At 45.2% G+C, this 72089-nt stretch overlaps 1 long non-coding RNA gene across 1 annotated transcript; it reads left to right on the top strand.

Annotated features, from left to right (window-relative positions):
* The first annotated feature begins 30207 nt into the window (after positions 1-30207).
* Positions 30208-33407, top strand: LOC146805535 (uncharacterized). The gene is made up of 3 exons (XR_014967470.1): positions 30208-30340; positions 30437-30576; positions 31693-33407. It is a non-coding gene; the product is annotated as an uncharacterized LOC146805535 (long non-coding RNA).
* Positions 33408-72089: the final 38682 nt, after the last annotated feature.

The following is a 72089-nucleotide window of genomic DNA, read 5'->3' as shown; positions in this document are numbered from 1 at the left end:
GACACCAGGGTTCCGATCCTGATGTTCGCTGACGACACTCTTATCTTGTCTAAGACCCCCATGGGGCTGCAACGTGCATTAAACATTTTTGATGCTTTTTGCACTGAGCATGGGCTAGAGGTAAATGTGGGAAAAACAAAACTAATGGCTTTTTCCCCCGGACGCAGGAACTACCCCAAGGTAACCTTAAACAGCAGTAGGTTAGACATTGTCAAAGAATTTACGTACCTGGGTGTACAGATCGCAGAGGGCATTGGCTGGACGCATCATGTAGATAAAGTGGTCTTAAAGCACCAGCAGCTTTCTGGTGCTTTAAGGGGGGAACACCGCAAATCCAAAACAAAACCCATAAAACCCGCATTAATAGTGTATGACGCGAAGGTTTTGGGTGCCACATTATATGGCGCGGAGCTATGGGCCTGGGATGGTTTAGCGGCTCTTCAGACTTCAGAGAACAAGTTTATGCGAGGGATTACAAGACTCCCACAGAGTACCCCCTTAACCCCACTGTTTTTGGAGTTAGGTAAACGCACCATTGTAGATAGAGCCCGATTGCGCCCAGTCCTTTACTGGAGACGTCTCTGGACGACTCCAGAAATAAGACAATATGCGGAGGGTTTTCAATGGATTATCAAGGAAGATACCTTCCATAAGATAAAATGGCTAAAACATCTGAAGTCCATGTTAGTAAACTTAGGGTTTTCAAATCTTTGGAATAACTCTGAGGGAGAGATCTTCCCTAGCAAAGAAGCCCTTAAAGAACAATACTGGGATTGGGTTGGCGGTAAGATGCTGAATGACACCAGGGCCGACTCTATGACTGGTCGCTTCCTGGAGATAAAATTTTTTCCTGCCCTGGAAAATTACTGGGACAACATCACGGTACCAATGGACAGGAAACTTGTATTTCAGCTAAGATCAGGATCTATCCCCCTCAAGAAACTGACATCTGGCTGGCACAGACCCACCAATAACTTATGTCCAGCATGCGAAAATGCAGAGGAGAGCATAGGCCATTTTCTTTTCGTATGCCACGCTTATGTGAATCCGAGGAGAAAATGGCTCTCGCCGGTATGCAAAAACTTGGGGACACGAGACAGCACGGTGGCTCTAAGAATCCTACGTACAACAACTCAGGATTCGATAGTCATAGGGGTAGCTAAATACCTGGGTTGGGCATGGGCAATTAGAAGACGGTCCCTGGGGGGAAGCAGGTAACAAGGTATTCCTCTCAACAATGATTAATGTAATACTATTTGTAAATATGGTTTTTATATGCAAATGTTGTATGAGCTGTACTCTATGTTTAATGAATTTTTAATCCGTAATAATGTATTATTGTATAACTGTGTTGATTTTATGTGCTTTTATGAGAATTGTCTCGAATAAAGCTTATACAAACAAACAAATATACTAATATTTTGAATAGATTGTCTGCTCAGGGGTTGCACTTATCTAAAGTTATTGAGGTTTCCTCATTGAGTTGAGAGTGCTTGTGGCCACTATCTTCCCCTTGGAGCACCATACCAGTTGAGATTAAGTTGGGAATACTCCAGGTTTGCGCTAGCATTTAACCTAGCCATAATAATCTAAGATTAACATTGTCGGTTTGCGGCACCTATTTCCCTGTCAACACTATAGATAGTTTATCTGTGATTTTATTATGAGCTCTAGGAAAGATATAAATAAGATAGCGGAAGAATTGTTCAAAAACCTAAATGCAGGAGTTGCAGTCAACAAAGCTTTGACCCAAGGTAATCCCAGACATCAAGAGAGTTCGAAACTGAAGTTTATTAGACTTGAAAGGTTGAAGAAATCAGAGATATCTAAGTGGTGGGATGGGGCCACTTTAAAACAGTATCAGAGGCTCAGCAGTTTTCCACGTGGGTTACGCTCACAGATCATCCTGACATACGACAATCTGGAAGAAGATCTCCTATCCCAATGGAGGTAGGAACTTACAAACAACTCTAATAATCTTATGAATATCCTAATAGAAAATGCAAATAGAAAAGTGGATCGATTAGCACAGGAAATTGATGAGCTAAAGAAGGAGATTACAGAATTGGATGTACCAGAAGCTTTACAAAATACATTTAAGAAATTGGAGGATATTCTGGGTAACCATGAGGATGAGATAAAATGGAGGACAGCTAGGAAACCCAAGAGAGATGAGATAGACTATCTTAATGGGAGATTGTTTACATTTGCAAGGAGATTTGATTATTTAATCAAGCAAGACACCAATACAGTGGATCATAGAACACCATCGGTGAGTGTCATCTAGCAACATATCTAGTTGTGGGGATGATGACCCTTGGGAGAGTGCATCTAATCTAAACCCAGGAAACACTTTTTTAAGAGAGGTTTGGAAGATCAGAGTGTGAAACAAGGATATGAGCACAAGAAAGAAAGGGAGAGACCCAGAAAAACAAGGAGAGGGTGCAGAGAGCGGGGCAATTCCCAAAGAAAGAAGAGGAATGCAAACGAGGTCATAGAACAAAAACAAGTGGATCAAGAAAATAATATGAGTGTTAGAGTGATTAATTTTTCAAAGAGACTACTGTCGGATGACATGATATCTGTCTTACCAAACAATTCATGAGTTTCTCTCCAACACAGATGTGTGACATTGTTAATATTAAGGTGGATATATACAAATATGTGAGACATTTAAATTTGAAAAAACTCTTTGCCTCTAAAAGTGAAATAAAACAAAGTAGTGAACATGAGTGTTTTTATTTTTACACATATTTTTATTGAGTTTTTAAAATCAGCACATTTACATCCGACGTTGAACATGGGAGTGTTTTTAATGAATTTTCCATACAGGATTTCAAGTATATGACAATGTTGTTGTCAATAACTGAAAATGAAGACGATCCTATTTCTATTCACAGAGTACTCAGCGATTTAGAACTTAGTTCCGATCTAATTGAGGATAGTGGCCTTAAGACTAAATCTAAATGGACACCACAATTACCAAGTGGTAACAACTTGGATTTATTTTACAAAGCGGTGATGACTGATTTGGACAAATGGGGTGCCAAATTACAAAGAAGCAAAGTTGCTTACTTTAAGCACAATCTTACATCACAAGAAAAAGAAGCACGGAGGACACTTTTTGATGATTGCGAAATAATTATTAGAGAGGCAGAAAAGGGCGGGTGTATGGTGGTTATGAACAGATTGGATTATGATAATGAGATTTAGGCACAACAAATGATATCAGATGCTATCAGAAGTTGACCTGCAATCTAAGCCCGGACACTACCAAGCAAATTAGTGGTTCTCTTAGAGAGTGGAATCATTGTGATTTGTTGAATGCTTATGCTTATGAGTACCATTATCTGACCATTGATCACATGTGGTATCCCTGTATATATACACTGCCTAAAGTACACAAAAATCTACCTTTTCACCAGGTAGGCCTATTATTTTAGGAATGGGGGGGACCTACTGAGAGACTTTCAGAATTTGTAGTTTTTTTTTAGACCTTTCGATTCAAACCTACCCTCGTAAATTAGAGACACCAAGCAGATACTCAATATGTTGAATGATGTTGAGTGGGAATCTGATATGATTTTGATTTCCTTTGACTTGGTGTCACTGTATACAAACATTTCACATTCAAATGGTCTTAGGGCATTGAGATATTATCTGGATAAAAGACCAGTGATATACATGGCACTTTCAGAGATGTTGATTAATATATCTAATTTGATTCTAAATAATAATGTCTTACTATGTACCAAAGAATCCGGGACCGCGATGGGCTCAAGACTTGCACTGTCTTTGGCAAACCGTTTCATGGGTTGGTTTGAGACAATGCGTATCTGGGGTCCATGTGGTCAGATAGGGATTAATGATATCCATTATTGGGGAAGAGATATTGATGACTGTTTGATGATATAGACAGGGAGTCAACTTTCTCTAATCAAGTTTTTTACCTTTTTAGATAACAATGTATACACGACATTTACAATGGATTCTAGTAAAGTAAAACTGATCTTCCTTGATGTTGATTCATGAAGGTAGAATACAGAGCAAAATATATAGAATACCGACCTCATTTTATTCCCTACTGCATGCTTGCAGTTCACATCCCTAAAATCAAATAAACTCAGTTCCTTTTGGAGAGATGTTGAGGGCAAGGTGGAATTGCAGTGAGGATTATGAATCCAATGTGAACCTGAAGGATATTGGACAAAGGTTTCTCACTCATGGTTACAGTAAAGAAGCAGTTGCATGTGCAATTAATAGAGCACATTGTTACTCACCTCAGGGACAGGGACAAGACTAGTAACAGATCGAAACTTGTAAGGCTAATTACGAACTATCACACGTTCTCCCATAAGATTTACAATATACTAAATAGACATTGGTCTTTTCTGATGTCAGACAAATCTCTCTAACCCATTGTAAAAGAACATCCTAGTACTACATACAGGAAGGGTAAGACACTATGCAATCTAATTAGCCCTAGCTATCCCACACAAGTACAGGAGACATTGCTGCATAAGAGAGCAAACGGTTCATACAAATGTGGACACTGCAATGTGTGCAGATTAGCTATAGATGGTATAACCAAGTTCAAATACAAAAAATCAGGAGAACATGTGATCAAGACCCACATTGAATGTGATACTAAATATGTTGTTTACATACTTATCTGCAAATGTGATTTAATATATGTGGGCAGTAACATCAGGTTCATGAGGGAAAGCATATCGGAACACTACAGAGCGCTTAAGCAACCAGATCCTATATACCTGATGGTGATTCATGTAAGAGATTGTGTGGCACAAGACAAGCACAAGAACTTTAGGTTCCATTACATACAAACTGTAACAAGCAATGACAGGGCAGGTAATCGAGAACTTATGCTTAGACAATGCAAATCATGCGGGATTATGAATTTGTGTGCGGTTGGTATGGGTCTCAATGTGGATCAGAAATGCAATATTTTCTTGGAACATAGGAAGTTGAATTGATGCTTGTACTGTATATATTGTTGCATCTTACTGGAACCTATTTGGTTTTTAGGGTTTGCAGTTTGACAATATATGTTTGTACTCTTGGAATACTGTTGATATCTTATTGTTAATCTATGTTATGAGTGTAACTGGATATCTACTCATCTGGGAGTGTTTTTAATGAATTTTCCATACAGGATTTCAAGTATATGACAATGTTGTTATCAATAACTGAAAATGAAGACGATCCTATTTCTATTCACAGAGTACTCATCTGAGTATTACTGGTTCTAACCAGTTGTATTGACTATGACGGCATATATGAGAGTGGCTGTAATTTTGAGTTACTACCATACATATGCATAATCTAAAGTTAGTGTATGAGCACAAGAAAGTTGTATTGACTATGACGGCATATATGAGAGTGGCTGTAATTTTGAGTTACTACCATACATATGCATAATCTGAAGTTAGTGTTAGATATTGATGTTAAAAATAATGATCATCTTATATTGGTTTATTTTCTACCTAATGTATGAACATACATGAGTTACAGATGTAATAGGAATATTCATTGAGTGTGTATTGACGGTAATATTACGCTTTTGACTCTGAATGAATTTACAAGTTTTACCAGAATTCATAAATACTTAACACACCCAGTTCCCATATTTAAATCTAAGCACTTTAATATTCACATTGCCCTAAGTTGGGTGAGTCCACACACCTGTTCGCTCCTTTCTCATCATACAATATTTCTGTAGATGTCATTTCCCATAATCCTGTTACTTCTCTATTTTTAAGGCTTGATAACAATCTACTTTCCAGGTGAATATGGGGTTTAGATGGCCCCTATAGGAATAATGATGACTTTTGAACATAGCATGATGGCTGCAGGGTTAGAATTCCTGTACAGGGTCGCTATTATGATGTTTTTTACTGCCATGTTGGTTATACATGATACGTCTATTCACATCGTTTTGAAGTAGCTTATTATTTTGACACCAGCTTGCTCTCGTTTCGTTATACAATATAAGTCTTAGGATGCATTTTCTACCCCAACACAATTGAGTTGTGTTTCTGTCTTGTTGATTGATGACAAATAATTTACCAGGCGGATATGGAGTTCTGATGGTCCTTATAGGTTTTATTGAGAATATTTGGACAAGCTAAGATGGCTCCTGAGTTGGAGTTCCTCTACTAGGTAGATTTTATCATAGTTTTGGCTGCCATGTCAGTTGAACGTGACGTGTATAAACATACATATTTGGAAGCATCTTATTTTTTTGATACGTTCCTGTGGCACAGACAAGGGATTAGTCACATGCACATAACCGGGTTATGACTTGGACGTAGCATACTTGCTCTTTTCAATAATTGGGAACTAACAAGTATATACCGTCCTTAGTATTTAAACCCAACATAACATGGTATTGGGTTACAGCACCGATACACATGCACGAATGAAGTACTCTTCATTAAGCGGCAAGACCGAGAGACAGGTAAGGTTAACACTATCTAAAAGGTCAGCTATGTGCGGGATCAGTGCTTAATAAAATGTTAAGTGCCAGGGCTCTGACCAAGAGGTCACTGCAGCTTGCACCACCCATCGCCCCTGTCATCGCTGCCAGAACAACTTCTAACCATCTCTAGCGCATGTAAATGCAACAGTTCAGATTATTCCAGGTCCCCAAAGCTAAAGAAATGGCTGGGGAGGCAGGTATTAATAATTTTATGTACATTGTTTTCCTAAACAACTGTAATACTTCTCATCTCTAAATTACATGAGCAGCGCCACCTTGTGGCAGACTGCCCTTAGTGTGGTGTTGACAATTAGGTGCCGGTGCCAAGCACCGGAAACCAATTAAGTGCCGGTGCTCAGCACCGGAAAGGTCCGGCTCAAATTAAGCACTGTCAGATACTTTTTAAAATGCGATCTGTCTGATGGGTTTATAAGATACAGATTAATTGTACACATGTACTACGGCAATTGGTACACCTACGTGTGGGATACTTATGAGAATGCGATATGTCTAAATGGGTTGGATTGGATATATACAATCTATATATATATGTATTGCTGTAAGGGAAGTGTGAGGTTACTGATTTAGCATCCTGGTCTGTTAAAAATTAGGGGCCCCAGAACAGGTTTACGCTGTATGTTTGGTTATTCTTTATTTTCAGTTTTCACTGGTTTTAGCAAATAACAGTTAAAGACAGATATTTTCTGTCTATCAGTATCTGTTTCTAGACAATTGTTTCCCTGGTATACAAAGCTTACAAGACCGAGTGACATGAAAAGCTGATGCGCTTTATACTGTGTACTCAGCTATGCTGTATTGAATTATCTGGTCTGAACCTTTCAATATATTTTTTTAAAACAGAACAGAAGAATGTGCTATCTTTTACACACAACTATATGATTTAGATTTATTGGGATGACAATAGGTGAGCAGGTCTGACGACTTGTAAATATTACAACTGATCCCGGGGTTATAAGGTAGCACCATGGCAAAATAATGAATTAAGGCATGCCTACACCATTATAAAACAATTTATTGATTGGCATTATGTTCTGTCACATGTGATTTAAACATATCAATGGGGTATGATGTTGACCATTGCTGAGTCTAATTTGGGGACCTAATCATACACCCTAGTTTCACCTACCCCATAGAGAATGGAGGTCCTGAGAGAGTACTAGATAGATATGGGCACATTATCTGACTAACACTAATATACTGGATGATGTGGTGACAAATGAGTTACACATTGATCAATGTGGCATAGACACAAGGATCATTAAAACAAACATCTCTGGGCATTTTTGGGTAGTAGGATTACAGCTCCATGGACATTATTTCAAGTTGCTGATTTCTACCTCTCTTGTAGCCCTGATAAAGTCAGAGATTTATTTACCTAACTGACACAACATATGTTAGCTACAAAAGTTACCTGAGTGACTACAAACTAAGTTAAGAACATTAAATGAAATGTGAAGAAGAAATAAAATAGAATACAAAGAACCCCGTTTGGGCTTCTATACTAATATTTGTAATAGATTAGCTGATCAGGGGTTGCACTTATCTAAAGTTATTGAGGTTTAGTGGTGTGGCCAGTCTACTGACCAAGATGGGCGCGTAGCGCTGCAGCTCTGCAATCCGACCCGACATCCTTTGCCCCATCTGAACAAACTACTGAGCCATCCTCCCTGCCGACAGCGGAATTGGATGCCGCAGTGTGGCTCCTGGGATTGGGCATGCTCTGACCTCCTGGGAAGCCATGGAGCTCGAGATAGCGCGACCCACATTCGGTGTGATGCAGCTGGAGGCCCATTCAGCGTGGACTCATGCTGGAGGCTGGCTCACGGGCGCTGTTGGTTCCGGCAGAGACTTCTTCATGACCGTTGGAGAGCGACGCGGTCCAGTGTGCAGTGACAAGGTGACGGTGAGCTGCCCGGAGAGGAACTCTTTGAACATTACAGCTGACTTCCAGCCCCGCAGGTTAGCCAGCCTGCGTCGCTCCCGGAGGCCTCACTGTGAGAGGGTCCACGGGTGAGCCTGGGGGCCAGCCATCTGGCTGGTCAGGCCGGTTGCGTGGATGCTGGGGGAGTCTTGATTTTCAGGCTCAATTGGTGTAAGGCAAGGTCACCAAGTCTACTGCACGCCACAGATTTGTATGACAGTTACTTGGGACTGTGCCGCATTGCACATTACTGATTCAGGGGGTATCACATGCCAGAGGCTTGGTCTACATCCTGAGTCCTGCTGTTACCTACCTGGGCTTCTACCTGCTGTAGCGCAACACCCGCCTGCACGGGCAACCCATGGGGTGAGGGAGAGTGGGGCCTGTGTCATGTTGATTCATTACGCTTCAGCCTACGCTGTCTTTCCTGGCTGGTTTAAAGGGGCGAACATGCACAACTTGCATCTACCCTCACTGCGAAGCTCTGCATCAAAATTCGGCCACGGCTCAACACCGCCTGGGCGCGGGCCACGTCATGGTGCGGAAAGACACTAAGCAAAGGGTACTGCAGCTCAGCAACCCGAATGGTACAACAGTGGAGCCCGGCACTGACATGGCTGAGGGAGGTGTGGATGCGGACTGGATAGAGAGGGCCCCTTCTGGCTCGGACGCCCTGATCCTAGAACTGCGAGCGGGATTCAAGGACCTGGATGGTCGCTTTGACTCTTAGAGAAATGCCTGTAGACCATGGGAACTAAATTAGAAGTGCATGAGCTGCATCTGGACACTGCGGAGGGCAGGGTGTCCAATCTGGAGGACGAGGCCGCCTAATCCGCCAGGCCCATGGACGGTATGAAGAAAATACTAAAGGATGTGGCCATGAAAAATGAAGAATTTGAGGTGAGAAGTAGGTGTAACAACGTACGCATTCTTGGTGTCCCGGAGTCCACCAATACTGGCTGCATGGACCCTTTTGTTGAATACTTGCTAACAGACCAATTTGGCAAAGAGTCCTTTACTACTACTTTCCTAGTAGAGTGAGCACACCGTACACTCAGACCTCACAATAATCCGGGAGTACCTCCAAGACCGATTATAGCCCACCTCCTAAACTTTTGTGACAGAGATACTGCACTACGGATGGCAAGAGAAAGTAGTACCCTGTCCTGGCAGGGATCCACAATCACATTGTTTCCAATCTTGAACGCTATCGTCCAGGAGAAAGTATACTGGTGTGAAGGCTACACTCCGAAATTTAGGCCTCAGATACAACATGACCTATTCAGCTGACACAACATGACATATTCTGCTCCCCTTCAAGTAAATGTTGCAGAGAGGTCTCGAGTGTTGGATACCTGTACAGCGGTTCAGGAGTTTTGCTGAGACTACAAAGGGACCGGTGGCACCCAAGGAAAAGACCCTCCTAGAGTCCCTCACAGCTGCTCGATTGCCATTGTGGAACTATTCTCCTCAGAATTATCAAAACTGCTGACCTTCAACACATATTGTCTGTACCACTCTGAGTTTTTTTTAAGAGGAAAATAACTGTGTGTATTAGATTTCTTCCTTCTTTCAAAGTTGGGCATGTGTGTATCACGTTAGATTGGATATACTATTTGGAATGTATATTGCTTTTCCCATTCCTCATTATGTATGGGGGTTCTGTGTTGCATTCTACACATTAGACAGTGGGGAATTTCCCTGCGGTGGGGAGAGCAGGGATAGGTGGGGGTGGAGGGGGTGATTGTTTGATCCTATTGTAAACCATTGCTTCTTTTCCTATTTGCTCATTGTAGCTGGTATGATGTTCTATATGATGCACGAACAGTCTTATTCTCAAATCAGGTAAATGTCTTAGTGGGATACATGGTCTACCTTTTCAGACTTAAAACTGATTGCCTGGAATGTTAGGGACTTAAAAGGAAAGGGAAACAGGTGTTGCATTATTTACAGACACCAATTAGATGTCATGTTTCTTCAAGAGACGCCTTTGCCAAAGACAGCTACGGCCCACTTCACCTCGTCATGGGGTCCCCACAGATACTGTGCGAATTACAGCACATACACCAGAGGAACGGCTGTACTTATATATAAATGTCTGCCATTCTAATTCTCCAGGGTTCGCAACAATAGCGAGGGTCGGTACACTATAGTGGTGGGGCTTCTAATGGACCCTCAGATTGCCTTTGTCTGTGTCTACGCGCCTAAAGTTGACAGCCTAGAATTCTTTCACGACCTACACACACACCTACTTCAGCTGGGTGTGAACTACATTTGCATGGGTGGGGACTTGAATCTCCTACTAGAACCAACACGAGACGGCATGTCTGATTCCCAAGACACCAAGCCCTGCATGCGCCGCGCTTTACTAGAACTGTGTGATACACTCTTATAGATTTGTGGCGGCACTGTCGACCCGGAGACTCAGCATATACCCACTATTCCGCACAACATGACACTTGGACACAATTGGACTTTTGGCTTGTCTCCCCAAACTTGGCAGCCTGGTATAGAGCATCCGAACACCTACCTAGAACACTCACTGACCACTCCCCAGTCATCTTAACGCCTTGGACCCCATGATCTGAGTGATCTGAGAGGCAGTGGAGGTTTACCAGTCAGGCTTTGTTAGATGAAGCTTTCTTCACTGAGCTACATGGCGCTATTGTTGAGTATTTTGACCTAAATACAGGGTCAGTCCAAACCTGGGCCACACTATGGGAGGCATTAAATGCGTATCTTGGGGGGGGTCTGTATTTCCAAGCATGCCGGGGTGTTGAGGGACTTGCGATGTACACTAGCAAACATAGAGCAGAATCTGGGCTTACTTGATCAGAAGCAGGTCGGACAGCCCGTGACGGCCTAACATGGCCGCCACCTGGCACTCTTAATGGAATTTATGGAAACTGAAGAGCGAGAAGCACGCTTTCTAAGTAAATATGCTATTGCGTGACGTTATGGAGAGGGAGAGTGACCTGGCCGAACCTTGGCACTGCTTTTGAGTCCCCCCGCAGGTCTATCATATATTGTCTGTCTCAGCTCCTCTCAAGGGCAGACATTGACAGGCACTCCGGACAGACAAATTTCTGGATTATTATTCTAATTTATACTCGACACGCGTAACACACAGAGAGGAAGATCGCAATGAGTACCTAGCAGAAATTGAACTGGTATGGCTTGACAAAGTTATGCAACAATTCATAACAGACCCTTCTCTACTGATGAAGTCATTAGTGCCATCAATGCCATGAATTGCTCGACCGCCCCCGGCCTTGATGGCTTCACCGGAAATTTTTATAAGGCCTACAAGACCCTTTTAGCTCCACACCTCCTTGAAGTTTATAGCGAAGCTCTCGTATGGTAAGAACGTCCCTCCACGTTGTGTGAAGCTGTGATAATCCTGCTCCCTAAGCCTGGTAAGGACCCACTCCTGTGTGGATCATACACCCCACTGTCATTGTTAAATCTTGATTAAAAGATTTTGGCAAAAATGATAGGGTTGAGGTTGGCCCTGTTGTTTGATAAGATTATTTCACCAGCTCAATCAGGCTTCGCCCCACACCGATCGACGGCTCTGAATCTCACATACTCTTTTTGCTGTTATCCACAGGATTGCCCAGGACGTTCGGGCAGCTTCCGTTTTACTCGATACAGAAAAGCATTTGACTCTTTGGAGTGGCCTTTTTTCCTAGCCATTATGAGGAAGATGGGAATGCCTATGGGATTCATTGATCTCACTTCACTGCTCGACTTAGGCTAAATGGCACTCTATCCTCTCAGTTTAAACTTACCAGCGGCACCAGACAGGGTTGCCCGACCTCACCATTGCTTTTTATTATAGCGCTTGACCCTTTGGTCAGGCAATTGCAAGAACGACACTTAAATAGGGGGCTTCAGTTTAACACAGGCACTCTTCTATCTCCCTATATGCTGATGACATCATATTATACGTTCACCACCCCCAAGAAGATTTAGACCCACTTGTCAGAGAGGTCATCCAATTTAGTGGATTCTCTGGGCTGGGCATAAACTGGGGCAAATCGGAAATCTTTCCTATAACTCCTTGTACAGCTAGGTGGGATTGTGAATTCTATTTGAGAATACACACCGACAGGGAGGTTGATCAGATCGATTTGCTGAACCATGGCCTAGCACTACATACACTAGAGCAACAGGTGGAACGTTGGATAAAACTCCCTCTCTCATTGGCCGGTAGAGTGGCGATCATCAAAATGGTGGTGCTCCCCAAATTCTGTTTCATAATATTCTCATTCTGTTGCCCAATAGTTTCTTTCAGACTCTTCGCTCTCATCTCATTAGGCTGACTTGGGGAGGTGGCAGAGCCACAGTCAGCTGGGACACATTGACCCTACCATATGAAAGGGGGGGACTTGGGGTTCCCAATTTCCAGATTTATTACTGAGTCGCACAATGCAGTTTTGCACACTCCTGGTACCACCCTGACGCACGGATTCCTTACTCTAAACATGAGGCTGATCTTTTGCTTCCTGCCCCGCTAAGAACGGTATTACCAAAGGGATTTCCCAGAGACCCCTGAGACATCCAGACTGTGTCCACCACTAGCTGGGCCTGGAAGAAATTAGCGGGGGTGACAGGCGGACATACCTTATACTCCTTTTCACTTACTATATTTAAAAACCCATGGTTGCTCATCACAGAAGAAAAGTTGGTTCAACGCACACTCATTTCATATTAATTAGATACAGTAGGGGATCTATTTCCTGGGGGGGGGGGGCATGCCTCCTCTAGCTCCGAGGAAGTGAGGTTTAGTGAAGCATCCTTTATGGACCACTTCAATTTCTGTAAGATTTGTAGTGCACTTAGAGCACAGATCACTGAGTTCCCATTGGAGCTGGAGTCCTTCTCACCATTAACACTGCTGATCACAAACAAAGGGGGGAAACATCTCATCTCCAAATTGTATAGAGCCTGTCTGGCCTTAATCCCTAGCAGAGACACCAAGATCCAAGAGACCTGGGAACGTGACCTGGGACATCCCATACAGGACTCCCATTGGTGTTTCTGCTATACTTAGACCAAAGAAGTTTCCCTGAACAGTTGACATGCACTGATTCATTTCAAGTACCTGTGGAGGGCATACATGTCTCCTGCGAAACTCAACTCCATTGATCCCTCTCAGCCGCACACATGCCCTACGTGTGGAGCACATCAGGCGGACTTATCCCACATGACCTGGAACTGTGTGAAGATAGGGAGTTATTGGAGAGCTGTTTACATAATGACTCACCTTGACATAAGCCCTATGCCTGAGGTAGCCCTGCTGGGTTTGTGCGTGATTTCCTAAACAACTGCGCAGATTTGTTTCCATCGCTCTATTGCTTGCCTAGCGGGAGATGGTGCTGCACTGGGGCAATAGAATCAGCCCTACAACAAAAGCTTGACTTAATAACCTCATTTATTGCAAGACAAATTGTGAGCTGTTTGCAACAACCCAACCATTGACATCCAGACACAATGACAATTGGAGCCCTCTGAAGTGTTATTTGCTAGAATTTGAGTCTGCCCCTTCATCCCAGCTGCTTGCAGGGATAATTCCCACTGGGGTGGGTTGACCCTTTATTTCCATGTTGTATATTGATACATAAACTATTATGGTGATGGGATGCACACCTATTGAGCAATGCTTCTCCATGTTTCTCAAAGTACTCCAAGAATGCGTGCTCACTGGTAGAATGCCATGCCCAAATGGCACCTGGGTAAACAACTGCTCGTAGTGGGACGTCATCTCGCCCCAAACCAATCGCACAGCTCAATTACGCCACATGGCGGTCTGTTTAAGATTTCCTCCAATTTGCTCATTATCTTCCAAGTATTCCATCATTTTTAATCTCACATTATGTTATTCAACTCTGCTTTCATCCACACGCGGAGTGGTATGCTATTTTCAAAGCTTCAGATGTTCGAGTTGTGCCCCTCCGGACCGCTTACTAGAACATGACAGATGCAAAGTTCATCACAAGACAGTGTTTATTAAAAGAACCCAATGCATTTCGGGCTACAAGCGCCCTTCATCGGGGGTCACTGTAAACAACAATAAAACATTTAACCATTACCAACTTGCCCAATATTGTACAACATATTTTTATCATTCATCATAGTACATTATTCAGTTTCTCCAAATGCCATATTATTTTACAAACCACTCATGATTCCTCTGGTTAGCCCCTTTAAAAGCAGTTTAGATGATAACTCGCCGTTCACCTGTCAAACCCTTCTCTCTGCTCAACCACTGCATAAACTTTGCCAATTGCTCACTCTCTTCCTTCACAGCAATCTTCTCCCCTATCCATATTCCAATGTTAACAACTCCCCTCTGCCCCATACATCGCAGACACTCTTCATGCGTTCATTACCAACGACTCTCACTTCACTTCCATCCCACTCGGCCTCACAACCCTTCAGCCTACAACTATTTACTCAACCTTACATCAACCCTCCATCTCTCACAGCTGACTTCCCTTATATTTACATGTCATACCTAAGCATTCACTCGACACCAGCTCTCCTTCTACCCATACATCCCTCTCCTCTCCACATCCCTTTGGCATACACCTATTTACTCAACCTGGCCTCGGTTCTCAATTTCTCGCACTTCACTTCCCCTTCATTTATTTACCATGCCTGCTCATTCACATCTTCACTCTTGTTTCATGCTACCACTTCACTATAAGATGACTCATCACCACAACATTCTCTCCTCACAATCAATATCATAACCTTTCACATACCTGCCGTGTCCGTTAGAACCATCTCGTCCCCGTCTCAATACGAAAAAGTGTTAACACACCTCCTCCTCCTCCCACCTGATTTTAACCAAATCCGCCCTCACGGGTCGCTCCCAATTGGCCCATTTCTCTGCCTATTCGCACCAACTAACTGCTTCCAAATTGCTTAAACATTAACTAAACTGCATTTCCCATAATGCAACGACTTCATAGGAGCCAAAAACGGAAAAATGACTATTGTCAAATGTCTCTTTAAATGCTTAATTTTTTGATAACATTGTAATAAATATAGGCATCAATAACTGAAGCCGATTGCCAAGTAGTGAATGTTTCACAGTTCTTTTTCGTCTTTCTTTGACACCAACTTGCTTGACGAACACAGATACTTCGCCGTCCATGTGAATAATAACAATGTTGTCTGAATCTGCTTCTTGCTCCAATTTTATGCTGACGGGTGCTATCCCATATGTAAGGCAAATTTCATGAATGAACAATTATGGTGATGGGATGCACACCTATTGATCAATGCTTCTCCATGTTTCTCAAAGTACTCCAAGAATGCGTGCCCACTGGTAGAATGCCATGCCCAAATGGCACCTGGGTAAACAACTGCTTGTAGTGCGGCGTCATCTCGCCCCAAACCAATCGCACAGCTCAATTACGCCACATGGCGGTCTGTTTAAGATTTCCTCCAATTTGCTCATTATCTTCCAAGTATTCCATCATTTTTAATCTCACATTATGTTATTCAACTCTGCTTTCATCCACACGCGGAGTGGTTGCTATTTTCAAAGCTTCATATGTTCGAGTTCTGCCCCTCCGGACCTCTTACTAGAACATGGCAGATGCAAAGTTAGTCACAAGGCAGTGTTTATTAAAAGAACCCAATGCATTTCGGGCTACAAGCGCCCTTCGTCGGGGGTCACTGTAAATAACAATTAAACATTTAACCATTACCATCTTGCCCAATATTGTACAACCTATTTTTATCATTCATCATTGGACTGGTGCGAGTGGTAGTCGCAGGGGTGGTGCACTCGGTGATGGGTGCGGGGGGTCGGAGTTGAAGCTGTCGTGGATGTCGGTGATCTTGCGGTGGAAGAAGGTGGCCAGGGAGTCGCACAGGTCTTGAGATGGCGGGATGTCGTTGGTGTTGGAGCTGGGGTTGGAGAGTTCTTTCACGATGCTGAAGAGCTCTTTGGTGTTGTGTGCGTTGTTGTCTAGGCGGTCCTTGAAGGCGGTCTTCTTGGCGGTCCTGATGAGTTGGTGGTGTCTGCGGGTGGCGCTCTTGAGGGCTGTGTGGTTGTCTGGTGTTCAGTCGTGAAGCCATTTCTTCTCCAGCTTCCGACAGGTGTGCTTGGAGATCCGGAGGTCCTCGGTGAACCAGGCAGCTTTCTTGTTGGTGTGGTTGGTTGTAGAGGTCTTGAGAGGGGCGAGGGTGTTGGCGCAGTCGTTGATCCACTGTGTGAGGTTGGTTGCGGCGGTGTCTGGGTCGGTGGGGGTCGGTGGGTGGTCTCAGGGAGAGGGCGGTAGTCAGTTGGTCCTCGGTGACCTTGCCCCAGCAGCGGCGTGGTAGCTGTTGGGTGCGGTGGTGTGTGGTGGGTTTTCTGAAGGTGAAGTGGACGCATCTGTGGTCGGTCCAGTGTGGTTCGGTGGTGTGGTTGAAGGAGACGTGGGGGCTTGCGGAGAAGATGGGGTCGAGCGTGTGACCCGCGGTGTGGGTAGGTGTCGTTACGAGCTGTTTGAGTCCGAGGTTGGCGAGGTTGTCGATCAGGGCGGTGGAGTTGGCGTCGTTGTTGTTCTCGAGGTGGAAGTTCAGGTCCCCGAGGAGGATGTAGTCCGTGGAAGTGTGGGCGTGGGTGCTGATGAGGTCGGCGATGGTGTCACTGAACTGTGGGCGGGGTCCGGGAGGTCTGTAGATGAGAGTTCCTCTGAGGGTGGTGTTGGGGTCAGTGTGGATCTGGAAGTGCATGTGCTCGGCGGTGAGGGTGTCATCGGTGTTCGGTGAGATTTTGATGGAGTCTTTGTGGATGATGGCGATTCCTCCTCCCACTCCGTTGGTGCGGTCTCTGCGGGAGATCTTGCAGCCCTGTGGGATGGCCATGGCGATGTCTGGTGCTGAGGTGGCGTTCAGCCAGGTCTCCATCAGGAAGGCGACGTCGGGGGCGGTGGAGTCTAGGAGGTCCCAGAGTTCGATGGCATGCTTGCGAGCGGAGCGGGTGTTGAGGAGGATGCAGCGGAGGTGGTTGGGTTCTCTGGCTGGTGGTGTGGAGGGTTGGATGCTGGTGAATCTGCAGTTCCGGCAGGTGAAAGGCCCCTGGGTGCATTTCGGGGTGGCCCGGTAGCAGGGGTGGTCTCGTCTGGTGTTGAGTGCGTGGAGGGTGCTTGCGTCGTAGTGCAGTCTGGCGTGGAGGGGGGTGCGGGGTCCAGGTGTTCTGGCGCTGGGTGCGGTCCAGGCGCGGACGGGCGCAGACGGGCTTGCCTTAGGTGCGCCTTTGGCGCGCCAGCGGTGCCCCCACTGCACGCGTCCGCTTCGCGGCCTCCATAAGAGGGCAGAGGGAGGGAGGAGCAGCTGGGAGGTGAGAGCGGGGCGGCCAATGGGAGTGAAGGGGGCGGGGCCGCAGGGGCTCAGCGACGGGGGAAAAAACAGTGGCAAAAGACGGCGGGAGAGGGACAACAGCGCACAGGGGTACAGAAAGCAAAACACAGGGGCACAGAATGAAAAAAACAAAGTGGCACAGAAGCCAAGCGCAGGGGTACAGAATAAAAAAGGGAGCGAGCAGTCAGGTGGCAAAAGCGTCAACGGAGGTTCAACCCACAGGGGGCTGCGTGGCGGATGGGGGGAGCGACCTGCCTGGTGACAGGGTCAAAGGTCGCTAGATAAGAGAACATTTTCCTATTTAGCACTTCTGCAACAGTTCAAGCCTTAGCAGAGTGAAATAGAATTACTTGGAGATTTTGACTGTTATGAATATTCTTTTAATGCATCTGAAGACAGCATTTAGTGTACAATCTTTCCAACTTACTTACAAATGTTAAATGATGAGATTGAACAAGAAGGAACTATTGCAGCTGAAATAGCTAGAGAAATTACACGAAGCAGTCTAAGTTCAGGTCCAATGACTGAAGACCCACTGGGAAAACCAATTATTGAACAAAAATAAATATATCTATAACAGGTAGAACATGGTTTCCTCCATAAAAAAATGAATGCCAATGTTCACCATTCCAACCTATACTAACAGCTCCAACTGGATTAGCAGCACACAACATTAAAGGTATTACTTTACATAGATTACTTATGCTACCTGTTGAACACGATAATACATTGGAATATCAAAAGCTATCAGGAGATGCTTGTTATAAAGTCACAAGAGTAGTGAAGAAACTAAAACTTTTAATCATTGATGAGGTGAGTATGGTGTCAAACTTAATGATTGCGTTTGTACACTTGAGAATGCAACAGATACTTAAAACAGATTACGATGCTCTGTTTGGAGGAAAACATTTAATTGTTTTTGGAGACCTACCACAACTTACTCCTGTTAAAGGAACAACCTTCTCATGATGACACAAGGAAATCTTTGGGAAGTATTGGGAATTTAAATATTTGGTTAAACTTTGAATATAAAGAACTTGTTAAGAATAAGAGACAAGCAGGTGATAAAATAAATCTATAGTTTACCTAATGCCTACTCTGCAAGAGTGTTCTACATTTGATGAACAACTTCACAAACTGAAAAAGTCTGGAAATTAAAGCTATTGACTAGATCGAACACCAGGGAGTAACAATTTGTCTTCTAGAGAAACTACAAGCTAAATTGGATTCTTTGGAAAAGTCTATCTAAAACTGTAGGATTAGAAAAGAGTTTATATGTATGCAAAAACACTCGAGTAATTTTGCAGTGTAATTTGAATGTAGAAGAAGGATTAGTAAATGGAGCAATGGGAAAAGTTGCTGGTTTTATACATTTTCAAAATAGAGATGTAATAGAATTTTTGATAAAAAATTTGACCAGAATTATGAGATAAGACAGATTGGGCATTGTGTTGTACGTTTTTTGCTTGTAAAGGATTTGTATGGTCAGAGACAACAGTTTCCTCTGTCTCTAGCATATGAAGTAACTATTCATAAATCTCAAGGTTAACGTATAGACATAGCTTTTGTAAATACTGGAAGTATGGTGTTTAAAGAGGAAATGTCATACATTGCATTGTCTCGAGTAAGAACATTGGGGGTCATTACGATGGCGGTCGGACGAAATCATCATTGCGGGGCTTGGGACCGGCCACCTGGAAGGTGGCGGTCCCGCACATGGGATTACGATGTGACAGTCACCGCAGCGGTCGCATTGTGTATATGTAACTGCAGCACCCTGTACAATGTTATAGTGCCATGCCGTGCATTTCCCTGCACGATGTGGCAGGCACCACACGGTGCCTGCCACTTAGTGCAGTGACATGTAGGGGGGTACCATGGGTACCCCCAGAGCACCCCCCTACCCCCACCCCAGGGGGGGCACGCAGCGGGCCCCCAAATACAATCCCTGCCAGCCTGTGAATGGCTGATCCACCGCCATAGACCGGCTGGTGGGGATGCAGCTTTGAAATTTGGCGGACGGTGCCTGCTAGGCACCAACACCATTTTACAGATGCTGACTGCTCCGCCAGGCAATCGGACCAATTAGAAAATGGTTTATGCACTGCACCGGGTGCTATAGCAGAAATTGGGAAGACTACGAAATTAAACCAGCTTAGTATTCAAGGGGTCTGTGAGGCACTGGAGACCAAGATAAATACAATAATGGAAAGGGTTACTACGCTAGAGTCTAATTTGGAAGAGCTAGATAAACTCCTCACCACTAATGAAAAAGCAAAGGGGACCCTGCAAGCAAGTGAGAGGGATTTGAGAGGAAAAATTGAGTCCCTAGAAAATCAGGCTAGACGAAATAACCTGAAACTTTTAAATATTCCAGAAGGTCAGGAGGCTGGGGACATAAAAGCATTTGTAATACATCTCCTGAAGGAATTCTTTCCTTGGATTGAAACTGATGCACTCTCGGTGGATATACAAAGGGTGCATAGAGATCCTTTTGTCAAGAATAAAAATAGGCTGAGTCCTAGGAAGATTTTGGTCTATTTTAAGACCTATGCACTAAAGGAGAGGATCTTAAAAGAGGCAATAATTGCGGGCTCTCACAAAAAGGGAGACTGGTCATTCCGAGTGAGATCGGATATATCTAAGACGACACAGGATCGCCAATGGCACCTAGGCCAATACATGCAGGAATTAAAATCTCTGGGATCAAATGTACAAATGAAATTTCAGGCACTCCTGAGAATTATGTGGGATAACCACATGTATAACTTGAAGGAACCTCAAGAGGTAGAGGCATTGATAAGTACGATTAAGGCACATAAAGTCTGAAATTGCCTGCAGAGCAGGGACCTCAAATAGGCAGGACAAACCTGCCAGTGAATAAAGGGAGGGTTCTCTGTGGGAGGGGTAAGAACTGGGAGGGGGGGTCACGGGTTTTTGTTTAATATTGCACTTACGGTGTGGGAGCATTATGGGAAAAAAAAATCAAACATTTTTTGTCCGAATCACGCAAGTTAAAAGGAAAATTGATCTTACCTTCTTAAATTATGAGAACTAAAGTCCTTACATGGAACGTTAACGGTCTGAGAGTTAGAGCAAGAAGGCAAAGGATTCTGGACTATCTTAAATGTAAGGACTGGGATATAATAATCCTTCAAGTAACCCACCTCCTAAAATCCGAATGGAAAGCTATAATGAAATTCCAAGGTTGGGTGGATTTTTATATTTGTACTGAGCAAACTTGCTGTGTTAAGGGTGTAATTATTATCTTTAAAAAATCAGCAAAAGCTATTCTAGACTCCTACAAATCTGATATAAAAGGGAGATGGGTTGTTGGAAATATCCATTTAAGTGGTAGATCTTTAGTTATAGCAGGGTATTATGGGCCTAATGTTGATGACCCTTCAGCCTTGCAGGCTCTCTATGCGCAACTTTTGGATACCCCTGGACACATTATTCTCGGTGGAGTCTTTAATTTACTATTGGATCCCGTGTTAGACAGGAGCCCTCCCAAAAAATCAACGACTTTGCCCAAAATGAGGAGATGGCTTAAAACCTATCTCGAAGATCTAGGATTAACAGACATATGGAGAAGTAAGGGCAATAAAAATCATTTATTTACCTTTAAGAATAAAAAATTGGGTCACTCCTCCAGAATAGATTATTTTTTAATTGATAAATGACTATCTGGGGAAGTAAAAGAGGTTTTCCACCTACCTGAACATTTATCTGATCACTCTGCAGTTTTAATGGAGTTTGAATTATATAATCATCATAATCGTTCAAGGTGGACTTTAGATGAGACTCTACTCCTTGATGTCAAAGTACTTGAAGTTCTTAGAGAAGAAACAGCATCCTATTTTCACCTAAATCGGGGTCAGACCTCTAGTCAGAATAGATGGGAGGCCTTTAAGGCAGTACTTAGGGGGAAGTTGATTAGTATAGCAGCCCATATAAATAAACGGAATAAGGTGGAGCTGGAAAGCGTAGAGAGCAAAATTCAGAGATTGGAAAAGAACATTAGTAGTGAAACTTCGGCTGCAAATGTGGAAACTTTCAGGAGGGAACTCATCAAGGAAAAAAACAGTTTGCTAAATATATTAGATACCCGAATTAAGAAGAAATGGGAGGTTAGTAAACTTGCTCATTATCAATACGGCGAGGGGTGCGGCAAACTTTTGGCTTGGAAAACAAAAACGGACCTAAATAGGTATAAGATCTCAAGCATCCAAGAGGTGGGCACGGGCCACTCTCTTACAGAGGAAGTAGATATTAAAAAGGCTTTTCTCGATTTTTTCTCAGATTTATATAAGGAGGATATGAACAATTGTGAGGCTCCAACTCAGGAATATCTCAACCTTTAGGTTAAACAAACCCTGTCAGAAGAGCAAAGGATAGAAATTAACGCTGAATTCACTGAATTTGAAGTTAATGAGGTAATTAAATCCTTAAAAAAAAAAGCTAAGGCCGCTGGGCCTGACGCCTTGCCCAATGAGATCTATAAGGTCCTGAGAGAAGAACTCGTCCCTTAACTCACTAACCTGTTTAAAGATATATTTATAAAAGGACAACTACCTCCTAAATCTTGGAGTGAAGCCACTATATGCATCTTATTAAAAGCAGGGAAAGATCCCAAATATTGTGAATATGTAAACACCCAGGAAGCTGGCCTATAGACAAAGGCATGTCACAATCAGAAATTTAGAGCATATCAAAATGTATTCATAATCAATTCACATACTAGAGTTTTAAATAGTCAGTAAAAAGCAAAAATGTATCAATATCCCACATCACACTCACTCACGCATTTGAACCAACAAACTCATACCCACGCATACTCATACGTCCTGAAAATGAGGAGTCCAGCCATACTCAAAGCAACAAAGGCAAGACTTGAACAAATTGTCCAAAATGACCAAACAACAGTGACATTGATGATGGTATTTTGTAGGTACATAAATCCTTTTTCAGAATGGCACCACTTGTATCAACAGTCCTCAAATTCAAATTAGTCAGTGATGGCAAACACAGTCATAAGTTTGATATGGTCCTTGAAGAAATAACAACGCCGACACGCGTTTCGGTGTTCAACCCGATGGGGGTCTCACCTTCCTCAGGGCAAGAAAATCAGAGGAAGTGGTTGTGGGATGTGCCTGAAATAGATAAATAACAGCAAACTACAGAACATGTAGGGACTGGGATCCCCAACTCCTACAATGAATGCACAGAGTATTAGGGTGATCAAGTGAGGGAAGGGAAAGGAGGAGAACAGCAGGGAGTAGAACCTGTAAAACAAAGAACAGTACGATGAAAATACAAGTGCATGCAACACTACGCTCAATCAGTCTCACTAGATCATCCAGTACCTGACATGTTTCACAACTCTGGCTGCCTATTCCCTATACTCTAAAGTACGGTATTCATTCATACCCTATACTCTACTACATAGGGAGTCTCTGACAGTGATATACCGGTAGATAGAAAAAGTGAGGCTACCAGTACACAGCAAAGAGTCTCGGTGCCAAAATTACCCTAATGGGTGACCACTCGTTATCATTCACATTCCTTTCCCATGTTTTCAGTAAATACAATGAATCATGCTCCTACGTCAGAGCTCTTCCTGGGAAACACACAAGTAACCAAGTCTTGCAATCCTGGTGTGTGAAAGGTGAGGGAGGTGTAGCGCGTCCCTCCGTGGTGCACCAAAGAACAGAAAAACATAAGGGATCTCACCCAGCTGAGGGAATTGGCAAAATCCAAAACCTCCTTACTCATGGCAGTCCACTGTTTTCTGCTCTTACCTCAGAGCGTGGTGGGGGTTATTACAGCAACGAGTTCTCACCCATGCAGGCAATATAGACACGACCGCAAGTCTGCTTCTCTTCGATATCCGGGTCTGAAATGCAACAGGCTCGCATCCAGGATACCAGGCGTGTTGCATCCTATTTAAGGACGTGGCTCCGCACCCCCACATAGCAGGGCTTTCTGGGATATGTAGTCCAAGGCAGGCGCAATGTTTGCCATTCCTGACAGTAGGTCCCCCTGCCAGGCGCCTCCTAGAACCAGGTTTATCGGGATGATTGCGGTAGAAAGTGTTGACCGCAACCGGGGCACGTACATTGGTGCAAGGCTCCCACAAATCGTCTTCTGGGGTGTAGGCTTTCCATGACACCAGAAACCACAACTTCCCTCTCCTTTACTTGGAATCCAAAATGCTCTTTACCTCGTATTCCAGCCCACCGTTCTTGGCTATGGGAGGAGGTGATCTCTGCTTTGCCCCTACTGTAGGCTTTAGAAGACTGCAGTGGAAGACCGGATGTATCCGGAGGTAGCATGGCAACCTCAACCGATACGCCACTGGATTGATCCTCTTTACCACCGGGTAAGGGCCTAAGTACTTAGGATGAAACACACTGCGCAGTTTAAACCAGATGTTTCTAGTGGTCAACCACACCATGTCTCCCACCTCTTATTGAGGTCCATCGATCCGGATGTATCCGGAGGTAGCATGGCAACCTCAACCGATACGCCACTGGATTGATCCTCTTTACCACCGGGTAAGGGCCTAAGTACTTAGGATGAAACACACTGCGCAGTTTAAACCAGATGTTTCTAGTGGACAACCACACCATGTCTCCCACCTCGTATTGAGGTCCATCGATCCGGTGGCGATCTTCCCATCCTTTATAAGTCAGTTTCACCCACAACAGCTATTTCCTCACCTTCCTGTGTACCTCCTGCAGGGCTTTGATATGAGCACGAACAGAGGGCTGGTTAGCAAGGTCTTCGGGCAGGTCAATGGGCAAAATGCGGGCACAGAAGCCATAATTGGCTGCGGATGGAGAGACACCCGTAGAGCTGTGAGAAGCATTGTTGTAAGCCAACTCAGCCATCCATAACATGGAAACCCAGGATTCCTGTGCTATATTGCCGTAACACCTCAGGTACTTCTTCAACGTCTGGTTGAGCCTCTCCATCTGCCCATCCGTCTGTGGATGGGAGCTCGTAGACACCGCAGACTCCATGTGCAAGGCTTGACACCACATCCTCCAGAAACTCGCTATGAACTGCGGGCCCCTATCCGACACGATGTCCTTGGGGGTTCCGTGTAGCTTAACGATGTTCTGGAGCACCAGTTTTGCGGTTTGTACGGCTGTGGGCAGGTTTTTGCAGGGAACGAAATGACCCATTTTGGTAAGGCTGTCCACCACCACCAGAAGCGTGGAATACCCCTGATCCATAGGTAGACCGGTGATAAAGTCCAAACGGATATGCTGCCACGGCAAGTGAGGAGTAGGCATGGGAATCAGTTTCCCTTTCTTTTTTGTCATGTCCCCTTTTCCTCGAGCACAACCCTCGCACCTTGAGACCCATCCCTTGACATCCCGGACCAAAGAATCCCATCAGAATTGTCTTTGCATCAACAGGATAGTTTTACGAATGCCGGGATGTCCAGCCAACGGTGATTCATGACACCAAGCATAGGCCATCTTCCTTAAAGGCACTGTAGGTAGATACAGCTTACTGCTCTGAAAAGGCAACCCATGCTTATTGACTCAGGTGGGTTTCGCTTTGGCCCATTCCTCCCACTCTTGGGTGGTCCTGTAGCGGAGTACTTCTTCCAGGTACTGTTCGGCCTTAAGAACGCACATCACCTTAGAGGGATCAATAATGGCAGCAGGAGGGACGATGACCTGGTTGCCGTTGGAAGCCAGACAAGACAAGGAATCTGCTTTGCGGTTCTCCGCTCCAGGCCGGAACGTGATGATGAAGTCATATTCCTCAAAGAAGAGCATCCACCTCATCTGTCTTTGAGTTAGATGTCTAGCCCTCTTGATGTATTGGAGGTTCCGATGGTCGGAGTATACAGTGATTGGATACCGAGCTCCCCACAAATACGGACGCCATTCCTGGAAGGCCTTTTTTATGGATAACAACTCCTTCTCCGCTATGTTGTAATTTCTTTCTGCCAGGTTAAGCTTTTTGGACAGATAAGCCACGGGATGTAGTTGTCCTGTGTGTTTGTCTCTTTGGGAGAGAATAGCCCCTATTGCCTCATCAGAAGCATCGGCTTCTACAATGAAGGGAGTATCCAACTGGGGATGCCTGAGAACCGGTGCAGAGGTAAAAGCGTGTTTCAGGAATTTGAAGGCGTCTGCGGCTTCCTGGGTCCATTCGAAGGGTGCTCCCTTTTTGAGGAGCGTGGTGATCAGAATCACTTTTAATGTGAGAAGTCCTGAATAAACCTGCGGTGCATGCAACACTATGCTCAATCAGTCTCACTAGATCATCATTCACAACTCTGGCTGCCTTCTCCCTATACTCCAAAGTACGGTATTCATTCATACCCAGTACTCTACTACATAGGGAGTCTCTGACAGTGATATACCGGTAGATAGAAAAATTGAGGCTACCAGTACACAGCAAACAGTCTCGGTGCCAAAATTACCCTAAGGGGTGACCACTCGTTATCATTCACAAGTGATTTCCTATTCCTTTCCCAAGTTTTCAGTAAATACAATAAATCATGCTCCTACTTCGGAGCACTTTCCGGGAAACACAAAAGTAACCAAGTCTTGCAATCCTGTTGTGTGAAAGGTGAGGGAGGTGTAGCGCGTCCCTCTGTGGCGCACCAAAGAACAGACAAACATAAGGGATCTCACCCAGCTGAAGGAATTAGCAGAATCCAATACCTCCTTGCTCACGGCAGTCAGCTGTTTTCTGCTCTTACCTCAGAGCGCGGTGTGGGTTATTACGGCAACAAGTTCTCACCCATGCAGGCAACCCCGTGAATGAACGAAAGTTCTTCCTCTGTCTCCGGTGTGATGAAGAAGCGCCGAGCGCCCGCTACGGCTCTTCTCCCACCTTCCAATGTTGTGGGATGGAAACGCTCACCGAGTTCGCAGCTCCTAGCTGCCGAAATCCGTGAAAGGAAACAAGGTCCATAAAATAGACGCGACTGCGCATCTGCTTCTCTTCGATATCCGGGTCTGAAATGCAACAGGCTCGCATTCAGTATAAAGCACGCCTACCAGGCATGTTGCGTCCTACTTAAGGACGTGGCTCCACCCCCCACATAGCAGGGCGTTCTGGGATATGTAGTCCAAGGCAGGCGCAACGTTTGGGGTTCCTGACAATACCAGTGTCCAGGAATTGGAAGAAAAACTGAAACAAACTAATAGCGTAGAGGAAGGCAAAAAGAAGCTTGAGGAAATCTCTTTAGAATTAGATTCTTTCAGTGAGTATCTCCTGAAAAGAAAAACAGAGAAACTTAGCAAGGACATATGCCTTTTTTCACAAGAGAGAACCTACCCCTATCTTACTGTAAACTTCTATACTACCAACAATGAAAACCAAGATAGTGGCAATACTAGCAACTGGGGCAACAGACGGGTCACCACCTTTTCTGATAAAACTGATTCCAAGGGCGAGGGACCTTCAACCTGTGGTTATTTACCCAGACAGGACTTTGAGAGGCACTCAACTAGCAACCGTTTTTTAGGAAACCGCTGGGGCAATTATCGCCCCAGTTCCGGAATCAACATCAGAGAGATTTCTACTTGGAACAGGAACAGCCACAAAAATATATTCAAACACGGAATCAACAATATTGGCTAAAATAAATCTTATTCCCATTTTTAATCTCTCTTCCTGCACCAGGTCCCCGCCTCAGAGATTCTCCTTTCTAAAGGACTCTCTTTTGTTCCATCTACGACTCTCAACAAATTTGAGCTCATGAGAGACCTTCACGCCTTTTTCCGTAGAATTAGACTGAAAAAGCTCTTCCAAGAGAGCCCTGATATCAACATCGATAACAGTTTATCTGGCCATAAACCTCCCTCGGGTTTTACCCCAGGATTGGACATGGTCGGAACTGAGATGAAAGTGTTTAAAAAAGCAGTTACCACCAAAATCCAAAAAGCTTTGAGGTTTGTGCCTAAACCCCCTTTCAATACCACAAAAGAGGAGAACACCACCCTCCACACATTGAAAAATAACAAAGATCTAACCATCAAACCCTGCGATAAAGGAGGTGGCATAGTTCTATTCGACACCAGCTGCTACGTCAGCAAGAAGCAGGACCTTTTAAGCTCACCAAGCCATTACAGAAAGATCCTGTTCAACCCTGAAACCAATCTCAAACATCAAATCTTGAGGATGGTAGAGGCAGCGGCTGAAAGAGGCGATATCTGCCAGAAAGAAGTGAAGTTCCTTACTCCCTGCAATACCCGCATACCTATCATCTATGGTGTACCAAAGACACATAAATATGAGACTAATCCCCCCCTGAGACCCATTGTCTCCACCATAGGGGTTGCCACCGAACCACTATCCAAATACGTAGATCGATTCTTGCAACCATTGGTACCTGAATTGCCCTCGTATGTCAAAGATACCGGCCATTTTACATTAAAAAATTGAAGGCATCCCATACGACCAGAACAGCAAATTGTTGGTAACCATGGACCTCGAGTCCGTATATACCAACATTCCACAATCAGAAGCACTCAGTGTCATTGAGGAGTACCTTGAAGCTGAAGATGGCTGTAGCAATTCCCAGTTTATTTTCCAATGCCTTGATATTGTTCTCGGCGAGATCTTCTTCGGATTTGATGGTAGCTTCTACCAACAGATTAAGGGAGTAAGCATGGGGGCAGCATGCACCCCAATCATGGCCTGCCTTCATATGGGCCACTTTGAGAACATGTACATCTATAATGAACTTGCCCCTTTTAGTGACATTGGGCCCGATTCACAGAACTAACTTAAGACAAAATTCAAAACGTACTACTTTTGGTATTCACAGAAGGCATTTAGTAGTAGTAAAGTTAGGATTTTGTATTAAGTCTGTCTTAAGTCTGTCTTAAGTCTGTCCTAAGTTTGTCTCAAGTTTGTCTTAAGACTGTCTTAAGTTTGTCTTAAGACAAAATCCTAACTTTACTACTACTAAATGCCTTCTGTGAATACAAAAAGTAGTAGGACAGACTTAAGATAGACTTAAGACAGACTTAAGACAGACTTAAGACAAACTTAACACAGACTTAAGACAGACTTAAGAAAAACTTAAGACAAACTTAGGACAGACTCAAGACAAAATCCTAACTTTACTACTACTAAATGCCTTCTGTAAATACCAAAAGTAAGTTTGGGATTTTGTCTTAAGTTAGTTCTGTGAATCGGGCCCAATGTGTGTCACTGGTCATATTTTATAGACAACGTATTCTTTGTCGGGAAAGGTGACCAGGAAACCCTGGATGAATGCATTCTATGAATCAACGCAGCTGACGCTAACCTCAAATTCACTGCCCAATTAGAATTCCTTGATCTCTGGATTGAACACTCTGGTTCACAACTATCGGTCTTGCTACTTACCAAGCCCACGACAAGAAATACTCTTCTGCATTACGGCAGTTTTCATCCCAGGAGCCAAAAAGATGTCATCCCCTTCAGCCAGTTTCTGCGTTTACGCAGAAACTGTAGCACCATCCAAAAATATTTGATACATGCTGAAACTTTGAAAAATAAGCTTATACTGAGGGGATACCCTACTAAGCTTATTAAAGATGCATTGAAAAGAGCCAAGTATTACGATCGCGAGACGATGTTTCAACCCAGAAACAAGAAACAGACTGACCGAGTTGTATGTGTTACTAAAACACTTGAACTACGATCACAAGATACGGCAAATAATTAACTCTCAATGACATATCCTTAATTTGGGGAACTCACCGGTCAAGGGCAACCATAAATGTGGGACTTGCCAAGCCTGCCCCAACGCTATAGTCAATGATCAGATTCTCATCAATGAGCGCATGGTATTCCTTAAAGATATGATCAACGGCCGATTGTCCAACATTATCTATACCATTCTTTGCCCCTGCGATCTAGCATATGTCGGGGAAACAGGCAGGGAATGCAGAAAATGCATTGGTGAACACAAATCCAACATAAGATTGCGGAAACAAGCCGCCCCCTTAGTCAACCATTGGATTGAGGTTCAACACACAGAAGGCGAACTCCGCTGGACCATTCTGGAAAAAATTCATGCCCCCAATGGCACCAATGGTATAGCCACACGCAGGAAACGAGAGGTGTATTTGATTTATACCATCAATACGAAAGGCAAGGGACTGAATGAGAACCTTCCATGGGAGAACGCCATTATATGAGTTAGATACCTACATGCGGTATGGGGCTCCACCCACATGGGCACTCCCTCACCCACCAGGATTTTACTTTAGATGTGGGACTTCCTCCATTTACATTTTTTTTACTTTCTTTTTGTGTGAGCCCTTGATTGCATTTGCATTTTGTTTTTTTTCATTTCCACTACTAGGATCTGTAATTTTTAGAGGAGCCCTTAGGCTCTCTTTCGTTTTTCCCGCGTTACTAGCCGACCATCAACCTAGTAGGCATGGCCATGTCTCCATTCTGATTTGCTGAGTATTTAAATACTGCCTCGCCTCCCTTTACAGCGTTACTGATCTGACGTCTGGACCAGCCCCCACCCGAGCGGTGTTCTCCTGTTATTGGTGAGATTCCTGACTCCTTTACTTCTTTGTCAGTATGCCGCTCCCACTGTGCGCGGCTTCCTATTCTCACTTATCCCCTTTTCCTTCTGCCCCTAGCTGTTTCCTGCTCTGCATCTCCAGACGGAGGAACATTGCTCGATCATCTAATGAACGTTCTGCTTTTCACACACGTATGTGGCGCTACTGACCCGGCGTTTTGACCGGCCCTCGCCCGAGTGTTTTACTCCGTTTGAAAGGTGAGGCTCTTGTTCCTGGGGTTTATCTATTTATTATCACGCCGCTTTCAGCTTTCACGACGCTCCCCTGCCCCACTTTTTCCTCCCCCTTTGCCTGTTTTACTAAGCTTTCTCTGGTCTTCGTCTTCCTAGGGAGGAAAGGGGCTGTTCTTTGATCCCCCCACGAGCGCACAGACTTTTACCAACCCTGCCTGCCCCTTGGAGCTGGCGCCTTATCTTTCTTTAGTCTTGGCCACATATTTTCATTTATAGATAGGGTTCATGACTTTTGCCCTATTATCTTTTGCTCCATTTTTACTGACCATTGTCTGCCTTCCATTCCATGATCAGAGAACATACGGTGCTTATAGTTGATTACTAAAGAGCTCTGTGTTTATTTTCAACCGCATGCGGAGCTCTGTTTTTCTTGAAGCTATACGGAGGATTCCTATCCCTACCACATATCAAGCACCTTAGCAATACTGCTCTGCAGCTTTTTTTCGCCTTCTTACATTACTGTTTTGAACACTATTTTTTTATTCGGGGTAAGATTAGTTGCTCTGTACTCTGTTCCTCATTTCACATCTTTTGCTGTTTGTTGTCTGATCTTATGTTTTTATCTTTTTCTTTTATCACCCTAGTTTTTTCTTCAGGTTGCTATTAGACCCCGACCTTGTTATCTCTTTATTCTACCGAGTGTGTTCAGCCTGGCTAGTAGTTCAGGTAGTCATTGCTACTATTGACCTTTTTTATAGTATGTTTTCTTTCTTCTTTAGCTGTTACATCTCGATTAACTCAGATCACTCTGCGGTGTCTTACATCCAGGGTTCTGGGCACATCTGATTCTTTTCTTACTCTATTCTGTCACACTTTCGGTATTCCCCCTTTTTTAATCTTTTATGTTGGTACATCAGGTGCTGGCTTCATGACTATTTCGCATTTTGTCTATAACATGTCGCAAATCTTATGGCTCATGTCTTTCTCTGTGCACACTGGTACCTTGCAATTTTAACCAACCCATTCGAAGCAGAGCCTTTTGACCTTATGAGCATGCATTGAACTAATTTTATCACTGCTGTTTTTTAATCATCCCAGTCCCCACATTTTCTGTAGTTCACTGTTATTTATCTATTTCAGGCACATCCCACAGCCACTTCCTCAGATTTTTTCGCCCTGAGGAAGCTGAGATCCCCATCGGGTCGAACACCAAAACGCGCGTCGGCGTTGTTACTTCTTTAAGGACCATATCAAACTTATGACGTATGTTTGTGTTTGCCATCACAGACGAATTTGAATTTGAAGGCTGTTGCTACAATTGGTGCCATTCTGAAAAAAGAATTATGTACCTACAAAATACCATCATCAATGTCACTGTTGTTTAGTCATTTTGGTCAATTTGTTCAAGTCTTGCCTTTGTTGCTTTGAGTATGGCTGGACTCCTCATTTTCAGGACGTATGAGTATGCGTGGGTATGAGTTTGTTGGTTCGAATGCGTGAGTGAGTGTGATGTGGGATGTGATACGTTTTTGCTTTTTACAGACTATTTAAAACTCTAATATGTGAATTGATTATGAATACATTTTGATATGCTCTAAATTTTTGATTGTGACATGCCTTTGTCTATAGGCCAGCTTGCTGGGTGTTTACATATTAGCGACTTGACAGCGCATTTAATCAATTCTGGCAGAGAACTTCTGTTGAGTAGTTTGCTTATTTCCCCTATTGACCTGATATAGAAAGAAGCCCTGCACTACTTTAATCCATATGTAAAGAGAAATTTGCAACACCAGTAAATAGTATGAATAGGGTGTAATGTATAAGTACCCTAAGAGGTGTTGATATGAGGGCGATCTTTATTGATGTGAGTTGCGAATTGTAGTCTTTTGTGTATAAAATTGTCATTCACAGCAGTACTAATATTAGGGCATTTAGGATTCTGTTATCCAATACATAAGTGTATGGATTGTATTTATATTTTTATGTATTGTATGTAAATGTTGTCTGTTTTCTAAAAATATACATATATACAAAATTGGATGTATGGCCGCTTCGGTGCTCATGATGAGCCCAGCTCGTCATGAGGCACAGTGGAGCTGTGCTCATGACGAGCTGGGCTCGTCATAACCATCGCGGCCCGCCCTCGCGCGGTTGATTCCCCGCCTGTGCGGGAGAATCAATCGGTGGGAGGGGTCGTGACGAGCTCAGCTCGTCATGAGAACAGCTCCACTGTGCCTTATGACGAGCTGGGCTCGTCATGAGCACAGCGCCACCGCAGCTGCACCCCCCCACGCCGCGGGGGAATTACCCCCGCATGCAAGGGGTTAAAGATATACATCGAACTTACAGCCTAGTGTGAGTGCGTTTATAAATAAAGACAATTGGTCTGCAAGAGAATAACTTCTCACTGATGGATTAATTCAGGTCTCCATCAGCATTATAAAGTATCATTGTGTCCATTCCGCCGCATTTTTTTTGTCCTCTTTTGTGGTTACTTCTTTAAGGACCATATCAAACTTATGACTAATGTTTGTGGTTGCCATCACAGACTAATTTGAATTTGGAGGCTGTTGATACAATTGGTGTTATATAAGGATTTATGTACCTACAAAATACCATCATCAATGTCACTGTTGTTTGGTCATTTTGGTCCATTTGTTCAAGTCGTGCCTTTGTTGCTTTGAGTATGGCTAGACTCCTGATTTTCAGGATGTATGAGTATGCTTGGGTATGAGTTTGTTGGTTTGAATGCGTGACTGAGTGTGATGTGGGATGTGATACGTTTTTGCTTTTTACTGACTATTTAAAACTCTAATATGTGAATTGATTACGAATACATTTTGATATTCTCTAAATTTCTGATTGTGACATGCCTTTGTCTATAGGCCAGCTTCCTTGGTGTTGACATATTAGCGACTTGACAGCACATTTAATCAATTCTGGTAGAGAACTTCTGTTTGCGTAGTATGTTCATATTATATAGATCAGAGATGTCGTCTACATTATCTATAGAAAGATTTAAAAAATATGGCATTTTAATGTTACAACGCTGTAGAGCAATTAGAAGAAAATTTGAAACAAAACATACAAATTTTAAAGGAAGTCAAATATCTATTTCAGGAAGAACTTATACAACAGTGGCTATTATTTTCCATGATGGACCTACTACAATATCTGGACACTATGGGGTCTATTAGGATGGGAGTCGGATGGCCGCCGTATGCCGGCGATGGCAACTGCCAGGCTGTGGTGGTCATCTGCCCGTGATTGCAACCCAGAAAACCGCTGGTCCCATTAGCGACCGCGGCGGTGAGATTTACAGCCCACCACTTTTCTGCCGGTAGCAGTCTACACGCTTGCCTGGCGGGCGGAGCTGGACCGCTAAAATAGGGCCGGTACAGGGTCAGGCTCCGCCGGCATGATTATGATGCCGACGGTAGCCAGCCTTTCCTCGGCGGTGGAACCACCATGGAAAGGCATGCAGAGAATGTCTCCGGGGGCCCATTGCGGGCCCCCAATGTGTTTGGGGGTGTGGATACACTAGGGGGGTACCCATGGTACCCCCTACATGTCCCTGTACCAGGTTGCAGGCACTGTGAACTGCCTACCACGCAGTGCAGGGATATGCTGGACATGCTTTTTTGGACATCGCGGCAGTGCTGCACACACCAATAACAGTGGTATAATAATAGTTGACCTTTTATTTTAAGTTACACCTTCTACTGCAAACTGCTACTTCTGCTTCTGAAAACTAGTATTGTTATGTGACTTTTAAAACATGTTGAAAACTGTATTTACCTCTATGCTAGCATATATTTTTCTCCACAAAGTTATACTTGAAGTAGTACATAGGTAGTGATATCTATGCTTGAAACTGAAAGTGCATTTTGTTTCATTCGAAAATTTGACAATTTTGAAGTCTAACATATCTTCTTATTTGAACAAGTATTTTCTAAGTTTAGAACTATAGATTGTACTAAAACGGTACAACCCATGCACTCATCCATTCATCCAAACACCATACCCATACAGTCATGAATCACACAGCCACCAGCAATGCACACACAGTAGTCATGCAGTTATCCAATCATGAAAGCACTACTCATGTACTCATCCATTCACTCATAAACTACCACTGCAGTCACCCATTCAGCCAGGCACTAGTCTTGCAGTGTTTTATTCATTCAGTCATTTTCCTTGATCACTGACATAATATTGATTACCAAAATATCACCATTCATGAATATCGACACATAAATATCAATGTCAAAAATATCGACATCCTATCTTATACTATCCTATACTATAAAGTATAAAAATATAGAAAAAATAATATCCCTGTAAAAAATATCGATGTATAAAATATCGTTTTTTATATATAAAAAATAATGTTAAATACATTGAATATTAAAATTACCTTAAAAAAATTATTTAGATGTAATGTACATTTTAACAAATATAATAAATACATTTAATTTAAAAAATTTAAACCTACATATATAAAATGTAATATATATGTGTATATTTACTTTAAAACAATTGATAAACTAATAATTTAAATTTATTTTAAAATGTTATAAATGTATAAAAATGTCCAAGTAAATATGTATATACATACACATATGGTAATTACTATAAGGCACTGTTCCAGGGTCGGTATGGTTGAAAGTCAACCAAGACCGTACCTCAACAAAGGGAAAGTAAAGAGAAAGATCTATGTCTTAGAGGTCTAGGATGGGGTACTCAGGATGGGGGGAGACAACATTAGTGTCTCTTGTTGCCCTCACACACCCCGAGGGATGTCATGCTTCATCATCGGGCGGTGCTCCTCGTCGGGCCGGCGGTGCAATGCCCTACGGGTCCCCCGAAGGGTCTCTTTAGCGGAGATCTTTTAAGAGCGCTGCCGATTGGTGCATGCGGGTATGTGGAGGGGGAGTACCAAGGTCAGTGGTGGCTGTAGTGTGTGCAGGAATAAAAATACCTAAGGGTTACCAGGGAAGCTATTTTAATAAGAAGGCACCCTTGGTACATTAAAATACGTGGCAAAAATGTTACTAATTAAAACGTGATGTGTTTAGTAGTAACTTAAGGTACAGGTCAAATGGTCGACATGTTTCGCGCCTTTCAGTGGTCAGTGTGATCCATGGCGCTTCATCAGGACCAGTAGAGGTGAAAAGTGTGGGGAAAGGTGCCCAGACTATGTGTGGTGGGTGGGGTAAAATATCACCCTCCCATTCGGCAAGGAGAGGGAGTACAGTGTCTCCTAAACAGGTGGTGTGTGCAGGGAGGAGTCTGTTGTGCCCCTAGATGGTGTGGGCCTCCTACGCCGCTTTTTAACTCAAGAAGCAATTCATGCTCTTACTTTAGGTCTTACGCAAAGGGGGCACAACAGACTCCTCCCTGCACACACCACCTGTTTAGGAGACACTGTACTCCCTCTCCTTGCCGAATGGGAGGGTGATATTTTACCCCACCCACCACACATAGTCTGGGCACCTTTCCCCACACTTTTCACCTCTACTGGTCCTGATGAAGCGCCATGGATCACACTGACCACTGAAAGGCGCGAAACATGTCGACCATTTGACCTGTACCTTAAGTTACTACTAAACACATCACGTTTTAATTAGTAACATTTTTGCCACGTATTTTAATGTACCAAGGGTGCCTTCTTATTAAAATAGCTTCCCTGGTAACCCTTAGGTATTTTTATTCCTGCACACACTACAGCCACCACTGACCTTGGTACTCCCCCCTCCACATACCCGCATGCACCAATCGGCAGCGCTCTTAAAAGATCTCCGCTAAAGAGACCCTTCGGGGGACCCGTAGGGCATTGCACCGCCGGCCCGACGAGGAGCACCGCCCGATGATGAAGCATGACATCCCTCGGGGTGTGTGAGGGCAACAAGAGACACTAATGTTGTCTCCCCCCATCCTGAGTACCCCATCCTAGACCTCTAAGACATAGATCTTTCTCTTTACTTTCCCTTTGTTGAGGTACGGTCTTGGTTGACTTTCAACCATACCGACCCTGGAACAGTGCCTTATAGTAATTACCCTATTGACTTCTTGGAGCACAGGCACTGGACCATTAACTAGCTCCTGGTCCCCCCCCCTATTTTTGGATACACTATACATACACATATAACATAAAATATAATAAAAAACATTATATTATAAATTCAATTCAGTAGTGGCTCTAATTTTGCCCAAAAAACTCATACAAATTGCTTTGAGAGCTTTTCTTGGTACAGTACACATTGATGTGGGCTCAGTAAAATATTCCGGATATCCTAATTTTAAAATAAAAATTTTCACATATTTCAACCATCTTATTTGTCTAACACCATCAATCCTTAGTGCATCTGCCAGTATATAACGATTAAAACCAGTTTCTTCTGACGTCCAGATTCTGTGCCAAAGGAGGACAGGTTGAATCTTAATAGTGTCCTCCAGAAATGGCATACCCAATTCCTAATGACAGATGTAATTTGAGGTGCTTTCTGGTAAAGCCAGGAGAAACTTGATGAATCTATTTTCCGCGATCTGCAGTATATTAACATCAGCGTAGCCCCATATACCTGCTGCATAAATAGCTATGGCTACACATTTAGCCCTATAGATATATAGGATTTCTGTCGGTGGGCGTCTTCCTAATTTATGGCTAAAATTAGCTAATGCCATTAAAGACTTAATAAACAACAGGCGTCTAGTTTTAATTGCCTCCAACCATAATCCTGTCCTTTCGAAAAGTATTCCCAAATATGAAAATGTTTTTGTGCACTCTATTGGCATCGAGTCTAAGTAGAGAGATTTTATCCTTTTATTTGATCCACATCCACTATTCATTGTAAAAGTTTTAGAGCAGTTGATCGTAAGCCCTAAGTTCGACATAAAATTACTAAAAGAGTTGGCAATCCTTTGGAGACCAAGTGATGTGCGGGCCATTAAAACAAAACCGCATCATCTGCATAAAGGAGTGTAGGGATAGGATGCTGTGCTGCCTTTGGTAAGTCCCTGCACTCCTTAATTAAAACAGAATCCAATTTATTTATATAGAGGGTGAAGAGAAATGGGCCAAGGACACAGCCTTGTCTCACACCTCTCCTGACCCTAAAGTGACTTGTGCATTCTCCCCTAGCCCATAACAGACCTTAGCCTTTGTCCCTAATTAGAGCTGTCTTAAAAATGCAATTATTAAAACATCCACTCCCAAATCATCTAAAATAGACCACAGCTTATCGTGAATATCGCAGTCAAAAGCTGCTGTTAGGTCAACAAAAATCATAAAAAGTTTTCCCCATTTCGCCCTGGTATATTTATCCATTAAGATGTGTAAGTTAAGGCCCTGTTCAACTGTACCGAGTCCCTTACGGAACCCATACTGGAGATCGCTTATAACATCCTCTTCCTCTTCCCATGCCTGCATTCTGTCTAGAAGAACCCGCCCGATGATCTTAACTGTTGAATCCAACAGTGAGATCGGGCGGTAGCAGGCAGGATTCATTCTGTCACCCTTTTTAAAAATAGGGACAATTACGGATTCGTACCAAGTTGGTAAGAAACCGCATGTGCTACATGCGTTAAAAACCCGTGTTAAAAGAGGTCCCCATAAAACAACATTTGATTTAAAAAGATCGACAAGAATACCGTCGGGCCCAGGGGCCTTGCCACCCAGACATGAATTAATTGCCGCAGTAACCTCACTAAGTGTAAAATCTAGTGGGATGTCTTGTGGATTATCATCCATGTTATTTATAGTTCCCTGAGCATCCAAGTTATTATATAGCTTTGAGTAATGTTGTATCCACTCTATTTCGGTGATGGCAATTTCAATGGTTGCTATGTCATTATCAACTAGGAAGGGTGCATTCACAGCTTTCCAAAAGGCAGAAGAATCACGTATTTCAGAAGCGTTGTGCAATGCACGCCACGCTTCCTCTTTTAAAGCAATCTTTCTTGCTTTAAGTGCAAGGTAATAATTTCTTCTAACCTCTCTGATGTGTTCCTTATTTTTCATTGTGGCATTAGTAGCAAGTTTAAGTTGGGAATATGCCTTTGTACAAGCAGTGTCAAACCAACCTTGTTTAGTAATAGATTTCCTCTTTGCTTCTACAAAGAGTGACTTTTTTATGTATTTAGAAATGGCCAGGAAGATTTCCATAATTTCTTGTCTGGGTGAACTTTCATCCAGACACAAAAGGAATATATTTTTACAGTTCAACACAATTTTTGTAATAAATTCCTCTGTATCCACGCTAGCCCATCTAAGTGCGTATCCATTTTGCCTACTCAACTCAACATTGTCTACAGTATTGACGACGTTAGTACTGGCAATAAAGCCCTGCCTATACAACATCACATCTACACTTAGAGAAAAATGATCACTAAGCGCCATCTCGTGAGTCTTAAAATTTTTAACATACGAAGAATATCTACTTGAGGAGGTTATAAAATCTATTGTCGAGAATGTGTCTTGGCCATGAAAAGTAGAGGTAAAAGGAACCATAGACAAACACAAATGATTAGCAAACCCTAAGTCAAACATAAACATCATTTCATTAAGAAAATCGCCATACGGTGTATGGGGAAAATGAGCAAAGCTGACATTTTTCCCAAAAGTCAAGCCACAAACATCTTGATCAGAATATTTACATATTGAATAATTGAAATCCCCACCCAAGACCACGAGAACCTCCTAATTTAAACGCGTATGTACATTGTGTAGATGGTGGCTTAGAGATTTCAAAATTTCTTTAATCACCTCATGCGTTGTATTATTATAAAAATTCAATATAACCAGGCAAAAAGTACCATCTATGTGTAAGCTGAATATTTGGTAATGAGGTTCAGTTATGATTGTCTCAATTTTCCCAATGTTCAAATAGTTTGAGATGTATGTACACAGCCCCCCTTTAGCTCTACCGTGTGGAGATGTAATAGCTGGGGTGTGAAAAGTTTTATATCCGCTTATGTGGATAGGATCTATCACCCACGTTTCTTGTAATCTAATGATATTAAAATTTCTCACAAACTCAATCCATATGTTGTTAGACACCTTAGATTTTAATCTTGCTACCTTCCAAAACATTAGCTGGCATGTGTCACCCTGTTCTTTTCCACGGTCCTTACTCCTCCCTGTTGCAAAATCGTTTAAGTCAATTTGCTGAGGAGGGGAAACAATAGGTTCCAGCATGCTGTTATGTGCCATATGATTTTCAGACGCTGCACTTTCTATCATAATGGAGCCATGTTGAATAGTTTGATTATTATTATACAATAATCCCTGTGATCCCTGTGGACATGTAATATACGACATGCCCGCACTACTAGTTGTTACAAAGTACTGTTGTCCCCTCAATTGTGGTCAATCTACTAGTTCAAGGTTATTAAAAGTCTCAAAACGATTAGAAGTAGGCACCGTAAAGTGATGTCTGAGGCCCAATAATTGAGATTCCCTAAAATTAGGAACAGCATTGCTACTCGGTGGTTGATAAAAGTAACCCAATTGTACTACATTAACCCCCTGCTTTATGGTTGTGTGGCTTCCAGTTCTATTCAGAATTAGTTGAACTAATTGGGGCGTTTTAAACAACAGTACCACACAATCCCCGTTCAAATTCTTTCGTCCTCTGCCTATCCTATTACCCTCCTAGCCATCTTAAATTCTTCAAATAATCTCTTGGTTAGGTCTGTTCTAGAACCCAACCAATGTAGTGACCTATGCCTAAGACGCTCCCATGATTCTTACTCCCCCCATCTGTAGTTTCGGAACATTAGCTAGCACCACTACATAGGGAGTGGCGTCTGGTGGTAAATCAAGATGTGTTTTATGCCACTCACCTTCGTTGTCATTCGGTGAGCTAACAGTATTACAGTTAGAGCTTGGGCGATGAGTAAGATTTAATGAGGCTAAGGGGGTTAAATTATGACGGGTCTCGTGATTGTTATTAAAATGTTTCTCAGCTCTTATCTGTGGGGCACACACCAGATCCTTATTACTATCAGGATTGGGGGGAATGGCATGCTGGCTCAAGCTGCTCAAGCTGCTTTCACGTTGGACTTGAATATTCGTATGCTTGTTTTTTTACTCTGGCGCCGGGAGCTGAATTTTTAATATTGCCTCTTCTATTTTTCCAATTCTTCACATTAAGTTACCTAATGTGTCTCTAAGGAAAATATCCAGAGAGTCCAATTTAACTTTTATATTGGCCATTTCAATCTGGGTGCGAGTACTATCGCTACCTGTCAATTTTTCTCTACTCTGTGCTTTGTGTATCACAGGGGGCAAGCATTTTTTAGTAGCCTTTTTTCGTATTTTCTGAGGGGTTGCCTTGACCGGTGAGACTTTATCATCTGTTAAGTTAGGTAGCTTATCCGGATTTCTTGCACGTTTATGAGGTGGTTGACTATCATATTCCTGATCACTACCTGAGATGTGACCTGAGGTATTTACAATGCAACCATTTGAGCTATACTGAGGAGCATCTGGGTGTGAAACAGCACACGTCTGAGGTATAATATCTATAACCGTGGCCCCACCCGATGTTGGATTACCCATACTTAATGACTCTTCAACAGTCATGATCTGCTGTTCGATGGCGCCCACGGCTCCTGTTAAGTAATTAAGTAGAGTTTGATGTGTGCGTACCTCAGGCTTAGTCTGCTTACTACTCTTAGTAGTTGGTGCTTTCCTTTTACCCAATTCTAATTTACAAAAGGGAACAAATGCACAGTAAATATATACAATCGAATATGACCCACCGTTAGTCAAATAAGAAAATTAAGACCGGTTTAAATCTCAAATCTCAACAGATACAAAGATAGACGTCAACCCAACTCTAAAAAGTGCGAATAGGAACTTATTGTGCGTTTATGCGTTTATCCTATAGTATTTTATGAAGGGCTGCAAGAATCTTACTGCAACAGTAGGGAAAGTGTTGGATAGCGGAGGGGTAAAAATTACTATTCCCACTCAGTGAGTGCAACAGTAGGGAAAGTGTTGGATAGTGGAGAGATAAAAATGACTTTTCCCACTCCAGTGAGTGCAACAGTAGACAAAGTGTTGGATAGCGGAGGGGTAAAAATTACTGTTTCCACCAAGTCAATTCAAAATTAAAAACAAACAAAATATCAACTACAATACATAATGTTTTAAAAACATAAAAAAGAAATCACATCTAAAAATATTACAAATTACAAAAGATAGAAACATATTATAATGTTAAAAAATCTAAAAATGTGCTACAAACATTAGTTTATAAATTGTTTACAAATTATTTACAAACAAATAACTATATTTAATAGAAATTAATTATAATCAAAAGCATTCATTGTTGCAAAAAATTAATATATTGTATTTCCTACCCTATAACACCACACAATTCACAGCACACATCTAAATTTCTAAAAAAGAGTACCTCCATAATTAACATAATTAATCATCAAATAAACAAATATTAATAATTAAAAAACAAATTAAAACAGATAAAAAACATTTTTACTCACCAAACATTACCCCTATAAAACCAAAATCCACACACAAAATGAAAGTAAACAATTACCATACATATTTATCAATTAATGAATGAACAATAATGCGCAACTAATTATTAATTAATGAAACCTAAAATACATTCCACCATCTACTCCAATAAACACCACAACACACACCTAAAAATCATTACACAATTTCCATAACTAATTTTACATTATTAAATTAATATCAATTAATAACAACTTATTGATTAATTTAAAAGATTTTACTTCCCACCCTTTACCACTATAAACCCCACAACTAGCATCTCAAATTAATTAGTTCAGTTCAGTTCAAATAGCTTTATTCGACAACATGTATCATAAAAGCATTATTTGACATCTATGCAATAAAACAGTATCTGTTCAGTCATAAAGAAGGTCTTACAATACGGAAGGTCGTTTAAAAAGTATCTTGGCATAACATTAGTAGCAGCATATTTGGATAAAAACATAAACAAGTTTCATAAAAGACTTGAGTCTAGAACAATATGAACATGTCGCTATCTACAGGTCACTTCCACTCCAGGTACACAATAATTATAATAGTAATGCATAAAAAAAAGTAAAAGGGCATAATCCATCAAGGTAATCAATATATAAAGTGCTAGTGCTATCTCCATCATAAGCGGTGTTCAGAAGTTATAGAGCAGGCCAATATAATCCATGGTTTTATCACATATAATGAGTCGAAGATATCTACATTGTGGTAACACCTCGTAGGGCTCTGATTCTAATTAACCAAGCTTGGCCTAAAAACTTGGCCACTCTACATGAAAACAGAACACTGGGATCAGATTTTAAAAAGCGCAGAGCAAACCGGTAATCGCGGGTGCCCATATCACTGCATATTGGTTCTAGACATTTGCTCCTAGCTTTATTATAAGCAGGACAAGCAAACACTCGACCGGAGCTCCACAGCACAGGCAACTTTCTGTCATGTTCTCTGCTGTATGCCACTTTGCCATTCGGTTATTAACAGGGAGTGTGCCAAACCTAAACTGAATATACAGAGTCCTATCTCGTGGGACCTGGATCACATCTAGGTAGGGCTCCAAGCTTCTGGTTTGCTTAAAAACAAAAAGAACTCCTCTGTCAATCTACCCAACATTGGCTTACTGAGTTCTTGCCTGTCAGTCCAATCCCAATAGTATTCTTGAGTTCCACATTACTAGGGGGAGTCTGGGCATCCAATAATTCTTTAAGGCCAAGTTGCATCATAGTTTTCTTCACATATGATAGCCACTTGACCTTATGGTCCACATCCAGATTCATTACCTCCGTTAGAGCTAAGGTGTAGTTGGTAAGCTCTTCAGTGCCCCGTAGGCGAGCCCAAAAAAGCAGTGGGCATAGCCTAGAAATTGCTCTAAATGGTCGCCTACCCATGTCATACATTAAAGGTGTTAATGGGGTGTTACGGGGAAGCATCACTAAATCCCTCAGAAATTTGTGCTCAGACCTTCTTATTTCATCCACGTTTTCAAACCCCCATAGCTCGGCTCCGTACAGAGCGGAGCTAACTGCCTTTGCTTCATAAACTACAAGTGCTGGGGCAACTGGCCTACTATATGAGCAGCGATGTTCTTTGCTTAGTGTCCTGGTCACGCGTTTATGGTTCAAAAGCTTTTTAGATATGTGGGGCCTCCAGAGCATTTTATCCGAGAGTCGTATGCCAAGATATTTAAAGTTCCCGACTCTCTCCAGGGGGGTACCATTTAGTGTAAAGTTGTTCCTAAATGATTTTGGGGGGGTTAAAAGCCATAAGCTTTGTCTTCGTGGTATTAATAGCTAAGCCCCGTGCATCACAGAAAGATTGGTATCTGTACAACAATCTTTGAAACCCAACTGGAGTCTTTGACACCAACAAGGTGTCATCAGCGAGCAGAAGCGTTGGCACTTTGTTGCCCACTAAAATAGGGGCATCAGCTGGGTCTTCTTGCAAAAACTTCACCACCCCATTCACATACAAAGAGAACATGGTGGGAGCCATCACACAAACCTGGCGCACTCCCTTGCCAACAGGAATATGCTCCGTCAACTGACCTTGGGCACCCCATCTCACCTGAACATAATTACCCTCATGAAGAAGGATTAGTAGGTTAAGAGTTAACGGTGGAATGCCCATATCATTTAAAATCTGCCACAATTTGGCCCTAGGTGTCAGATCAAACGCTGTTTTTAGATCAATAAATGCCATGTAGAGGCTACCTTTCCAAATTAAAATGACTTTCTAATATATAAGTATTAACCTAAAAACCTGATCAATCGCCCGGTATTGGTCCTAAAGCCCGCCTGGTATTGTGAGAGGATGTCCTCCTCTTCAGACCATGATTGGATTCTCTGTAAGAGGACCCTACCTAACACCTTTTGCATTACATCAGTCAAGTCAAGTCAAAACCACTTTATTCGATTAATTAAAATCATAAAAGTATGCTAAACAGATATATATATATATATATATAAAATCTTACAAATCACAAATATACAGTTAAAAACATTCCAATTAAAATTTCATGATCGACCATAAACAACTTGATTACTTAGTGCAGGATCAGTTTCCTAATGTTAGATGGGATCCACATCTTGTAGTAATTTTAGTCTAGCCCTTCTTTCTCTAACAGCGGCTGCTAAAAAGCTAGCAACAAAAAACATAATTAATGGACATTCAAGCAGGCTTAAAAAGAATAAAGCTGGCTTATACTGTGTAAAATTCCTACTTTTTAACAAAGGAATAATAAACTTTTTCCTGGCATATTTGAAAAAAGGACAAAAAAGCATAAAGTGAGTAGTGTCTTGTGGCGAAAGGTCATCACACTTACAAGGGGCAACATCTTCTAATCTATTCCAGCCAACCACATCCCAAAGAACTATATGTAATTGGTTGAACCGCAATTTGGTCAACAACCATCTATGAAAAGGGTTGGATACTATTGTAAGGTATAATGACAACCCTGAAGACTGGGATACCAGGACATGTCCCCTTACAGAGGGTTTACGAAGTTCATCTTCTTCACGCTCTGCCTCCCTTAATTTCATAAAATTTGATTTTACCCACTCAAGATCTGCCTTACATAGAGTTTCAGGGTTAAAAAAGATTTCAGGTCTCCCAATGTAGGCAGATAACGACTCTATATTAGACAACCATTGAATTTTATTCATGTTGTCAAGTCGAGTACAGTCCTTTAAGATTTTATGATTTAAAGTAAGGTTCGGGTTTAGCCATATTTTAATCCATAGCAGCAGAGGGGCTAATTTGTTCATATCTGCTATGTAACCAATCCCGAGTTCCAGATGGACTGAGTAAGAAGCGGTTGATTGAGGGAGGCCAAGGAGGGAGCGCAAGAATTTATTTTCCTCCGTTTGGATCACGTCGTGTTTAATGTAACCCCAGATTGACGCCCCATACCTTACAATGGAGATAGTTTTAGCTTTATAAATTGTTAATATTGCCTCTATCGGCTTTCCTCCCAGCCTTTTAGCAAAACCAAGTACTGCCGCAGATGAATTTCTCGCGGAGTTTACCTTTATGGAGAGCTGAGGGGTCCATGAGCCTTTGTCAAGACAACTCCCAAGTAAGTGAATACCTTCACTCTTGAGATTACAGCTCCCCTACAGAAAAAAGGCTTTACTTTATTTTTTGCTTGTCCTAACGACATAACATGAGATTTGCCGTTATTAACCACCAAGTCCAGGCTATGCATGAAGTCCCCAAACGAGTCCAGCAGTCTTTGCAGAGCCAGGGGGGTCCTGGCCAGCAGGACAGCATCATCCGCGTAAAGGAGGACCGGAATCGGGGTACCTCCCATACGCGGAATGTCCTGCATTACTGCCAGCAGGTCTTGCTCCAAGGCATTTATGTATAGGGTGAACAACATGGGAGCTAAAATGCATCCCTGTCGTACCCCTCTGCTAGACTTGAAGCTGGACGTACACTTCCCATCGGTCGTCATCCTTATCGAGGCATTCAGATCTTTGTGGAGCTCTGAAAGGTAATACACAAGGGGTGAGTCAAGTCCCATCTCCAGGAGCATTGTCCACAGCTTTGACCTATTTACGAGATCAAAGGCCGTGGACAAATCCATAAATCCCAGATAAATGGAACCCCCGGCCGCCCTAGTGTATTTAGCGGTTATTAGAAGGAGGTTCAAACATTGATCCTCCGTGCTCCGGCCGGCTCTAAAGCCATATTGTGCGTCTGACAGGATGTTATTATCAGAGGCCCACTTCGTTATCCTAGCAAGTATAACCTTCCCCAAGATTTTTATGGAGGAGTCTATCAGGGATATGGGCCTGTAGCATCTAGGGTCAGCCCTTTGGCCTTTCTTGAACACCGGTATTATAATGGAACGAGACCAGGATTTAGGTAAACCCACGCTAGCCGAGGTGTTAAATACATTAGTCAGTATGTTGGCCCAAAACACCGGATTGGCCTTGTACAGATCGGTGGGGAGTCCGTCAGGGCCAGGAGCCTTCTTTCCTGCAGAGTCTTCAATCGCTTTAGTAACCTCTCCTATGTGAAACCTAACTGGTGTCAGGATGGAAACCGAGGCTTGCCCAGTAAAGGTTTCTAAATCGAGGTGGCTACCATATATATTTTTAAAATGACTCAACCAGTCCTCCTCTGCTATATTAGTTTCCAACACACCGTTTTTAACGTTGGAAAAAAGAGGGGTATTGATAATTGACCAAAATTTCGCACTATCTTTTAAGGTTGCTTTGTCCATTAGATCCTGCGACACCAGGATTTTATTCCTCGGGTAGGCCTGAAGCGCTTTTTTGAGAATATTATGAGCTTTGGTACAATTATGATCAAACCAGCCAGAAACTACATTCTTGGGGGCTGTTCTACTTTTGCTGGTTAAGTCCTTTGCCACTATGGAGCAGATAACTTCGAACGAGGAAATAACTTTCTTCCCCGTGGAGTATTGGTCGCCACAGATTTCCAGGTCCAGGGCCGCCTCTAGCCTAATTGATTTGAAGAACTCCTCCGGAATTACCTTGGACCAGTTTAGCCTCCTCCCCTGGTCCTTTGCCTTAACTTCAGTGTCCGTCATATGTGGGGTTGAGATATTTAAAAAGGAAAAACCATCTAACAGTTCAATTACCACTGGATTATGATCGCTAAACATAGACTGGATAGCATTATAAAAACATACATATTTTAAAAGACCAGAAGAAAGAAATATGTAGTCTATTATTGTGTTACTATCCCTTCCAATAAAGGTGGGAACCCGTGAGTTTTGATCATAGAAGCCTGGATCATACAGCTGGTTTTCGGATAGAAGTTTTTCCAGTGCTTCCCCCTTACTTGAGTGCTCAAAATGTTGAGGGGATGTCAAATCTGGCCCATCAATGTCATTTAAGCAACAGTTATGACTACATAAGTGTACATTAAAATCACCTAACAAAATATAATGACAGAAAGTGGTTTGCTTCGAATTATAAGTATTTAAAAAATCCGCCAACCATAACAAGTGAACATTCGGCGAATCCCCTTGCTGAGAATTATAACAATTTACCATTAATAGTTTTGTGTTATTGGTAAGTTTAAATTCCAGTATAAGAAAATTATTACATGAGCAAGTTATCCTGCTAACTGTTCCTTTTAGTTTCACCGAAAGCAGAACCATTAAACCCCCTATAGCCCTCCCAGATGCTGATTTTAATGCTGGAACAAAATAGGACGTCTAACCGTCTAACCAGAAATCACATTCAGTTTCCCAGGTCTCTTGAAATGCCAGAATGTCATAATCTTTCAAAAAACTTAACCAGGATGTATTATCTCTCTTGGAGCGTAAGCCCGCAATATTCCACGTTAACATTTTAATTGATCCACCCTTACAATTATCAACAGTCAAGTGACTAACATTAATACATACGGGAGATGCAGGAGGTTGATTTTCTTCATGAGAGACCTGAACGGGGGATAACTCGTCCCCCCCACGAATACCAGCCTCCTGTCAATCACACATAGCCAATAGAGAGAGTGCCTCAAAACGATTACACGTGGGGATATTAGGCCCACCCCTAGACTGATAATCAGCTCCTACACCCTGATGGGGGAAACGGCGCCAATTCCGTCACTGGAGTGTGGTTTCTCCAGTTTGTCAGATGAGAGCGATCTCTGGGGGGGGGGGTGGGTATAAAAGAAACCGAGGGGACGCGCCTGAATACTATTTACATCTTGTGCCAAGGATGCTGCCCTCAATAGAACGGTAGCCACATGTTGTGTGTGTCTAAAATTAACTATGACACACTCACCAGTAGATGATTTTTTGGAAGGCCCGATCCAATTTACTCTTCGAGTACTTAAGATGTCATTAGCAAAATTAAAAGGAAACCCACACTTCCTATGTAACCACGAGACTGTTTTTTGCTTGAGGGAGTCATGCGATTCCTTATGCAAAGAAACTGAGTGCCTGTCCTGGGGTGGTACATTAGTTAGAATCACGACATAAGGGGAGCATGCCGGGGGTAAATTTATGGTTCTACTTTTCATTTCCACCTCATCTTTATACGCCGGGTCCGACTCCTTTACTGCTGGGATAACTGGATTTGAGGCTAAAGTAGTCGCTGGGAGAGTTGGCGTGACTATAACATTAATATTAGAGGGCTGAGATGGTAACTGTTGATGTTCAACTCTATCTAAGCTTTCTTGCCCAGCTACACACTGCCCCTTCTTTTTGTTGCTGTCTACCCAATTTAAATGATTTGTTATTAATCCTCCCAGCCTCTTAACCTCATCAGCGACCATATCGAGTTTCTGCACTAGAGGTTGCATGAGTAGTTCTAGTTTAGCATCGAGTAAAGCCTCAATGGAGCTGAGTAATTGGGAGAGTTGGTCAGGGAGTAATAGGGTATTTACACCATAGCTGCTGTTTAAAGGCTCGTCTAAGTCGGTCTGTGCTTTTTCCGTAGTGTCGACCGTTTTTTTTTCCTTTGTATAAGCCCCCCCCTTTCTACTTTGTTGCTTTCTACAATTCCTAACGGGTCTGGGAGCAGAAGTAACCTCGTCTATAACTTCACTCGCTGAATTTAAGTCTGAGGCTAAAGGATCCATATGAACCTGAACTGTGGCCATAACAGTGGCGTTGGCTAGGGGAGGGGAGTCACAAGTACCTTTATCCAACGAACCCATCACAGCATTTAAAGGGTTTTGAAAACTATCTTGGGGGCTATCCATCCCCAGAGAGGCCCTTCGGTCACTATTAATTTTGTTGACCTTTTTCACTAGGTAATTGTCGAGAGGACCTATCCCCGATACACATGGTTCCCTTTGGCTTATAGGCATTTTAAAGGCAGAGCAGGATTACAAATGTCAATAACAGTGGGTTAAGCACTAGCTTGGTAGCACTACTAAGCAGTATACCAGTTAACAAATTTACCAGTATAGATGTCTTCGCAGTCCTAGTAATCCTAAGCTCAATGGTAAAGGGTGTGGCCCAGCCCAGCCTCAGACAGTCCCGGACTGTCACAGACTGTCCGCCCTTTGTCCGGGCTTCGTCCGGCGCGCGGCCGCTGCGCGGAAGTGGCAATGGTCTTTAAGGGCGCGGGCAGGCTGGATAACTGCGGCCAGGTGCGGGTGGTTTCAGCGGGCCCCCTGGGATCAGTAGTCCACAGCGTGGTTGTAGTCCTTGGCAAGCGAAGCGGCTCCCGCGCCAGCGGGAGCGGCGAGGCGCTTTGAAGGCGCGGGCAGGCTGGATAACTGCGGCCAGGTGCGGGGGGTTACAGCGGGCCCCCTGGGATCAGTAGTCCACAGCGTGGTTGTAGTCCTTGGCAAGCGAAGCGGCTCCCGCACCAGCGGGAGCGGCGAGGCGCTTTGAAGGCGCGGGCAGGCTGGATAACCGCGGCCAGGTGCGGGTGGTTACAGCGGGCCCCCTGGGATCAGTAGTCCACAGCGTGGTTGTAGTCCTTGGCAAGCGAAGCGGCTCCCGCGCCAGCGGGAGCGGCGAGGCGCTTTGAAGGCGCGGGCAGGCTGGATAACTGCGGCCAGGTGCGGGTGGTTACAGCGGGCCCCCTGGGATCAGTAGTCCACAGCGTGGTTGTAGTCCTTGGCAAGCGAAGCGGCTCCCATCAGTCAAACTTATGGGCCTATAATTTGAGGGGTCTTCCTTATCACCTTTTTTGTAGATAGGAACTACTTCTGCACCTTTCCAGGAGTCTGGAACTGGGCATCCTGTAGCTATGGCATTAAACAATAAATAAAAATAGCACAACCACCCTCTAGAATCAAACAAAAATAAATCTCCTGGCAAACCGTCTGGTCCTGGGGCTTTAGCGGGGACTAATTTCAAAATCGCAGACTCTATTTCAGCCCGCGAAAAAGGATCACTATCATTCCCTATAGGAGGAATGTCTGTGGTGCCGCATGGCTCCTCCAGTCATTCATCCTCTATAGAGGAATATAACTTCGCAAAGTGATCCTGCCATTCATGGCAGGTGATATGGTTGGGTGTAGTATTTAAGTCCCTTTTATTTCCCCGACTCACTAGGGACCAGAAGAGGTTCTTGTTCTTTCCCAGACTTGCGTCCTTCAGCTCTAGCCAATATCGTTCATCCCACTCAATCTTCACTTTATGCAAAGCTACCTTGTTGTCTTTCCTAGCCATTTTAACCCTAGAGCAGTTTTTTGTTCTAATTGCTAGGGTCAGAGATTGTCTTTTGAGCTTGCAATCTAAGGTGTACCACGAGTGTTGTCTTTTTGGGTGAGCGCGCAGAGTCTTATCCTTGCATGGAGCTTGGAAATACGAGCTTAGTGTCTCTACAGTGCAAGAATGGACTACTGAAATCATATCACACTTAGATTTAACTCTAGCCACAACCCGAAGTTCTGCTGTTTTCTCGGACAGGGTTTTGCGAATAGCCAATAGATTTATTTCATGCAAAGAGGCCTTGTCCCACTTGAGATGCCTTTTACAAATAGAGGGGATGGTATTGGTAATGCAGGTCGCTGGCCTACTGGTCATAGGATGTGGTGGAAGAACTCACAGATTCGTAATGGTCATACATAAAGGATTGTGGTCGCTGTCAGTCATAGTACCTACAAACATACTAAATCGAAGCCCGAGCACAACTAGTTCTATCACACACTACTGTGTTATCAGCAAAAACAGTACAATATCGCATTATTGGGCATTAGATTGTCTCTTCTCTTTATTTTCTCTTTCGTTGGTCCAGCCAACACGTGTTTCGTCGCCCGGGAGTGCCCTCGACTTCCTCAGGGCAATCGAAGAAATAGAATCAGGACAAAATCTTGGGACCAGTAGAAAATCCGTCCTGGCCACTAGTGCAGGAATTATGGTGAATAAATTTCAAAACGTATGTAATGAATATGCTGTCGATATCGCGACTTGAGTATCCAATACCTAAAATCTGGATGACGGTGACGTGAGTTGACGTCCGACTCGCGGTCCCAGTAACGACAATATTCTTGCTGTCGATATTTCTGTATCACAATATTTCCAACTTGATAATTGTGTATGTCGATATTTAAAATGTGATATTCTGTCTGTGCACCCAAATTCACTCAACTTACAATGTACTCATCCAATCACTCATCCAATCATGCTGTCACTACCCGTTCACTCAACCATTCACCGAGGCACTACTCATGAAAAATACATTTACTCAGACACAAGTCATGCACTCATAGATTCACTCAACCACTACACTTGGCCTCATGCATTCACCCATGCATTGCTCATCCATACATCCAATCACAGAGTCACTACCGCTGCAGTCCTGCATTTACATTGGCAGTACCTTTGCACTCATCCATTGATTCAGGAACTACCCATGCACTCATGTGTCCACCCAGGGACTACCTCGGCACATATCCAAACAATCAGCCACTAACCTTGCACTTATGTATTTACTCATGTACTACCCATGCACTCATCCATTCACTTACATACTACCCATGCACTCACCCAATCAGTCAGGCACCATCCATCACTCATGCATTCACTCAGCATTACCCATGGACTCCTCTAATCACTCAGGCACTACCCTTGGAGTCATGCATTCAATAAGACACTACACGTGCAGTCATCCAATCACCCAGGTGCTACTCCTGCACTTGTCCAGTCACCCAGGCACTACCCATGCACTCATCCAATCACCCAGGTACTATCCATGCAGTCACCTAATCACCCAGGCACAATCCATGAACTCATGCATTTACTCAGGCAGTACCCATGCAGTCATTCAATCCCCCAGGCACCATCAATGTACGAATCTATTCACCCAGTCACTGCCTATGCACTGATCCAATCACCCCTTGCACTCATTCTTTCAATGAGGTGCTACCTATGCACTTATCTATTCATTCAGCCACTACCCATGCACTCATCTATTCATGTAGGCACTAACCATGCACTCATCCATTCACTCAGACACTAACCTTGCACTCATCCATTCACTCAGCCACTACACATGCACTCAACCATTCACTCAGCCACAGTCCTTGCACTCTTTCATTCACCCAGGCACTGTCCATGCACACATCCAATCCCTCAGTCAATACCCTTGCGCTCATCTATTCACCCAGGCACTGTTCATGTACATATCCAATCACTCAGTCACCACCTTTGAACTCATTCATTCACTCAGTACCCATGCACCCCTCTATTGACTCAGGCACTACCCATGCAGTCATGCATTCACCCAAGCACTACATCTGCACTAATCCATTCACTCAGACAGTAACCTTGCACTCATCTATTCACTCATGCACTACACATGAACTCATCTATTCACTTACATACTATCCATGTACTTACATAATCACCCATGCACTATCTATATATTCATGCATTCACTCAGCATTACCTATGCACTCATCCAATGACCCAAACACTACCCTTGGACTCATTCATTCATTGAGACGCTATCCATACACTCATCGAATAACCCATGTATTATCCATGCAGTCACACAATCCGCCAGAATCTATCTCTGCACTCATGCACTACCCATTGACTCATCCATTCACCAAGATGCTACCCTTGCACTCATTGTTTCAATGAGGCACTACGCATAGTCCCATCCATTCACCCAACCACTACCATCTACATCCATTTACGTAGGTACTACCCATGCACTCATCTATTCACTCATGCATGCATCCATACACTCAGCCACAACCCATGTACTCATTCAATCATCTAAGTAGGATACTTGAGTCACCGATGCGCTACCCATGGGCTTTTGCCATCACACAGGCACTGACCATGCAGTCATTCATTCATTGACTGAGACACTATCCATGTACTCATTCAATCACTTATGCAGTATGGATTTGTTCACCCAGTCACACAGGCACTATATATTCAATCAGTCACATATCTATTCACTCATACATACAAGTACTATTGCTCAAATTTGTTTGTTACCCATACATCAACAAATTCATTGAATGATATACACAACATATAGTTATTTTCTTTCTTTTAAACATATTGACATTTATGTTTTTTTCACATTTGCACAATACAATATTTGCAAGAACAAAATTTCGGTGTAGGTCTTATTTATTACTTAGACAGGGTAACATACATTTCAATGTCAATCCTGGGGCAGGGCATAATGTCACCAATCTCACGTGTGATCTTAGTTACTGCCAATACTTATGTGCTTGCCAGCCCACCGCCCTAGTTTGGTGGCTTCTATGAACCCTGTCTATCGCAGCTTCCCTGCCCTGTCTCGATGAGTGACTCCGGCCCCAGACCCGGGTTCAGGCAATGTCCTCATCGATTTTATTCAAATTCAATTGGGCTTGAACATGTATTCCAATTAAGTGGACAATAAACCAAAGAAATAAAAAGAGAAAAACAAAGAAAACTCTGCATGCCAAGAGGGACAAAGAGGCATCTGATTCTGAAGATGCAGTTATAATTCTCAACAATTACATAGTATATTTTGCACTGTGTATGTGTCTCCTGGAGGGGGGAGGGAGAGAGGGGTGGGGCCTTCCCTTCCTCGGTCTTATTCTCTTACTTACTGTTCATTTTTCCCCACTACTAGGGCTACTTTCCATAAGTGATAGGCTGTGTATGTCTCAATCCTCTATTGCCAGGGCCGTCTGTGAGAAAAAGTACGGATCACTAGCTGCCACTCCCGAACTCCTCTCCAATGTGTCTTGCTCGCTCTGGATTTTCCCAGGTCGCTAGTGCTTCCTTCCATAACTCCGCTATCGTCCTTCCCGGGTGCCCCTCGTTTCCTCCCAGCTCTAGGTTCTGTCCTTTGCTCCCACCCAACTAATGGCCTCACTGTTCCACCTAGCCACTTGAGGCCCCATAGTGGATTCTCACACCAGCGCTATCCATCTCTTAGCTAGGCCTAAGGCCAAGTCTATGAATCAATTCCCTTCTGCTTAGGAGGATGTGGGAAGAGCCTAGCAAACAGACTTCTATAGTCAGCACCAGGTCCCTCCCCAGCGCATCTTTTATCTTAGCCAGGACACCTTCCCAGTACACTTGTACAACGCCACAATTCCATGTCATGTGTATAAACCCGGCATCCACATAAGCACAGCTCGGGCACTTTCTCATCTCACCCCCATATGCAACATTGAGTCTATGAGTTGTCATATACCCCATATGAATATAGTTGAATTGTGTATATTTAAGTCTGGTGTTCCTCAATATTTTCTTGTGAGACCTTAGTATCTTACCCCATTCTCCATTTGTGAATTACTTGTCTATTGCCCTTTTCCACATACTCCAGAGATCCCGCTTAAGATCAGTTGCTGCAGCAACCAATGCTTCATAGTGCTATTTTACTTGGTGCCCCGCTGTGCCCAAAGTGTTCAGCACATGCAGTACAGGGTGAGTCACTGGCTCATCTCTACCTCCACCCCATAACTGTCCGAAGGTGTGACCCGTATTCATACTGCAGGAACTGACCGGTAGAAAGGCCGTAGTTATCTATTAAATCTGGAAACTGGTCTAGTGAGCCATCTTGGTAACAATCACCCACCGTATCTAATCCCACCTCTGACCATGACCCCAACTGCTCTGTCGTGAACACTGTCAACGGGTTGCCATGAGTGAGCTCAACCAAGGGCAGCATGGGAGAATACCACAGGGTCCCACCCAACTTACGCACACAGCGTTTCCAGGTGTGTATGGCTGTAAGTTGCATCACTGACTTGTACGGAGCGGTGACTGCCGGTCTCAATAATTTGGCCAGCAATATATCCGGGTAACCGTTTGGTTCCATCAGCCAGGTTCCCTCCGCATTCACCCATTCCACCTACTGCGCCAGCCACTGTTGCTGGGTGGCCAGTATGTACAACTCAAAATCGGGCACCCCAGGCCTCTTTCCTCCATCGGGCATTGTAACATCTGCAGGGAAACCCTTTGTCTATCATCCCCCCAAATCAGGTCCCTCACCAAGGCATTCAAAGGTCTGAACCGTCCCCAGGGCATCAGGGTCAGTAAATTAACAAAAAAAATACAGCAGTCTCGGCAGCATGACCATCTTGAGCAAAGAGACTCTTGCCATGATAGGCAGCTGCAGTGTGTGCGCCAGAAGTGTACACAAATCTAGAGGGACCAAAGTGTCCTATCCAGGTTTCCTTCCCTCAGGCCTTCCAGAGAATGAAAAACATGTATACCAAGATATTTGAAGAGTGGGGGGCCCAATAAATGTCAGCTGGTAGACATACTGGCCAAGGTGTCGGACCCAACGGGGGAAACAAGTAGGTCTTTTTCTTGTTAAGCCTCAAACCGCTGCAGTAGTGTAAGCACAGTTGAGTTATCAGGCACTGCTGCCTTCAGGTATACCAACAGATCATAAGCATACAGTGAAATCAAATGCATTCACCCATCTAATCTCAGTCCTATCCCTCCTCCACCCTGCTGGATCAACTCTGCAAGGGGTTCGATTGCCAGTGCAAATAATAGGGGCAAAAGGGGGCACCCCTTCCAAGTCCCCCCCTGTATGTGGTATTGAGAGGACACTGATTTCCCGGTCTTAACCTGTGCAGTAGGTGATGCATGCAACAGTTGGACCCACTTCACACACCCCTCCCCAAGGCCCAACCTCAGCATAGTCTCAAAAAGATAGTCCCATCCAACCATGTCAAAGGCCTTCTCCAAATCAACTGACAGTGCAGTCGCCGAAGGCATGGATCTTGTCTCCTCATGGAACAGGACATAGTACAACCTGCCCAGATTATAGGAGGTATTACAGGAGGGGATAAAACCATTTTGATCTGCCTGAATGATGGTGTGCATATGCGGTAGCAATCTGACCGCCAATATTTTACAAAGGATTTTGAAATCAAGGTTGAGCATAGAGAGTGGTCAGTACTCCCTTACTGGAACATTGGCCGGATCACCAATGCACTCTGGGTCTACTCAGGCAGGGTACCATGGTGTAGAGATTATGCATATAGGGTCACTAATCTTGGCACCAATTGATCCACATATGCTACATAAAACTCCCCGGAAGTTCATCCGGACCCGGTGTCTTCCCCTTTGCCATGTCCGCAATGGGAGCTCTGACCTCATGCAGAGTCACTAGGCCTCCCAAATCATCCTGCACCTGTTCATCCAGAGTCCGCAATGGCAACCCTTCCAGAAAATCCCGAATGTCAGAGTGGGAGACTGGCCCGGGGCTAGAATATAATTTCTCGTAAAAAGTGCTAACCAGGGTATTAATGGCGTCTGGGTCATGGATCAACTACCCAGTGTCTGCCTGAACCTGCATAATTGGTGCCCCTCTGCTTTCGGGCTTAATCAACCATGCTAATCGACAGCCGGCCCTCCCCTCCTCTTTCTGCACCCTGTCGAGGTATTCTCTATAACTGTGGCACCTCAGCCTTTCTAATGCACCACTATAGCTAGCATGGGCCTCTTGCAGACGCCCTGCGGAGTTGGCCTCCTGCCCCTGAACATTGTCCGGTTGCTGAATCTGAGATTCCATATCCAATAACCCTTGCCTAATTTCCAGCTGCGCACCAATCAATTGCCCTAGGCAATGACCCCTCATCACCACCTTAAATGTCTCCCATTCCACTAATACAGAGGTCATTGACCCGGCATTAACAGAAAAATAAGTCTCAATGAGAGCCTTCAGGGAATCACGGAAAGGCGCATCTTCTAACGCAAGTGGGCTCAATCTCCACTGCCTGATCAGGGGCCTTCTCCCAAGGAGCTGATGTGTCAACAACAGGGGACTGCGATCCAAAAGGGTCGTGCCCAGATACTTTGTGTGTATAACGGACGTGCTAAAGTCAAGTGTGCACAAAAAGGTGTCTAACCTGGTGTTTACTTGTGCATTGGAGAGATATATGAGTATTCCCTATCTGTTGCATGTTGTATACTCCAGATATCCTCTACACCCAAATGGCTTATCCAGCTCTGGAACCCCGCTGCCACCCGGTGCGTCTGTGACCCCAGAAGGGGAGAGTGTGACCTATTTGCTGCAGTATCCGCCACACAATTAAAATCACCACCAATCGCAGTGTGTCCCCATACATAGTCAACCAGCTGAGCTGAGAGGGAGGTGAGGAATGTCAGCTGATCTACAGTTGGCGCATACACACTCCTAAACATCACCTCTCTCCCAGCCAGTCTCCCTGTTACCAGAACGTACCTGCCTTCCCTATCAACCTTGGTGCAGGTGTGTTCAAAGGAAGCCCCTGGTCTCACCCATATCTATATCCCCTAGCAAAAGCAGAGTAGGTAGGAGCATAAATCCGGCCTCTTCATCTCCTGCATAGCTAATCCCCTTTGCCACTAGTCAAATGGGTCCCTTGCAAGAGAGCTACATGCACATCTCTCCTCTTCCAATATGCATATATCTTATATCTTTTGGCCATGGACCCCAACCCACTTATGTTCCATGTAATGAACTTGAATGGATTATACATTGCTTAGAATGGTTCCACATCCCCACTCCATCCACCCCCACTGCACCCCTGACTGTCAATACTCCAGGCTTCACACCTCCGCTCCCTTCTGCATGCACAAAACAATAATCAATAACAAACATCCCCAATAGGACAACTCCCCAACCCCAGGACAGCCTAGCAACGGCCATCCGCCCAAACCGCAGACAAAACTGCATCAACAAGTGAAGGCCCAAAGCTGTAAATGCAAGGACCTAAGGGGAGCATGGCAATCACCACAGGCGCTCATCAGAAACACCAATATTCGCCCAGAATGTGTCAGCCTTGGTTGGCCGGTCCAGCCAACACCCAGGGACGCACCGGGCCAACCTCTCCACCCTCCTTGGGGCCCCAAACTAAAGAGAGAAGGCATAATGATGGAGAGCGGGGGGCAGCACAAGAAGTAAAGGAGGGGTGAGAGAGATAGAAAGAAACCTGAGTCAACGTCCCACAGTTCAGATAATCTCATCGGCCATGTTCAGAGTCACAGCTGGCAACTTAACACCTCCGCTACTGGACGTGTCCAAGTCCGATTCGTCAGTCCCTTTCTTTGATCCCGAGACTCTCTCCAATGACGATCGCCGACCGTGCATCATGACCTCTACTGCCTGTAGCGCCTCCGCTCTTTCCTTTTCAGTTTGGGATGGGCTCGGTTTCTTGGAGATCCTGCGCCGCTGTTGTCTCCGCAATCTCTTCCCTGACTCTCGGTTCCTAGGCTGGGCAACCTTTGTTAGTGTTCTGGTCGGGCCATCTGTTTTGTAGGCCTCCATCCATTCCCAGGCTGCCTTGAGATCATCACAAAAGTGCGTCTTCCTGTCTAGCATTATCCGTAGTCGGACCTGGAACATAAATGAATATTGGATCCCTTCTTCACACAGGACCCTTTTGACCTCAAGGAAGGAGGTGCGGCACCTCTGGACCTCCGGAGTGTAATCAGGGAAGAGTGACACCTTACTATTTTCGACCACAAACTGTCCTTCCGTGTGCACTTTCTGCCACAGCACATCTCTGTCTTTGGAGTGGAGCAGCCTAGCCACCACTGGGCATGGGGGCCTCCCCAGGGCTGGCAGCCTAGCTGGGACACGAAGCGCTCTCTCTAAGGTATAAAACTAGGACAAGCCCCCCGGTGCTCCCACCTCATGGAGCCAACCCTCCAAGTACTTGATCATATCATTACCCTCCACTCCTTCCGGCAAACCTAGGACTCTCACATTATTCCTACGGTTCCGACCCCTCCGCGTCCTCGGCTCTCTGTTCCAGTATGGCAACTCTGTTGGATAATTTCCCCACCTGACTGGTCAAAGACTGTTGCGCTGTGGTATTAACTGCCAGGGAGGATTCGGTCTGCTTTACCCTGTCCTCCAGTTTGGCATGTTCCATCCACAGCAGGCCCAAGCCTACTGCCACATTACAGATGTCCTGGTGTAGTGTTGACTTGGTATCAGCAATAGTTGCTAGTATTTTAGCCAGTTGCTGCTGGACAGGGATGTCTGAGAGTTCCCTCTCCGGCTCCTTGTGCACCTGGTCAGGCACAGTATCCTCATGGTCCGGGAGAGGCCCTGCCTGTTTCCCTCTGGGTTTTCCCATCGCAAGGGGATTATAATTTCCAATTGAAGATCTGGTTCTCCCCTCTCTAGGCGGTCGGGGAGCAGCTGCCAGAGAGTCAGCTCCACACCACTCCATTGCAGGGTCATGTCATCCATACGCCGAGGGAGGCATATCACCTCAACCTGTGCCTTACAAGAACAACCCGTCACAGCTACAGTTCCGGGATCCTCTAGCCCTCTCCGCTTGTGCACTTCTTCAATGTCCTGCACATGTATTACCTGAGCCTAGACAGTAGACCCTAGACCTGGTCTCCCTGTCAAGGGGGGCCACGCACCTCTGCCGTACCTCCTTGTTCCTAGGTGCCAGAGCCGTGCCTTGCAGTACCAGCCAGAGTCCTCACTCAGCCCCAAGTCTTCACTGCCCACCTACTTGTCTCCAGGGGCCCCCGGGCAGCTCATCAGTAACCTCTGTACCTCGCCGCCACCCAGACAGCCACCTGCCTACTATCCAGAGCCGGTGTCCTCCACCACTGTTCAGCGTAACCCACCCGGGTCGCAGGTCTCCACAGTGCCTCCTGGCTAGACTATGGTGCCCCAGAGTCTTCCACTGTTTCCTCTTAGCCAGGGGACATACTCCGCTATTTAGCGAGAGCCAGGCCACTTCCAACTGGCTCCTGGGCGCTGACAAAAGCATTTGCATGGGGTTCCCAGGCAGATCAAGGCCACTCCGCACTCTCCAGCCCAGCTGTGAGTCCCCACGGTGTGGAGCATGCTTCACTCCCAAATCCAGTGGCCCACGCATGGACCCAGAACTTCACTGTAGGCCTTCCCGGTCTCCAGGTCAGCCCGTAGCCTGCTTCATCCCATTGGGCCCCAAATCGAGTCACAGGCTGCCACCATCTCACACCGCAGTGGAAGCAGCCCCCAGCCTGCACTTCAGCACCGTCGCCACCATTCCGGCAAAACTTACCGGGGAGCTAATCCCCTCTACGTCTCTCAGCCTGCCGGGGTTGTCTCGGGCTCCTCCACCACTTTCCCCCGGCCAGGAAACACCATCCGCTGTGTGGAGCCCTCTGCTGCAGCCTGACTCAGTTTTCCAGAGCCTCTGGGTGTGGATGTGATGCAGCTCACGGTGGTCCGGCCAGTGGAAGTCCGCTCCACCCTCCGGCTTCCTGCTAGGCCATGGGTCTCCGATGCCGCTCCAAGGGCTGTAGCCCGCTACCTGCAGGGCGCGTCGCCCTCAGCGCTCCAGTCGCTCCCTGACCGCTCGTCGCTTCTCCTTTTAGTCCGACAGGACCTCAGACCGCCATCTTATGCAGGCCTCTGCAGCAACCACTCCTTTGTTGCTCCGCTCTCCGGATGCCCCCAGACCTCAAAGGAGCTGGATTATGCTCTGGGGCACCTCCGGCAGGTCGGGTCCCCAGAGATGCACCCTCAGGCCACAGCCGTCACCTCGTTGTGCAGGATAATTTATTCAGCAGGTGCGGAACTCTCAGCTCACGCGTCTGCCATCAATGGCTCTTAAGCCTCGCCCTCATCTAGTTCTTTTTTTTAACCAGAATAAGTGGTTCCATAAGAACCGTTTTTTGGGAATTTGTTTCTAACTATTTTTTTTTTAGTTTATTTGTTTTTTCAGCAAAAAGGCAACGTAGCAGGAACAGTTTGCAGTCTTTCTCCCTGACGAGATGTTCCTGGCTGGGCATCTCCAGAAGCTTCTTGCTCCTTCAGTCTGGCGAGTTCCACTCTTGTAAGCTGGGTTGCATGCATGGTCCTGAGATGTTTGTACAGCGAATATCTACCCCAGGAGTTTTTTGTCAGAGCAGCGCGAAAGAACCTTCTTTCAGATCAGGCAAGTCACTTTCTGGGCATTGACTTTCTTCTGCCCTCCAGAAATGGAAAACAACACCACACCACACTTTCCTTCCTCTTCTTGGGTAGCTCCTCTTCTTCCTCCAGCAAATTCTGCTCCTCAATCTCTGCAGAAATTACCATCTTCTCTGCTTCATTGAACCTGCTCTCGCTTCTACGAAGCAAAGCAGGATTGCTTTTGAACAAGGGGAGCTGTATGTTAGCAGCTTCCCTTACTCAAAAGCAATGCTGGCTCCCGCAGTATGCGGGGAGCCTGCTCCCCCACCGTCCCCAACTTGAGGGCCAGCCCCGGGGGATGGGGTCCCCAGGGCCAGAACAGGCCCCGGAGGGGGGCCACTTAGCCCCCCTCCAATTTAAATAACAAAAAAAAAAACAGCAAGCTGTCCCCGAGGATGGGGTCCCCGGGGCCAATAGTGGCCTAGGGACGGGGGGGCCACACAGCCCCCCTTCCCAAAAAACAAATTTAAAATAGGAGGCCATGCCATGGGGGAAGGGGTACACGGGGCCAAAATTGGTCTTGGAAGGGGGGCCGTGTGGCCCCCTTCCCGTTTTTTTTTTTTTAAAAGGGGTCAGGCCCTGGGGGATGGGGTCTCCAGGGCCTCAAATATAGTAAAAGATAGGGGGCCTGGCAAGTTGTAAGTTGGGAAATTAAGTCCTCATGAATATTGAAGGTCCCTGGGGGCCAACTAGCCCACCAGGTACCTCCAGTTAGCGCCACATAGCTGGTTTGCAGACAGGTGGTCCGAGGCCTGGCACCTTTTTACATAACTCTGCAAACGCACCTCTTGGTGCACTGCTGGTGGGGCTATGAGGTCCTCTTGTGTCCTGAGGACCTCAGGACACAAGTGGACTTCATCCCCCAAGCCGCAGTGCGCCAGGAGCTGTGTTTGCAGAGTTGCGTAAAAAGGGTGTGTGGCCTCGGACCACTCTCAGCAATCCAGGTGTGTGGTGCTTACTGGAGGTACCTGGTGGGCTAGTTGGCCCCCAGGGACCCTCAGGAATGAAGGGGACTTAATACCCCAACATACAACGTGCCGGGAGGTGCGTTTGCAGAGTGGTGGGGAAAGGGGGCGTGGCCTTTGTCCACCTCCCAGCAATCCCACTGTGTGGGGCTTACTGGAGGTAAGAGGTAGGCTTGTTGGCCCCTAAAGGACTTTCAGTAGCAAAGGGGACTTAAATCCCCATCCAAGAGCGCGCCAGGGAGCGCGTTTGCAGACTGGTGGGCAAAGTGGGCGTGGCCTGCTATGAGAACTTAGCAGTCCTGCTGTGTGGGACTTACTGGAGGTAATAGGAGGGGTAGTTGGCCCCCAACTTTGTCCTTGGGGGCCAACTACCCCTCTTGTTACCTCCAGTGAGTCCCACACAGTGGGATTGCTAAGACGTCGTTTGAGGACATGCCCTCCTTTCTCCACCACTCTGCAAACATGCCTCCTGGCAGACTACGGGATGGGGGATGAAGTCCAATTTACTCATGAGGGACTTTGGGGATCAAGAAGCCCTTCAGGTACCTCCTCTAAGTCCTATGCAGCGGAATTCCTGAGCACTGGTCGGAGGCCCAGCACCCTTTCTCCACCACTCTGCAAATGTGACTACTATTTAAAGAAGCATCTTTTTACACCTCTGACTTAGAGGTAGTTTTAATCTCCCTGCCCTATTATGTACTAGGGCCTTACAGAGGAGGTCATGCCAATCACAGGGGTACCCCAACGCATAGTGTTCCCTAGTGTATGTAGGTGTTTTCACTGTATTCTAAGGGGCTCATTATGATGGCAGGCGGAGGCACGCACGCGGTTCTGGCGGTGGCAGAAAATGCAATTTTCCGCACGTGAGCAGCGGTCCTCACGCTCGCCATATTACAATGGGCAAACGTAGCTCATTTCCCATCCGCCTCGGTGCGGCGTGAACTGCCATGAATACGCGCCCACCACCGCAGCAGTGGGAGCCAATAGAGACCCACCACTGTGCGGAATGATGTCCCGACCGCCATACAAATCAGGATGCCCCAAACAGCCAGTCACACCGCAGCGTAGAAACCGCCCAACCAGAGATGACGGCAGAACGACAGCGGAGCGCGAAACCAGATTTCCCGGTTGCCACCACCCGGTCCCGACTGCAATGGATCCTGCTCTACACGTCTTCCCGGTGCTTTACCTGATACACTACAAGCAAGTCATGCACCGTCGCGGACAACACCGCAGGCACGCAATGATACAATTCCACACACAACCACAACACACACCTACTGGGCTGATATACGGTTCCTGTCCACACCAGACACTCTCGTGGGGACAGGAACACATCCACAAGTGTACCCACACACGTCCTACCTGGCACTGAATCACCCCTCCGCATCCAGGTCACCCGTCAACCGCAAAATCAATGCAATTTCCCGGTCACGTCACCGCAGTGGTAAAGACGCAGGAAAACATGTGCACAATGCAGTAGGCAGGGCCAGCGCCAGGCATGGGCAGTCCATAAAGACTCACAGGGTCACAACTACACCCTTCACACACTAGGCCCCCCACACCCATTAGGAGACATGCTGTGTGCCCCTCCTGTGCTCCCCCCTGCACAACTAACCAGCCAGGTGAACCCAGACCCTGCACCACACACACCAAACAACCAGGGAGCCTGTCACAGCAGGTGGGGCAGAAGAGGAACACACCTAACTGTACATAATGCCTGTCAAGTCACCAAGACACACCCCACACTGACACACAACCACATACACATACCAGATGGCAGCAGCAATGGAGGACAAGAAATGGGATAGCCAAACGTGAGGAGGACAGGTATGGGAAGACAAGTAGCCAGCCACAAAGCATGTGTACAACAAATACAAGAGAAGGAACATATCACAACACCCTTAGGCCAACAAATCACACATGGCTGGCACAGTGAGTGAAATTAAACCACAGTGACCTCTGTGCAACAATTCATGGAGACAGCAAGGCATGCCATGCATAGGCGCAGGGATGATAGGAAGTGTCTGGAGTCTAACAGTGATCAGCCACACATCTGTTTCTACTTACTTGACATGTGTATGTTATCAGCACAACACACCGGACCCATTGACACACTCCATGACTGTCAAACACAACTTGGACCCTTCACGCATACCCCTTCTCCACCCTCCTCACACCTATACCACTCAACACTAGTGTCAAACACACAGAATGGTGCAAATAATGTCCATAGGGTGCATTCACAAACATTACACACACACTCAGGGATGCCTGAACCAATGCTGGCACAAATACAATAGCCAAACACAAACCTCACAAACAACATACACAGAAGTACAACAAGCCCACATATGGCCAGCCAAACAATGGAAAGGCAATGGGAGCCCATACAGAACAGGAGTACATAACATCATCACTCAGGACCAATACACAGACACCATACCCCAACACAGACAAGATGTGCGTCATCTCAAAACAATCCTGGACACAAACTGGGAGAAATGGTCCAATAAGAAAACACAGACAGACATACCACACCACCCATCAAGTCAACATGGTGTAATAGTCTACCACATGCATGCACATGTACAATCCTGACAAGTGACAGGTCAAATATGAGAGGAGAAACCACCAAGGTGCACTCAAAACGAGCTCAGGAACAAGAATACTCCTAAGTGCATGTGACAGACACACAAGTAATGCACTACACTTGCAACACACATTTCAATGTATCACAATGCACAAACAACTCACACACAATGACATGCACATAGAACATCACACACAGAGCATCTGTCAGCTGAAAGAGACAACACAGGCCAAGCACTGCACACATCCACAGCAAACACACAACAGATGCACATGCCAATCCACCACATTGCAAACACAGCTGTACATCAGGGGATGCACATCAGGCAATTACAAGGCAACATACACTGACAGCACTGCATGCACAACAAGCAGTGTGTGCACAACAACCAAACCAGTAGCACACATATAGAAGTGCCACAAAATGAACCCCAACAACACAAATCACCACAGCACACAGACAACACCACACTCAAGAAGGGAAGCAGTACCTCGGCAAACACACATACAGCTCACCCATTACCCACAGATGCACAAGTCTGGGACACCCAGGTGCAAACAACTTAACCAGAGGACTGTGCAGCACAAACAGTTGCACTGCATATGAGCAAGCCTGACTGCAAACCAGTACAAGAAAATCACACCTGACCAATTGGGAAACTGTCCTGAGTGGTACATTGGTCCTCTGCACAGATCAGCACCACAACACATAGTGTAAAAAATGAAGTGGTGGGGAGGCACACACACAGGCAACTTAAGGGGATAGGTGAAATGAGAGTGAAGTGTTGTGTACGTCAGTAGTGGACATGTCTGGAGTGCACCATACACAAATAGATGGAGTGCTCATTCATAATGGGTAGGCATCAGAAGCACAGATAGGGGATGTGTAACTCCACATCCCACATCCCATACTGGAGTTAAAAATGCCTCAAGTGACAGCAATGCATGAGAAAACACACCCACAATGTCAGTGTGGCTGAGCAGGTCTGCACAGTGGGCACAAACAGTATCAAGACACATGGCTGATCAACAAAACATAACACTGACTTGCCAGTCACACACTCTGCATACTCACAATTGGAACTAACAACAAGTAGGTATCCCCCAGAAGTGCAAGGGCACACCAACACACTGCACAGTGCACAACCTACAACTCTTGTATGTGCACACGATCACAAGCACAGGGCTGACAAATCCAACTAACAGACACTCACATCCATTTTGACACATCTGTGCAGTTGCCATCGCAGGAGCACACACATCAACACTACTGACAAAGTCACCCCTTCACACTGCACGCTTCATGACCACACAAGTGCACACATTGAAATCTACTCATGTGACTAGGATGACTGGCCATCACAAGATGACAATACACCAACACTGCTGGTCACACATCAAGAAAGATCACACAGACATGGCAGACCCTGGACAGCCTGCCTGCAATACTGTGGATAGAATCCCACTCTGTGCTGGCAGTGCATCCAAACATGCCATGTGTACAATTTAGCTAACATCACCATAGATTGATTAGGATAACAGTTGGTCATCACAAACAACCATCATTGCATAAGAACTGAAGTGCCTGTCACCTCTACATAACCCTGAAAAAGTTAAATCAGCCATTGGCAATGTTAAAGTGGCATACAGAGCATGTGTCACATTAAAGCCTACCCACACATAAACCCCTTTATTTAGCAAGGACACTGACAAAGCAGAAAACAGGAGTAAGTGTATTTATTCACATCTTACACAGATAGGCATCAAAGGTAGACAAGAGCAAGACCAATGGCCAGTACAAAGTAGGTACATGAGATCCTGCACAGTGAATGGGCAAACACAGCAATGAACAGCAAGGCCAGTGGCCAGTACAAAGTGCAGAGTAGGTACATGAGAAGCTGCACAGGGAATGGGCAAACACAGCAATGAACAGCAAGGCCAGTGGCCAGTCCAAAGTGCAGAGTAAGTACATGAGAAGCTGCAAAGGGAATGGGCAAACACAGCAAGGCCAGTGGCTGGTCCAAAGTGCAGAGTAGGTACATAAGAAGCTGCACAGGGAATGGGAAAACACAAAAAATGAACAGCAAGGCCAGGGGCCAGTATAAAGTGCAGAGTAGGCACATGAATGCATTAGATCCTGCACAGGGAATGTGTGAGACTGTACACTACCATGATCCGCAACACAGTTAGGGGGATAACAATGGGTAGTCCAGGCACCGTTGTGGAAGAGACAGGTGTGTGAGGGGGACTTTGACTCAGACTTGGCTGTCAGTCAGACTGGGAGGTTGCTGAGTGTCGGGGCCAGTTGGAGGACTGGACCTGGGAGAGAGAGGCCCAGCTGAGGTAGAGGCATCAGTGGCTTTGGAAGCCGGAGGGCTGCTTGGACCAGGTGGTGTGGTGGCACGTGGAGTCATGCTGCAGTGAGACACAGTGTGGGTGGGCGATTGAGGAGGGGTGCCTTTCCACTTCTTGGGGACTCGAAAGGGAATCTTGGTATGGGTGGTAAGTGTGGCAGGCACTACAGGCACCCTCCCCACCAAAGCTGCATCAGGTGCAGCCAGTGGGCCTCCCTCTGGGGACCTGCTGGATCCATAGGCACACTTGGGCTGGCCTTGCCTATTCCCCTCCACCACCTGTTTACCAGGTGAGCCCCCTACACTGACCTCCTTCCCCTGCTTCACAGGGCTCTGGATGGGAGTTGAGGTTGTGGGTGAATCTGCCTTAGCGGGATTTTTCTGTGATCCCTTAGCTGGCACCAGCTTCACAGCAGGAAAGGGGACTGACTGCTTTTCTTTGTGAGACGGCTTTGGGACAGGAGAGTCATTGGCTGGGGATGCCTCTGAGGAATGTGAGCCTGATGGCTGCTTTTTGGCTTTATGCCTCTGAGTGTCGCCTGAAGGGCTTTTGCCTTTGTGCTCTGGGTGGCTTTGGTTTTTTGGGGGGATGGTGTCTGCGCTCTGGCCCACTTGGGCTGCTGCTGTTGTGTGCTGTGTGTGCTGTATCTTGAGCCTGATATCTGTGGTATGTGGTCACTATTGTCAGATGTAGCCACTGGCAGGGGGGTGGCCAAAGGGACTGGAGCCAGACTCTGAGACTGTGCCAGCTGAATGGCTGCCAACACTGTGGAGGGCAAAGACTGGACAATCTGGTGTAGTCCACCCACATCTGAATGAACGCCCTCCATGAAAGCAACTACCTGTGACAACTTTTTGTCGTGGTCTAGGAAGGCTTTGAGGAGAGTTGTCTGGCCCACACACAGCTGGTGCAAAAGGTCCAAAGACTCAACACTGATGGCAGCAGGGGAGACAGGGGCAGGGGCAGCGGTGCCTGGGGTGAAGGACACTCTTCCCTTCTTACTGGTGTGAACACGGGCAGCACTAGTGGAAGTAGCTGGGAGGGTGGGCACTCGACGCCGTGTGGTGGAAGAGGAGGCAGAGTTCCCGCTCCCTGTGCCCTCCAACATAGATTTTTCACCATTGGCGTCAGATGATGTTGAGGTTGGTGTCTCTGGATGTGATTCCTCAAGCAGACTCCTGTCCCCCTCTGAGGTGCTAGTCACATCAGTGTCAGTGTGCTCGTATGTAGCAGTCGTGCTTGATGCCTCACCACTGGTGTCAGTCCCCTGTCCTTCTGTGGCCACGGTAGATGCTGCAAGAGACAGAGACGTAGGGTCAGTTCTGTGGCATTAACACAAACATCATATGCAAGCAAAGCACGAAACAAGATGATGATATCCCCATGTTGCACACCAACCTGTGCAGTAACACTGTGCAACCTCAATTCAAAACTCAATTTTTGCGTGTCATCATGCAAACTTGGTATACGTGACCCATGTGACCCACACCGTCAAATAGCCTGCCGGTGGCTCCGTGTAACTAGACACACAGATCCCTCTGAGCACACCTATGGCCCTGAGGGGGGAAAAGATGTACCTCCCAACATGTTGCCAGGCACATCTGGAGGCAGCAGAAGGGGACAACACAGATACAGACTCCAACTTATCAGTCCACAATGGCCATGAGCTCATACCATCCACAATGTCATACTTTGGGGCACAACTACAGTTGCACATTGGTGTCAGATGTGTAGTCCTCACAATTATGACATCAGGCAATGCGCATATTGATGAAAGCATACTAAGATGATGCACACTGCCGTTCCCTTCAATGGGATGTCCCTGACTACCCCAATGCAGACGATGCCATAAGGCTACAACTCAGAATGCAATGTCAAGGGCCATTCCTCCAATGACATGGGAAAGTACATGTAGGGAAAATGCATGACAGCTGCACCCAACACAGAGGCCACTTATGAGCCATTGCATCACACTAGCAACATCACAGAGCCCAGCACTGGCCAAGGCTTATAACACATGCAGCCACTCACAACCAAAGATACCCTTCCCAGAATACTCACCCCCAGCTTGCTGCTGATGCTCCTACAAATGTGCATCCAGCTCAGGCTGTGTCACAGCTAAGATGTGGGCCATTAGTGGTGTCATGCTCCTGCGTGCCAACCTTCCAGTCCGAGGAAGCAGCCCCAGCATCATCTCTGCCACATTTTTGCGCAGCCGGCATCCCACCTCTGTGACAGTGTGTGCGCCATCGGTTGGAGACACCCAGAGCCCACACCTTGCGTGCAATGCCCCTCCACACGGCCTTACGCTGGTGGACTTTGAGCTGCAGGCATGGGAGACAAGAGGGGCAAAAATCTGTGACACAGGGTTATGTACCACTATCTCTCAGTACAGGAGCATGATACTAGATCAGCACTGCTTCACAGATATGTCTAGCAGAGACAATACAACATCTCACATAGTACATTAGCATGGGAGAATCATACGAAAATGCATGCAGGTATGAGGGTGGACATAGTACCTGCCCATCTCATACACATGCAGGATGCCAGCTCAGAAAGCTATGTGTAGGGTGCCCACATCTGCTATCCAGATTGTGGGTGATCAAGACATACATTACATTGGAAATTATGTTTCGGAGCAGACTCACTGTATCCAACATTGCGCAACCCTCAATGTCCTTGCCCTGTGAATGGCTCACTGTGTCATGGAGGTCACATTTAGGGACATGATCTCACAATCTCACACCCTTCTCACAAGGCCTGTTGCGTGCAATCTACAGGTCTGAGATGACTCTTTGATGGAAAGTCTAGCAGACAACCCATATGTTTCACTCTGTACATTCAGTAATGTGTCCTTGTCAGATTGGGCAGTGACTGTGCAGGCCAGGTGGGCTCACACCGAGGTCCAACGTGGGGCATCAGAAATGTCACATGAAGGGACAATATGAGAGCGTAAACAGTACCTACACATGCGAGTCAGTACACATGCTGGTGGAAATGGAAGGGGCTCTGTACAAAAGTACAACAACGATTCTCACAAGCAATTTCTGTCCTGACTCCTGCATAACCAAGTTGCTGCATCACTGTATGGCTGACAAAACAATACATGTCTCTCCAATTTTGATGCGCAGGCAGGGAAACGTGTGAAATAGGCTACACACCCCTTTCCCCTGGAGACAGCATGCTTGGCAGTGTATGACACAACCCCACACTCTCTGGCACATACTGCAGCAGATTAACTTCATGTGTGCACTTCCTGCACTCTCACTTCCTCTCTGAAACACTTACCATGACATCTGGAGCACCATATAGCCTCCCATACTGTGTGAGCACCTCATCCACCAGGACCTCCAGCTCCTCAGTGGTGAAGGGACGGGCCTGATCTTCTCAGTCCTAACTATCACTGGGTCCAGGAGACAGGAGCAGCCGCAGTTGGTGGTGAGGGGTGACAGGCAGCAGGCTCTGGAGACAGGAGAAGCAGCAGTTGGTGGTGAGGAGTGTCAGGCAGCAAGCTCTGGATGCAGGAGCAGCAGCAGTTGGTGGTGAGGGGTGTCAGGCAGCAGGCTCTGGAGACAGGAGCAGCAGCAGTTGGTGGTGAGGGGTGTCAGGCAGCAGGCTCTGGAAGCAGTAGAAATGTGAGGCTCTCTCCCACACATATATAACCCCCTGGGGTAGTTTCAGTGGTTCTGAGCTGCTGCAATTGGTGTTCAAGGTCATTTTTTTTCAAATGCATCCAATGACCAGCTCCGCGGTGGCAGAGCACGCCTACTGCGATGTTCAAAATTGCATTAGGCTACCGCGATTGAGGTTCTCATTGGTTGTTAGGGCTTGGGCATTGGCGGTGACACACCGCAGGGGCCAGGCGGTTGCTACTGCGGTCGTGCATCTTTCAATTGCATCCAATGACCGGCCCCACGGTGGTGGAGCACGCCTACTGCGATGTTCAAAATTGCATTAGGCTACCGTGATTTCGGTTCTCATTGGTTGTAAGGGCTTGGGCATTGGTGGTGACACACCGCAGGGGCCAGGCGGTTGCTACTGTGGTCATGCATATTTCAATTGCATCCAATGACCGGCCCCATGGTGGCAGAGCATGCCTACTGCGATTTTCAAAATTGCATTAGGCTACCACGATAGCAGTTCCTATCGGCTGTAAGGGCTTGGGCATTGGCGGTGACACACCGCAGGGGCCAGGCGGTCGCTACCGTGATATGGCTGCTATACATTGGAGCCAGTGACCGTGATTTGGGTGGCGTAGCATGCCAACTGCCATTTGGCAATACATATATATCTATCACTACTGCGAGTGTGGCTTTGCCATTGGCAGTGACACACTGCAGGGGCCAGGCGGTCGCTACCGGGATATGGCTGCCATATATTGGAGCCAGTAACCATGATTTGGGTGGCGGAGCACTTTGACAGAACCTATGGACACATCATGCTGGGTGAATAGCCAATGGCCAGTTCTCAACTCATACAAAACCAGAGAAATTCGGCCGTTATAGTTAGTTGACCTAACTATAGCCCAAGGCCCCACAATGCACTGCTGATGACATCACATATTACATCAATCATGACATGGTCAGTGACATCACTGATGACATCTCAAATGACATCACTGATGACATTATCCACATGAAAATCTGGTGGTATAGTTTCCAGATGTCATATTAGGTCCAGCATGGAAAATAATAGCCACTGTTGTAAAAGTTCTTTCAGAAATAAATATTTGACTGGCGACAACATTTTTAATTCTGGTTTCCAGTTTTCTTC

This window comes from Triturus cristatus, chromosome 8, assembly GCF_964204655.1.
Source record: "Triturus cristatus chromosome 8, aTriCri1.1, whole genome shotgun sequence".
In the NCBI taxonomy this organism is placed as follows: Eukaryota; Metazoa; Chordata; class Amphibia; order Caudata; family Salamandridae; genus Triturus; species Triturus cristatus.
Note: the sequence above shows the minus strand (reverse complement) of the source record. Positions and strands in the feature narration are given on the sequence as shown.